The sequence below is a fragment of the Eleutherodactylus coqui genome, chromosome 1 (assembly GCF_035609145.1).
Source record: "Eleutherodactylus coqui strain aEleCoq1 chromosome 1, aEleCoq1.hap1, whole genome shotgun sequence".
NCBI lineage: Eukaryota > Metazoa > Chordata > Amphibia > Anura > Eleutherodactylidae > Eleutherodactylus > Eleutherodactylus coqui.
In genome coordinates, this window is record NC_089837.1 from 530,326,624 (window position 1) to 530,398,712 (window position 72,089).

Genomic DNA, 72,089 nt, shown 5'->3' on the forward strand with positions numbered 1-72,089 from the left:
TAGTGGTGATGGTAGTGGCAGAATAGTGCCGGGTTACAGAGGATAGTGGTGATGGTAGTGGCAGAATAGTGCCAGGTTACAGAGGATAATGGTGATGGTAGTGGCAGAATAGTGCCAGGTTACAGAGGATAATGGTGATGGTAGTGGCAGAATAGTGCCAGGTTACAGAGGATAGTGGTGATGGTAGTGGCAGAATAGTGCCAGGTTACAGAGGATAGTGGTGATGGTAGTGGCAGAATAGTGCCGGGTTACAGAGGATAGTGGTGATGGTAGTGGCAGTATAGTGCCAGGTTACAGAGGATAGTGGTGATGGTAGTGGCAGAATAGTGCCGGGTTACAGAGGATAGTGGTGATGGTAGTGGCAGTATAGTGCCAGGTTACAGAGGATAGTGGTGATGGTAGTGGCAGAATAGTGCCGGGTTACAGAGGATAGTGGTGATGGTAGTGGCAGTATAGTGCCAGGTTACAGAGGATAGTGGTGATGGTAGTGGCAGTATAGTGCCAGGTTACAGAGGATAGTGGTGATGGTAGTGGTAGAATAGCTCCAGGTTACAGAGGATAGTGGTGATGGCAGTGGCAGAATAGTACCAGGTTACAGAGGATAGTGGTGATGGTAGTGGTAGAATAGTGCCAGGTTACAGAGGATAGTGGTGATGGTAGTGGCAGAATAGCAGCAGGTTACAGAGGATAGTGGTGATGGTAGTGGCAGAATAGTGCCAGGTTACAGAGGATAGTGGTGATGGTAGTGGCAGTATAGTGCCAGGTTACAGAGGATAGTGGTGATGGTAGTGGCAGAATAGTGCCGGGTTACAGAGGATAGTGGTGATGGTAGTGGCAGTATAGTGCCAGGTTACAGAGGATAGTGGTGATGGTAGTGGCAGAATAGTGCCGGGTTACAGAGGATAGTGGTGATGGTAGTGGCAGTATAGTGCCAGGTTACAGAGGATAGTGGTGATGGTAGTGGCAGAATAGTGCCAGGTTACAGAGGGTAGTGGTGATGGTATTGGCAGAATAGTGCCAGGGTTCAAAGGATAGTGGTGATGGTAGTGGTAGAATAGTGCCAGGTTACAGAGGATAGCGGTGATGGTAGTGGCAGAATAGTGCCAGGTTACAGAGGATAGTGGTGATGGTAGTGGCAGTATAGTGCCAGGTTACAGAGGATAGTGGTGATGGTAGTAGTAGAATAGTGCCAGGTTACAGAGGATAGTGGTGATGGTAGTGGCAGAATAGTGCCAGGTTACAGAGGATAGTGGTGATGGTAGTGGCAGTATAGTGCCAGGTTACAGAGGATAGTGGTGATGGTAGTAGTAGAATAGTGCCAGGTTACAGAGGATAGTGGTGATGGTAGTGGCAGAATAGTGCCAGGTTACAGAGGATAGTGGTGATGGTAGTGGCAGAATAGTGCCAGGTTACAGAGGATAGTGATGATGGTAGTGGTAGAATAGTGCCAGGTTACAGAGGATAGTGATGATGGTAGTGGCAGAATAGTGCCAGGTTACAGAGGATAGTGGTAATGGTAGTGGCAGAATAGTGTCAGGTTACAGAGGATAGTGGTGATGGTAGTGGCAGTATAGTGCCAGGTTACAGAGGATAGTGGTGATGGTAGTGGTAGAATAGTGCCAGGTTACAGAGGATAGTGGTGATGGTAGTGGCAGTATAGTGCCAGGTTACAGAGGATAGTGATGATGGTAGTGGCAGAATAGTGCCAGGTTACAGAGGATAGTGGTGATGGTAGTGGCAGAATAGTGCCAGGTTACAGAGGATAATGGTGATGGTAGTGGCAGAATAGTGCCAGGTTACAGAGGATAGTGGTGATGGTAGTGGCAGAATAGTGCCAGGTTACAGAGGATAGTGGTGATGGTAGTGGCAGTATAGTATCAGGTTACAGAGGATAGTGGTGATGGTAGTGGCAGTATAGTATCAGGTTACAGAGGGTCACAGGTTTTTCTCTTTTACTGCTTGTGACTTGGAGTGAATGTAATAAACAATGGATGGCTCTCCCCTGTGTGGAAGAATCTCATAAACCTACAGCTGACAACATGCTGCCTTCCTCCTGTCACTGCAGAAAGTCCCTGAGCTGTCGTCTGTCGGAGATCCCTCAGTGGGCTCAGTGTGTAATGTGCTTTCTCAGGCCCTACAGGACATGGTGGCCATGGAATGTTTACATTGAAGACCCCTTATACTACCAGCCAACTCCCTGCAGTGGGCGGAGCACATGTCAGCTCTCCAGCAGTGAAAGGGTTACAGCTGGAGCCTGGCTGCTGGTGAGCAGGGGGCGTCTGGCTGTGTACCCGGCAGCCACTAACCGCTCATCCAGGGGGGCCGTGCACGGCAGGTAAGTGTGTTGTATGTATGTATAATGTCGGTGACACGCGTGCAGATACCGCATTGTGTGGACGGCCCTCCGGAGCCGCGGCTGAGGCGCTCGGCCTGCGCGCAATAATGATCCTTATTTATATAGCGCCGATATATTCAGCAGCGCTAACAAGACAGGAGACAGAAACCAAACCCCGGTTACTGCAGATAATGGGGGGATACAGAAGGTAAAGGGGCTGGAGATGAGCGTGGTATGGCGGGGGAGATGAGCGTGGTATGGCGGGCTGGAGATGTGCGTCATATAGTGGGCTGGAGATGTGTGCATTATGGCAGGGGGAGATGTGCGTGGTATGGCGGGCTGGAGATCGGCACGGTATGGCGGGCTGGAGATGGGCAAGGTATGGCGGGCTGGAGATGGGCAAGGTATGGCGGGCTGGAGATGGGCACGGTATGGCTGGCTGGAAATGTGTGCGTTATGGCGGGTGAGATGTGCATGGTGTGGCGGGCTGGGGATGTGTGCATTATGGCAAGAGGAGATGTGCATGGTATAGAGGGCTGGAGATGGGGCCGATATGGTGGGGCAGATTAGATAGCCCGGGTGGTCTTTGTCATTAATGTACTATGTTTCTGTTAGGCGAGGAGCTGCTCCCCCTGTAGTTGGCATTGCCTTAGAGTTCCCTTGGCAGACCCTGATAGTAGCCGTGCCAGTATCCATAGCCCCAATCTACCAGCGTGATTCTTGGGTAACTTGGTCTTCTCTTTGGAGAAAACTTCTGGTATCGGCTCATGCTTGGGGACCTTCTCCATTCTCAGTCGCACCTGCCAACCTACACGGTGATCGGGGTTCTAGTCCCAGCCATCCCTTCAGGTGATATGCAGTATGTATTCTGTGTAATACTGTATCTACTTTATAGCAGCGGCGACTAATATGACACATGAATGTGATATCTGGTGTGTGTGCATATATGTACTGTACACACACGGAGCAACATCCCCTCCATTATACGATACGAGTCGTCCTATAATAACCAGCCAGGGAGTCCCTGTACTTCATGTAAGATGTTCCTCCTGATGTGATTTTGCACTCAGTCCTCCTTGTCTTCCCTCAGGCTCCTCAGGTACAGGACTCACCGCTATAGTTGTCCTGAGACCACGATGGTCCTTCTCATCAATGACCCTCCGAGGATGGAGAAGGACAGAAGCCACAAGGCTTCCAGGATATTAGAGCTCACCCTGGAGATCATCTCCTTGATAACCGGAGAGGTGAGAGTTTCACATGAGTCCCTCTTATCTCTATTACTACAGCAGGTGATGACTGGAAGGTGAAGGGTTCTTAGATTCCATGTAGTCATCAGTGTCTCTCCATACACAGGATTACACAGTAGTGAAGAAGTCGTCTGGTGAGTGTGTGGCCCCCCGTGTGTCAGATGGGTGGAGCCAGACCCTGAGCCCCATCACCGAGCCTCCACCTCACTCACTGATACATGAGCAGAAGCTCCTAGAACTTACCACCAGGATGACTGAGCTGCTGGCCGGAGAGGTGAGTGCTGCCGGGAATGTGGGGCAATATACAATAACGCCAAGGGAGGGTCTGGGTGATGACGGTATATTGTGTTGTCAGGTTCCTATAAGGTGTCAGGACATCACTGTCTATTTCTCCATGGAGGAGTGGGAGTATGTAGAAGGACACAAGGATCTGTACAAGGACGCCATGATGGAGGACCACCGGCCCCTCACATCACCGGGTAAGAGGAGACCTCCCTGATTATAGAGGAGACATCAGGTATGAGGGTCACCTAGACTCACCCATCATCTGATCATCACATATAGACAATGTATTCAGTCACTGTATATATTTCCTATAGATGGATGCAGTCAGAGAAATCCACCAGAGAGATGGCCCAGTCCTCCATATTCCCAAGACCCACCGGATCATCAGGTAGATGAAGCTGAGATTCCTGCAGATCCTCTATAGATGGATGTAATGAAGCTTTATAGTAAACCTCTCGGCCGCAGTGACGTGTACGCTCTATATGATGATATTGGTGGCTGTGGTAGGTAGCAGCTACAAATGGCTTCTGGTTACATAATAGATTGTGTTCTCCTTCCGGCTGTTCGGACATCCACTGGTAAGTGATATTCAGTGTGGATAAATGTATAGTCCTGCAGTGTAGATGTAACTCACAGACTATCAGCACAATGCCAGTCAGCTGCTTCTAAGGCTGACAGAATCCTGTCGTGTATTGGAGGAGTCATTGACTCCCCAGTTATGGCCATAATCTTACTGCTGTACAGATCATTAGTGCCGCCTCATCTAGAATATACAGTTCTGGGTTCCAGAGTCGTCTAAGGGCGGACATGATTATACTATAATACTAGAAGTCCGGTGAGCGGCTTTTCTCAGTAAAGTCACCACAGAAGACAAGAGCGACCGCTGCCTGGCCAGAGGAGGGAAGGTTCCATCTGCAGTGGTGATAAAAGGCTTCTTTACTGTAAATAACAGAAACATTTTGGTGACGTGTAAAACACTTGGATGACTGCTAATCCCGTCTGATTGAGGAGATTCTGATTGGTTCTTGGGTTCTGGGGTTTCTGACCTTCTCCTGGATAGAAGATGATGTCTTTCTTATGTCTTTAATGTGATATCTTTACAGGAAGGTTGTGGTAGAACATCGAGTGGACTCAGAGCGCCCCCATTAGTGACTGGTAAGAGCCTTTCATAAATCTTGTGTATTACAGACTGAGTTTCCTTAGAACGCTCTACCTGCTCTTCAATGGCGGAGGTGTATACAGCATAGATACCTGCTGGTCTTCTCTGATCTCCAATGGTGGAGATGTATATGCTGTAGCTACCTGCTGGTTTTCTCTGTTCTCCCAATGGCGGAGATGTATATGGCATAGATACAGGCTGGTCTTCTCTGATCTGCAATGGCGGAGATATATACTGCTTAGATACCTGCTGGTCTTCTCTGATCTCCAATGGTAGAGATCTATACTGCTTAGATACTTGCTGGTCTTCTCAGATCTCCAATGGTAGAGATGTATATGGCATAGATACCTGCTGGTCTTCTCTCATTTCCAATGGAGGAGATGTATACGCTGTACATACCTGCTGGTCTTCTCTGATCTCAAGTGGAGGAGATGTATATGGCGTAGATACCTGCTGGTCTTCTCTGATCTCCAATGGTGGAGATGTATACGGTGTAGCTACCTGCTGGTCTTCTCTGTTCTCCCAATGGCGGAGATGTATATGGCGTAGATACAGGCTGGTCTTCTCTGATCTGCAATGGCGGAGATGTATACTGCTTAGATACCTGCTGGTCTTCTCTGATCTGCAATGGCGGAGATGTATATGCTGTAGATACCTGCTGGTCTTTTCTGATCTCCAATGGTAGAAAAATATATGGCGTAGATACCTGCTGGTCTTCTCTCATCTCCAATGGAGGAGATGTATACGCTGTAGATACCTGCTGGTCTTCTCTGATCTCAAGTGGAGGAGATGTATTTGGCGTAGATACCTGCTGGTCTTTTCTGATCTCCAATGGTAGAGAAGTATATGGCGTAGATACCTGCTGGTCTTCTCTCATCTCTAATGGAGGAGATGTATACAGCGTAGATACCTGCTGGTCTTCTCTGATCTGCAATGGCGGAGATGTATATGCTGTAGATACCTGCTGGTCTTCTCTGATCTCCAATGGTGGAGATGTATATGGCGTAGATACCTGCTGGTCTTCTCTGATCTCCAATGGTGGAGATGTATATGGCGTAGATACCTGCTGGTCTTCTCTGCTCTCCAATGGTGGAGATGTATATGGCGTAGATACCTGCTGGTGTTCTCTGATCTCCAATGGTGGAGATGTATACGCTGTAGATACCAGCTGGTCTTCTCTGATCTCCAGTGGTGGAGATGTATACGGCGTAGATACCTGCTAGTCTTCTCTGATCTCCTCGTTCAGGGAGTTGGATCAGGTGGTCTCCACATGTTGTACTATAAGGCTGGAGGAATGGTATTTAATCTCTTCTCCATTTCAGGGCTCCTTCACATGGGCGCTGCAATTTTTGACCACCCTAATTGCAGCTGAAAAATCGCATGAACAAAAGGTAGCCGCAACCAAGTCATGGCTGCATCTCGTTTTAACGCCCATTCAGACGGACTGCTACGGTGTATATACACTGTAGCCCGGAATACCATCAGCCGGGGGAAGAGAGTTCAGCTCTGCTAAATTCCCTTTGCCAGCAAGTGGGAAGGGGGGTGGCAGCTTAGCAGAGCTAGTCCCTCCCTTTCCAGCCTATGCGATCTGCTGGCAAGGGGAGGGACTTTGGCAACGTGAGCCGTTGCTAAACTTCCTCCCCCTTCCCTTTTCTAATGGTACTCATAGGCTCCCATAGGAAGCCTATGAAATTTATGATTACAAGGTCAGCAAAACATTTATAATTTTATGGTGGAACTTTCATCTTAGGCATGTAGTAAAACTCGAAGAGCACACTGTCCACAATTTTTTTTATAATAAAATATTACATTCCTAATGTAAGGTCCGCTATTCATGTCTGCCTCCCTCCTGTGGTTCCAGGCAGCCGCAGGCATCACTCTGCTCTTCCTGTGTGTACGGCTCCTATATGCCAGTTTTCATCCAGAGGGTTAACCAGTTCTCTGGCTCTCCACTCACCTGTGGGGTTAATAGGCATTACTCCTCTATTTAAGCTGGGTTGTGGAACTTCTTCTTTGCCTGAGAATTGATGTGTGTTAGGTTCTGACACTCACCTTTCCCAGGTCGCCTACTTCTGTGTGCTCCATCTGATCTGTGTCTTGTAGGTCTCCTTTAGCCTTCCTCTGTAGGCTTCTTGTATATCTTTCCGTGTGTTTGTTTGTTTTTCTGTCGGTCCCCATTTCTGTTTTATGGTATGCCCCTGTCCTTCCCTGCATCTGTGTGCTCCTCTGTCTGCTGCCAGTCCCTGCGTTTAGTACCCCATCAGGGATAGTCAGACCCGAGGTTACAGTGTGGGTGCTGCCCTTATTGGGGCGACTGCCTTGCTTGTAGGTAGGGGTCTTCCCATCCCCTTTGTAGCCAAGGGTCAGACTCTCATTATCTGGTAGCAGTCCTTCTTACTGTAGGAGTCAGCTGCCAGCCACACCAGGATAGGTCTAGGCCAGGCTGGCTGGTTGGTCCATTGGGTCCACACTCCTAATCTATAACACCTAATTTCATTGTCACGTGATGTGAACTTGGCTCCATTTAAATGGCAACTGTTTAAACACGGTATAATAGACCAATCACCCATTCTAGATGGCCGACACCTCTGGGTTCTGTAAGAAATAAAGACTATGTAAACATAGATTTACAGCAGAAGATGGCAGGGTCCATCAGGTTAATTACGTTTTATTCTTCTCTTAGGACAGATCTCTGCTTATGCCAGGCCGATTGGATAAATTTATTTTTATTTGCCAACCACATCTGCTAGAAGTTTGTTCCCAGCCTCTACTACTCCTTCAGTAAAAACATATTTCCTGACATTGCTTCTGATTTTTCCCTCAACTAATCTGAGATTTTCCCCCTTGTTTCAGTATTTATGAGAACAATCGTAGCTTCCTAATAAAAACACTTCACTCCTTATGTATAGTTGTAACATAAATAGCGGTTTCCAATATCTCTCCACTTCCTCCTCTTACATATATAAAGGTTTCCGTCACCCCCCCCCCCCCCATCCTGTAACATATATAAAGGTTTCCAGGATGTCCTCCTCTCCCTTCTCTCTTCCTGTAACATATATAAAGGTTTCCATCATGTCCTTCTCTCCTCCTGTAACATATATAAAGGTTTCCATCATGTCCTCCTCTCCCTTCTCTCCTCCTGTAACATATATAAAGGTTTCCATCATGTCCCCCTCTCCCTTCTCTCCTCCTGTAACATATATAAAGGCCTCCATCATGTCCCCCCCTTCTCTTCTCTCCTCCTGTAACATATATAAAGGTTTCCATCATGTCCTCCTCTCCCTTCTCTCCTCCTGTAACACATATAAAGGTTTCCATCATGTCCTCCTCTCCCTTCTCTCCTCCTGTAACATATATAAAGGTTTCCATCTTGTCCCCCTCTCCCTTCTCGCCTCCTGTAACATGTATAAAGGTTTCCATCATGTCCTTCTCTCCTCCTGTAACATATATAAAGGTTTCCATCTTGTCCCCCTCTACCTCTTCTCCTGTAACATATAGGCTTCCATCATGTGCTCCTCTCCGTCTGTAACATAAGGGTTTCCATCATATCTCTCCTCTCCCTTCTCTCCTCCTGTAACATATATAAAGGCCTCCATCATGTCCCCCCTTCTCCCCTCTCCTCCTGTAACATATATAAAGGTTTCCTTCATGTCCCCCTCTCCTTTCTCTCCTCCTGTATTATATAAAGGTTTCCATCATGTCCTCCTTTCCTTTCTCTCCTCCTGTATTATATAAAGGTTATCATCATGTCCTCCTCTCCCTTCTCTCCTCCTATAACATATATAAAGGTTTCCATCATGTCCCCCTCTCCCTTCTCTCCTACAGTAACATGTATAAAGGATTCCATCATGTCCTCCTCTCCCTTCTCTCCTCCTATAACATATATAAAGGTTTCCATCATGTCCTCCTCTCCCTTCTCTCCTCCTGTAACATATATAAAGGTTTCCATCATGTCCTCCTCTCCCTTCTCTCTTCTCTCTCTTCCTGTAACATATATAAAGGTTTCCATCATGTCCTCCTCTCCCTTCTCTTCCTGTAACATATATAAAGGTTTCTATCATGTCCTCCTCTCCCTTCTGTCCTCCTGTAACATATATAAAGGTTTCCATCATGTCCTCCTCTCCCTTCTCTTCCTGTAACATATATAAAGGTTTCCATCATATCCTCCTCTCCCTTCTCTTCCTGTAACATATATAAAGGTTTCCATCATGTCCTCCTCTCCCTTCTGTCCTCCAGTTCACACAGATTATGTTTTTTAAGTCTTTCGTGATAAGTTTTGTTTTTGAGACCTTCCACCATTTTTTGTAGCCCCTCTGTTGACTTGTTCTATGTTATGAATGTCCTTTTGTAGATGAAGTTCAAATCATAACTGGCACATTTGTGGTGACCTGGAGGTTGTGGCACTCCTGTTGGGTCTTCAGTTGGGCTACACAAAACACTTGTGCTTTATGTGCCTATGGAACAGTCGTGATAACAACAATCATTACAGAGTGACGCAGCCATCCAGGGTTTAGCACACTGTTGGAAGATACAATGTGCTGCATGCATCGCTGGTTGATCCAATGAAAGTGTACCTGCTGGTTTCTGCAGCGGTCAACAACATTTGGAAGCGCAAAAGCCTAGAGCACTTTTGAACAGTGTATGTTGTAGCACAGCGGGGGTTAAAGAGCACTCCAAACCGTCACTTTTCTTCTTGTTTGGTTTATTTATACAGTCTTTCACAGAAACACAAATAACTGGGTCTCCAGATAAATGGTAAATGATAGCAATAACAAAAAGTCTCTGTTCAGGTTTAACCCTCCTCAGTCCGGAGGTTACACAGGTAACTCCTCAGCTGAGGAGACCATACAAGTCCATAGAGGTGCACAGACCTGTGGATGTCCAGAGCGCAGCTGGTCCTTATGCCTTCAATCTCTCAGGCTCTAGTCCAAGGGCAGGCGTATCCCCTCCAGGGGTCCTGCTGCCACCTGGTAGCACCTCGTCCACAGCGCCTCTCTCTCTGCTCACACTTTCAAGTCACAGAGTAACTGCAGCCTGTATCTCCCAGGCGCACACACCTCCTTCTACCTTCCACCTGTCTCCTTAAATGGCATGCTGGACAGGTGGTAAGATCTGGCCTGGTGTGAAAGAGGACTGGACTACCTCACAGAGGCTAATAACCTCTGTGACACATACCTTCCACTCCAGACCATTCCTCTTACCCTGTTACAATGTGTATTGGGTAAAGACTCAAGTGAACTTTTTATTTACACATTTGTTACAGTGAACAAGTTTTTGTAATCTCTCACCATTTTGTAGCACAATATCGGCATGTCCAGCGGCTGGATAACAAACATAAAATCAGTTTCCCGTGTCTGTGTGATTAGCCAAATCCTAAACCTTGGTTTAGTATAAGACACATGAAATAGCCCAAACAGCATTTTTTTTCTGTGATCCAGTGTATTGGTTGATTATATGTTACTGACACTACTGGTTACATACCAAATCAAAGTAAACAGACAGCTACTTGTGATGTGGTGACGGTATTCGGGGCAGGTCTCACTGATTAAATGGATGTTTCATATAGAACTTATAAAGTATCAGTCACTTTCAATGTTTTTTTCTTTCTCCAGGTGAAGACAGAAGGAGCTCCCAGGAACATCTCCTGTTATCTCCATACTATGATGTAGAAGATAGTCAATCACAGATCAACACAATAACAACAGGACGTAGACTGGAGAAAACGGTCACATGTTCTGAACGGGGGAAACCTTCAGATGAAAAAGCTAATCTATTCAGCCCACAAAAAATTCACAAAAGCAAAAGACAATTTTCGTCTTCACAATGTGAAAAACGTTTTGTTAGCAATTCAAAGCTTGAGGGGCAGCAGGTAATTCACACAGAGAAGCCATTTTCATGCGTAGAATGTGGGAAGGCTTTTACCCAGAAATCAGCTCTCGGGAGACATCAAAGAATGCACAGAGGAGAGAAGCCATTCTCATGTCCTGAATGTGAGAAATGTTTTACCCAGAAATCAAATCTAATAGAACATCAGAGAATTCACACAGGAGAGAAACCATTTTCATGTCCTGAATGTGAGAAATGTTTTACCCAGAAATCACGTCTTATGGAACATCAGAGAATTCACACAGGGGAGAAGCCATATTCATGTTCTGACTGTGGGAAATGTTTTACCCAAAAATCCCATCTTGTCGAACATCAGAAAATTCACACAGGAGAGAAGCCATTTTCATGTACTGAATGTGGGAAATGTTTTACATCCAAACATTACTTCAAGATACATCAGCGAATTCACACAGGAGAGAAACCATATACATGCCTAGAATGTGGGAAATGTTTTACATTTAAACAGCATTTTGAGACGCATCAAAGAATTCACACAGGGGAGAATCCATTTTCATGCCTAGAATGTGGGAAATGTTTCACATCTAAACAGTACTTTAAGACACATCAGAGAATTCACACAGGAGAGAAGACGTATTCATGTCTAGAATGTGGGAAATGTTTTACATTTAAACAGCATTTTAACACGCATCAGAGAACTCACACAGGGGAGAAACCATTTTCATGTCCAGAATGTGGGAAATGTTTTGCCCAGAAATCACATCTTGCTTTACATCAGAGAATTCACACAGGAGAGAAGCCATTTTCATGTTCTGAATGCGGGAAATGTTTTACCCAGAAATCAAATCTTGTGGAACATTTAAAAATTCACACAGGAGAGAAGCCATTTTCATGTCTGGAATAAGGGAAATGTTCCACATCTAAATAGTATTTCTAAACACATCAAAACTCACAATGTGGAAAGATTTTTTTTTTTTGTCTAAACCAAATCTTGAGAGATATCAAAGAAGCCACACTTGGGAGAAGCCATTTTCATGCTTGGAACGTGGGAAATATTTTATCCAGAAATAAAATTTTTTGATGAATCTAAGATTACATACAGGGGAGAAACCGTAATCATGTTCATATGGTAAATGCCAGATGAAAAATAGTGCACCCTTGCAGAATAATGCTTCTTTGGTCATCATATTCTTTTAAAAACTTTAATAAAAAACAAAATCAAAATCACACCAATGGAAACCACAGTTTGCTCCACAATAGCGTGTTACTCCAAAGACAGAAAAATGACACAGTTAGGGCTCCTTCAGACTGGCTAGAAAATTGGCTGATTTTCTTGCGATGCGACAATGAGTGAAAACACATGATTATGAAACCAATGAATTTCAATGATTTTATTCTCATTTGTGATGTTTTGACTCCAGTGATGCTGTGTGGAAAACAAATCACAGCAGCTCCTTTCTTTTTGCAATATCCCCCGTTGCTGCCAATGGGGCCAGAGGCAGCAGCACTGTCCCCATTAAAAGCAATGAGAGAAGATCACGATCCCCTGCTGCGTCTGTTACAGCCGCGATAGAGGATGCCTTCAGGCCCGCACCTTGTTCTCAATGGGGCCGGCGGCTCGCATCCAGGGGCTTCACATGCAGTGCGAGGGCAATATTGGGCCGCGAATCATGGCGCGATATCACTTTTGCGAGTGTGCAGGAGCCCTTATGGCAACAAACTAATTTTATTTTATTTAACATTGTTTTAGTCCAACTATAAACTCTGTACATTTGGTATCACTGTAATTGTACCAACCCACAAAAGAAAATTAACATACCATTTTTACTGCCTCATTTAGAAATTCGAAATTCCCACTGAGAAATTTGTACGTTTTTTTTAAGATCACTATCTCAGGGCCTTTGCTGCGGGCTCGTGGGCCTAAATGTAAAAGTCCAGCTTGGGTCCTGTGCATTAAAGGGGTTGTCCCGCGCCGAAACAGGTTTTTTTTTTTTCAACCCCCCTCCCCCCGTTCGCCGCGAGACAACCCCGATGCAGGGGTTAAAAAAGAACACCGGAGAGCGCTTACCTGAATCCCCGCGCTCCGGTGACTTCTTACTTACCTGATGAAGATGGCCACGGGGATCTTCTCACTCGGTGGACCGCAGGGCTTCTGTGCGGTCCATTGCCGATTCCAGCCTCCTGATTGGCTGGAATCGGCACGTGGTGGGGCGGAGCTACACGAGTCGGCATCCAGCACGAGCAGCCCCATTGAAAAAGAAGAAGACCGGGACTGCGCAAGCGCGGCTAATTTGGCCATTAGACGGCGAAAATTAGTCGGCTCCATGGAAACGAGGACGCTAGCAACGGAGCAGGTAAGTGAAAAACTTTTGATAACTTCTGTATGGCTCATAATTAATGCACGATGTACATTACAAAGTGCATTAATATGGCCATACAGAAGTGTATAACCCCACTTGCTGCCGCGGGACAACCCCTTTAACACATACGGAAATTTGCAGTAGAATAGCCACAGATTTATGCAGCAGATTCCATGATGGAATCACGATGTGAACAGATCTTTGTACAGCCCCGGTTCCCAAAAAATTGGGCCACTGTGTAAATTGTAAATCAAAGTTAAGAGAAACAGAATGTAATGGTTGTGAAATCTCATCTAATAATACTTTTATTCACAGCAGAACATGGAACACATCAGAGGGGGAAGGGAGACACTTCTTCATTTCATAAAAAAAATTAACTAATTTCAAAACTGCTGGCAGGAACGCATCTCACAACAGTTGGGGCAGGACCGTGTCTACCATTGTGTGGCATCCCCTCTTCTAGGAAGTGAGGAGACCAATTGCTGGAGTTCTGGGAGAGGAATGTTGTCCCATTCTTGTCTGATGAAGGATCTCGCTGCTCAGCAGTTCTGGCTCGTCTTTGCCGGATTTTTTTGCTTCAGACTGTGCCAAATGTTTTCCTCTAGACTGCAGGTGGCCGGTTCACCCCGGACTCTTCTGTGAAGCCATGCTGTTGTGATGGATGCAGTATATGGTGGAAGGTCCGGACTGCAGGCGGCTGGTTCACCCCGGACTCTTCTCCTGTGAAGCCATGCAGTTGTGATGGATGTAGTATATGGTGGAGGGTCTGGACTGCAGGCGTCCGGTTCACCCCGGACACTTCTCCTGTGAAGCTGTTGTGATGGATGTAGTATATGGTGGAAGGTCTGGACTGCAGGCGGTCGGTTCACCCCGGACTCTTCTGTGAAGCCATGCAGTTGTGATGGATGTAGTATATGGTGGAGGGTCTGGACTGCAGGCGGCCGGTTCACCCCAGACGCTTCTCCTGTGAAGCTGTTGTGATGGATGCAGTATATGGTGGAGGGTCTGGACTGCAGGCCTCCGCTTCACCCCAGACTCTTCTCCTGGGAAGCTGTTGTGATGGATGTAGTATATGGTGGAAGGTCTGGACTGCAGGCGGCCAGTTCACCCCGGACTCTTCTGTGAAGCCATGCTGTTGTGATGGAGGTATTATATGGTGGAAGGTCTGGACTGCAGGCGGACGGTTCACCCCGGACTCTTCTGTAAAGCCATGCTGTTGTAATGAATGTAGTATACGGTGGAAGGTCTGGACTGCAGGCGGCCAGTTCACCCCAGACTCTTCTGTGAAGCCATGCAGTTGTGATGGATGTAGTATATGGTGGAGGGTCTGGACTGCAGGCGGCCGGTTCACCCCAGACGCTTCTCCTGTGAAGCTGTTGTGATGGATGCAGTATGTGGTGGAAGGTCTGGACTACAGGCGGCCAGTTCATCCCAGACTCTTCTCCTGTGAAGCTGTTGTGATGGATGTAGTATATGGTGGAAGGTCTGGACTGCAGGTGGTCGGTTCACCCCGGACTCTTCTGTGAAGCCATGCTGTTGTGATGGATGTATTATATGGTGGAAGGTCTGGACTGCAGGCGTTCACCCCAGACTCTTCTGTGAAGCCATGCTGTTGTAATGAATGTAGTATACGGAGGAAGGTCTGGACTGCAGGCGGCCAGTTCACCCCGGACTGTTCTGTGAAGCCATGCTGTTGTGATGGATGTAGTATATGGTGGAGGGTCTGGACTGCAGGCGGCCGGTTCACCCCAGACGCTTCTCCTGTGAAGCTGTTGTGATGCATGCCGTATGTGGTGTAAGGTCCGGACTGCAGCTAGCCGGTTCACCCTGGACTCTTCTGGAAGCCATACTGTTGTGATGGATGAAATATGTGGTGGAAGGTCTGGACTGCAGGCGGTCAGTTCACCCTTAACTATTCTTCTATGAAGCCATGCAGTTGTGATGGATGCAGTATATGGTGGAAGGTCTGGACTGCAGGAGCCGGTTCACCCCAGACTCTTCTCCTGTAAAGCCATGTTGTTGTGATGGCTGTAGTATATGGTGGACGGTCCGGACTGCAGGCTGTTGGTTCACCTTGGACTCTTCTCCTGTGTAGCCATGTTGTGATGGATGTAGTATGTTGTGGAAGGTCCGGACTGCAGGCAGCCGATTCACCCCGGACTCTTCTCCTGTGAAGCCATGCAGTTGTGATGGATGCAGTATGTGGTTTAGCATCATCTTGCTGAAATACACAAGGTCTTCCCTGAAAGAGACGTCTGGATGGAGTACATGTTGTTCTACAACCTCTATATACCACTCAGCATTGATAGTGTCTTTCAGGATGTGTAAGCTGCCCGTGCCCCAGGCACTAATTGTGATTTTTCCAAGTAAGAGAAACCAAGTAATCTTGTAGATACAATACCTTTTATGGCCAACAAAAATATATGATGTTACAGCGAGCTTTCGGACCTCCTCAGGCAAAATGGAATAGATCTAAATATACATTTATATATAAGCTACACTGACGAAAAAACTAAAAAGTTATGAATACTGGAACACAAAAGTGGAAATAAATTACTGGGACTTAAGGTGACCCTCCTGTTTTAGGATGAAGTTCTGTCCCAGGGCCGGAGGATGAGGGGTATGTTTCCTGCAGTTCTTCTCTGATCCGCTGTTACCAGGCCCTGTTTTTGGTCTTCCAAGATGGTTGAAACAATCTTCAGACTACCTAATCTCTTCAGTGAACTGGTTGTATTAGACTACCAATGCATTACATAGTAACAGAGCATGTTAAGCTGGAAAGAGACGTGTCCATCTAGTTCAGCTCGTTATCCCCTCCTCAACGTTGATCCAGAGGAAGGCAAAAACCCCCAAGAAGGTAGAAGCCAATTTTCCTCATTTAACCCCTTAAGGCAACAGCATGCAAACTCACTTCTGAGCCCATACCATCCTCATAGCCAGCTGCAATAATAGGGATCGGTGAGCACATGAATCCCTACTCTTAACCCCTTACATGTCCTAATAAACGGAGACAGAATGCTTATTACTTTCATACATCTGACTTTTATGGACGCAGCGATTTCAAATAGGTATTTTGGTTATATGATCTAGATTCTTTTATTATAATTACGGTGACACTTTTCTTATACTTTTAGTAGCTTTTTTTTTTTTAAGAATTAGTAAAACTTTTTTAAATTTAATTTTTACTCTTCCTTTTAGTCCCCAGAGGGAACAAGAACGTGCGATGCTTTGATGGCTCTTGCAGTATGATGTAATGCCGTAACATTACATCATTCCACATTCTAACAAGCCATGCCTCGGTGTTGGTAAGGCACAAACCGGCTTGGTCAGTAAGGGGTTAACAGATGACCATATTCTGGACAGGCAGAGACCTGTGAGGTCACAGGAGGAGGAGCTCCAGTTAGTTTTCTTTTGCATACAGTAATATATATATATATGTCTATTTGGTAGAACAGATGATGAAGGCCCTTTCTATTGATAGATATAATGTCCTGTGTGTATATATACGAATATGATATATATATATATATATATATATATATATCTCACACACACATTATGAAGGCTGTACCAAAAGTAATGCACAAGTGGTCATAGCCTTTTTATTAACGGATGCAGATCTGTGGTCGGAGCGACGCTTTCTCTGTACCGGATACGGGTATCGGAAGGAGTGTCCGAGGTGGGTACAGCGCCAGTTGACACCCGATTTGAAGGAAAGGTGGGTGGAAGTCCGCTCTGATCTGCTGGAAGCGTCTGAAACCAATGTAGACACGCTTTTTTCTGATCTAGTGACGGGATATCTTTATGATCTGGAAACGAAGAATCGGTGCCCACAATGGCAGCAGACCTCTTCTCCGAGGCTTAGAAGGTCAATACCCAGCGATCAGCATAGAGAGTCACGGTGACTGTTGTTTGGGGATGACAAGGGCGTCATTCTCCTTGATTTTCGGGAACGAGGCCGCCCCATCAACAGCGAGCGGTACCCTGAGACCCTCCAGAAGCCATTAGCAGGAAGAGACCGCAGAAGTATCTGGAAGCGATCCACATCCACCGTAACAACGCGCAACCAACTAGATGGCAACAAATCAGGCGATCGACTTTGTGGTCCTCTAACCACCATCCAGCCCGGATCAGGCGTCCTCCAATGAAGGCCAGTCTGCGGGGACCACAATCTGAAGCCAGACGAGGTGGAGGTGGCTGTGAGAAGAGGATACAACAGTCACATCGGACGTATGTCACAGAGGAGTCGAGAGGTGGGTTCAACAATGGCGCACAGGCGTCGCTTCTCATGGAGACGGTATGCAGCAGCCAATCTGTATAGAGGAAGCGTGGCTCCGCCTGCAGCCGAATGTGATGAACGTTCCGGTACGACCCCCGAATATTTACATAGAGAGGCGTTACTGATTAATAATTACTGGACACGGACCGCGCAGAAGCGAAAATGTCACCAAAAACGGTCCTAGAAATGGATAACATACAGAGAGGAGCTTCTAGACCGGCCTGACCATGACCCGGAGGAGGTCCTGCCTTCAGACCAAGGTCACCGCACATAATGAGGTTTAACCCCATAACGACTGCCGATACACCTTATTACGGCCTCCCGGGCCGGGCTTTACTCCATACGGCCTCCCTGTGGAACAGAGCCACTGCTCGGGGGGCACAGCTGCCGGCTTGCACACACGGAGCGCTGCGGGTTGCAGTCCCCAGTCATCTAACAGATATTGGCGACCGAATAAAAGGGAATGGAGGTGTACAAAGGGGGCCCGTTTTAGCTCCCCTCAGCAAAACTGCTTACATGGTGGCCGCCGCAGTCCCCTGCCGCCTTCTGCCTTCCCCCGGGTCTGGTCTCCCAGTGCTGCCCCTGCACTCACCTGCCAAGATGGCGGGCGCAAGTGCGACATCAGGAATCCACCTGGGAAATTTGAAATTCCTCTGTTTCGAGCACAGACACCGGGGGCGGAGCGCAGAGGGGAGGCAGCGGGGGCGGGGCGCAGAGGGGAGGCAGCGGGGGCAGGGCGCAGAGGGGAGGCAGCGGGGGCAGGGCGCAGAGGGGAGGCAGCGGGGGCAGGGCGCAGAGGGGAGGCAGCGGGGGCGGGGCGCAGAGGGGGCGGGGCGCAGAGGGGAGGCAGCGGGGGCGGGGCGCAGAGGGGAGGCAGCGGGGGCGGGGCGCAGAGCGGAGACACCGGGGGCGGGGCGCAGAGCGGAGACACCGGGGGTGGGGCGCAGAGCGGAGACACCGGGGGCGGGGCGCAGAGCGGAGACACCGGGGGCGGGGCGCAGAGCGGAGACACCGGGGGCGGGGCGCAGAGCGGAGACACCGGGGGCGGGGCGCAGAGCGGAGACACCGGGGGCGGGGCGCAGAGCGGAGACACCGGGGGCGGGGCGCAGAGCGGAGGCAGCGAGGGGCCGCGGTCATAAGATCAGCGATAATAGTGACCTCATGCAAAGTAAAAAAAAGTTTAAAGCTGTAAAAAGCTCAATAAAAGTTAAAGTTTCAGCTCCCTTCATGATCCCCGCGTCCGCCGTGATGACCTACGGCGCTCCGGTGCTTCCAGGACATGTCGCCGCTTCTGCAGATGTGTGCCAGACGTCACGTGAAGATGGGCGGGAGACCCGGGAAATGTAAAAAATCCCTGCTCCGGGCAGGTATGAGTAGCTGAGAGCCGTCACCGGGGGGCGCTGTATGCCGAGAGCCGTCACCGGGGGGCGCTGTATGCCGAGAGCCGTCACCGGGGGGCGCTGTATGCCGAGAGCCGTCACCGGGTGGGGCGCTGTATGCCGAGAGCCGTCACCGGGTGGGGCGCTGTATGCCGAGAGCCGTCACCGGGGGGGGGGGGGGGCGCTGTATGCCGAGAGCCGTCACCGGGGGGCGCTGTATGCCGAGAGCCATCACCGGGGGGGGGGGGGGCGCTGTATGCCGAGAGCCGTCACCGGGGGGGGGGGGGCGCTGTATGCCGAGAACCGTCACCGGGGGGCGCTGTATGCCGAGAGCCGTCACCGGGGGGCGCTGTATGCCGAGAGCCGTCACCGGGGGGCGCTGTATGCCGAGAGCCGTCACCGGGGGGGGGGGCGCTGTATGCCGAGAGCAGTCACCGGGGGGGGGGGGGGGGGCGCTGTATGCCGAGAGCCGTCACCGGGGGGGGGGGGGGGCGCTGTATGCCGAGAGCCGTCACCGGGGGGGGGGGGGCGCTGTATGCCGAGAGCCGTCACCGGGGGGGGCGCTGTATGCCGAGAGCCGTCACCGGGGGGGGGGGCGCTGTATGCCGAGAGCCGTCACCGGGGGGGGCGCTGTATGCCGAGAGCCGTCACCGGGGGGCGGGGGCGCTGTATGCCGAGAGCCGTCACCGGGGCGGGGGCGCTGTATGCCGAGAGCCGTCACCGGGGGGGCGCTGTATGCCGAGAGCCGTCACCGGGGGGGGGGGGGGGGGGGCGCTGTAGGCCGAGAGCCGTCACCGGGGCGGGGGCGCTGTATGCCGAGAGCCGTCACCGGGGGGGCGCTGTATGCCGAGAGCCGTCACCGGGGGGGGGGGGGGCGCTGTATGCCGAGAGCCGTCACCGGGGGGCGCTGTATGCCGAGAGCCGTCACCGGGGGGGGGCGCTGTATGCCGAGAGCCGTCACCGGGGGGGCGCTGTATGCCGAGAGCCGTCACCGGGGGGGCGCTGTATGCCGAGAGCCGTCACTGGGGGGCGCTGTATGCCGAGAGCCGTCACCGGGGGGGGGGGGGGGGGCGCTGTATGCCGAGAGCCGTCACCGGGGGGGGGGGGGGGGGCGCTGTAGGCCAAGAGCCGTCACCGGGGGGGGGGGGGGGGGCGCTGTATGCCGGTCCCGGTCACATGGAAAGTTTAGAAAAAAAAAATGGGAAAAAGGTTGTTTTCATCTCCCCTTGCAGATCGTATCCGTGGAGAAAGAGGAGATCGCGTACCTCAGGACCTCTCGTTTATCCGCAGACCTCACTCCGGCTTCTGCACCCGTCACCAAGATGGCGGACGCATGCGCAAAAGCCAAGGATTGCCAGGGGAATTTAAAATCTCCTTGTTACCCAACGTAGCCGAGCGCCCGGAGTCATGGAGCGCGGCTGGACCGGGGGGGGCCTCGGGGAGAGCGGCTGGACCGGGGGAGGCCTCGGGGAGAGCGGCTGGACCGGGGGAGGCCTCGGGGAGAGCGGCTGGACCGGGGGGGGGGCCTCGGGGAGAGCGGCTGGACCGGGGGGGGGGCCTCGGGGAGAGCGGCTGGACCGGGGGGGGGGCCTCGGGGAGAGCGGCTGGATCGGGGGGGGGGCCTCGGGGAGAGCGGCTGGACCGGGGGGGGGGCCTCGGGGAGAGCGGCTGGACCGGGGGGGGGCCTCGGGGAGAGCGGCTGGACCGGGGGGGGGGCCTCGGGGAGAGCGGCTGGACCGGGGGGGGGGCCTCGGGGAGAGCGGCTGGACCGGGGGGGGGGCCTCGGGGAGAGCGGCTGGACCGGGGGGGGCCTCGGGGAGAGCGGCTGGACCGGGGGGGGGGGGGGCCTCGGGGAGAGCGGCTGGACCGGGGGGGGGGGGGCCTCGGGGAGAGCGGCTGGACCGGGGGGGGGGGGGGCCTCGGGGAGAGCGGCTGGACCGGGGGGGGGGCCTCGGGGAGAGCGGCTGGACCGGGGGGGGGGCCTCGGGGAGAGCGGCTGGACCGGGGGGGGGGGCCTCGGGGAGAGCGGCTGGACCGGGGGGGGGGCCTCGGGGAGAGCGGCTGGACCGGGGGGGGGGCCTCGGGGAGAGCGGCTGGACCGGGGGGGGGGCCTCGGGGAGAGCGGCTGGACCGGGGGGGGGGCCTCGGGGAGAGCGGCTGGACCGGGGGGGGGGCCTCGGGGAGAGCGGCTGGACCGGGGGGGGGGCCTCGGGGAGAGCGGCTGGACCGGGGGGGCCTCGGGGAGAGCGGCTGGACCGGGGGGGCCTCGGGGAGAGCGGCTGGACCGGGGGGGCCTCGGGGAGAGCGGCTGGACCGGGGCCTCGCCAACAGACAACGCTGGGAAACATGGCTGCAAATGTTCTGGCAACTGCCGAGGATTCGTCTTGGACCGTCGCGCTCCGCGGTTCTGCTGGACTCCCTCCCCCTCCGGCGGCTCTCACAGCCGTCTATGGCACCGGTCGGTGGGTTCTGGCAGGTCAGCCCACACTCCCACACTGGCGGCCATCTTGCGCTCCGGATGCGCCGTCTCTTCCGTCCGGACATTTTTACGCACATCTGCCCGCGGCGCCAGGATAAAAGACTGGTGTGAAAACAGCCTAAAGGCTCCAAATCTCACCGCCGGCGCCAAAATAACGGAGGCCGCCCGCTCCAGAGGTCTGGGATTCTCCGAGCAGCTTGGATGTCAAATCAGAACCCGTGATTTAGGTGCCCACTCCTCTCTCTGCTCCTCCGGCGCCCCCTGCAGGGGAAGTCATTATTAGTTCTCATCAGCCAGCAGGGAAAAGCAAAAAGGCGTTTACTGTGAAGAAGAAACCACCTTCAGCCCTGCAGTCCCATGTAAATCCCATCACCTGCTTTTGCCGACAGTCCCATGTAAATCCCATCACCTGCTTCCCCCCTACAGTCCCATTTAAATTCCATCACCGACTCCCCCCTACAGTCCCATGTAAATCCCGTCACCGCCTCCCCCCTACAGTCCCATGTAAGTAAATCCCGTCACCGGCTCCCCCCTACAGTCCCATGTAAATCCCGTCACCGCCTCCCCCCTACAGTCCCATGTAAATCCCGTCACCGCCTCCCCCCTACTGTCCCATGTAAATCCCGTCACCAGCTCCCCCCTACAGTCCCATGTAAATCCCGTCATCGCCTCCCCCCTACTGTCCCATGTAAATCCCATCACCAGCTCCCCCCCTACAGTCCCATGTAAATCCCGTCACCGGCTCCCCCCCTACAGTCCCATGTAAATCCCGTCACCAGCTCCCCCCCTACAGTCCCATGTAAATCCCACCACCAGCTCGCCCCCTACAGTCCCATGTAAATCCCATCACCTGCTCGCCTCCCTACAGTCCCATGTAAATCCCATCACCTGCTCGCCTCCCTACAGTCCCATGTAAATCCCATCACCAGCTCCCCCCCTACAGTCCCATGTAAATCCCATCACCTGCTCGCCCCCCTACAATCCCATCACCAGCTCCCCCCCTACAGTCCCATGTAAATCCCATCACCTGCTCGCCCCCCTACAATCCCATGTAAATCCCATCACCAGCTCCCCCCCTACAGTCCCATGTAAATCCCATCACCAGCTCCCCCCCTACAGTCTCATGTAAATCCCATCACCTGCTCGCCCCCTACAGTCCCATGTAAATCCCATCACCTGCTCGCCCCCCTACAGTCCCATGTAAATCCCACTACGCCTAGATTTCCTCTGTGCTAGTTTATGCGCAGTCACGTGATCCTATTAGCTACAGCTTTTCGTGTCCAAGCACAGTCACGTGATCCTGTTGCCCCGCCTCTTCCTGTGACATCATTATTTCCTGATCGTCCCAATTTTGAGCAGAATCATGTGACCTCCACAAGACTCCGCCCCTTTCTGCTGGCAGCACAGTCATGTGATCTGTAAAGCCGCACCCCCTTCTGGTGACATACCTACACCGGGTCACGTGATCGGTGAGGCGTCACAGGATGGCGGGGCTCGTCTGTATGTGTGACCTGCTGAGAGGGTTTACATGGGACTGCAGGCTGGATGGAGTTAAAGGAAGAGTGGTATTTACATGGGACTGTCTGGCGGGGTTGCAGGAAGTGATTTTTTTTTGCATGGGACTGTATATTGGAGGGATGAAGGGAGTGGGGATTACATGGGACTGCATGTTGCTGGGCGGTGTGCTCTCAGGGGGTTCACATGGGTGATCGTCTCCCGGCTGATTTCATTGGTTTCATCCACATTTCTGCCACGTGACGTCTGATGGCGTGGGGATCTGCGCAGAGCGGCGCCCGGTGACATCGGGGGGCGCGGGACGTATGCAGAACCCCTGCGGATCCGTGCCGCATGTCAGCGTGATTATGTGTATCTGTGAGCGCAGACCGCGGTGTATTCGCGGACACAGATACACGCCGGCGTAAACGCAGTATTTACGGCTGCGCACATTTATGGTCTTTTATCGTAAGCGCTGGGAGACGCTCCGCAGGACGCGGCAGCGACATCCGTCACCGCCAGACTAACGTGGGAGCTGCTTAACGGACCCGGTGAGCGTCTTATGACACATCTGGTAAACGGGCGCCGCTCTGGTCCACAGCGCCAATGTTATACATCCGTGCGGCGCTTCGCTCTACGCCGTCCGCCATCTGGTTGCTGACTGTGGAAGCACCGGCCGTCGTTAGTCCCGCGGATGAGGCCTCTGGGAGCAGCAGACATGGCTGCCAGCAGCGGACGGCCTCCCGCGCCGGACGTACGGCTACATGTCGCTCCTCTGGGTCCTCAGCCGTATCTCCGGTGCAGCAGACTGAGCCTCTTCGCTGCTTGCAGTCATGTCTGCTGCTCGTAAATTCAGCGCTGGTTACCGCTCGCCGGCGGCCCCGTATTTCCTCCCGCTTCCGTCAGACGGTTCGGAGTATTAGCTGACCGCCGTCCGGCCCCCCATAACAGAAGCCGCGGCAGAGACCGCATCCGCCGGACTAACAGAACCCCCGGACCGTCTGACAGCGTCACGGTGACCGCGATGAACCCCGGACAGAACGGCTGCACCCCGGCGGCCATCAGCCGTCCGCTAGTATGGGGGGTTGTCATGGATACGTTGTATTCCTTGTTTCCCCTGTAGAGTCCGGTGGACGGACCGCCGCCGCGCCGTCCGCTCTTGGCTGTTGGAGGCCCTGGTTTCTCATTCGTGCCCCCGCAGCCCCTCCGGTCTCCCCGCCGCTCCATTCGCTGCGCTGCGGCCGCCCGCTTACAAGCCGATCCGCAGAAGACGGATGATTAACCCTGTAAACGCCCGGCGGCAGGACTGGCGGTTTTTCTCCTCACTGTAAAACTATCATTCCAAGTCCAACCGTCCCATGTAGCGGTAAACGCTGCGGCTCGCCGCGCAGAGAGCGCCCCCTGTGGCCGCAGCCACCGCAAGACTAAACCGCTCTGGCCTTTATAAAGTTTATAAGTCGTCCCGTCTTTAGCTCTGAGTCAGGCGCAACACTAAGGGGTTAATATATGGTTTAGATTGGAGGGGTGGAGAGCAGTGACCGATCCCGTCGCCTCCCAGCGGCAGTGCAGACCCGCGGGGTCAGTCATTAACGGAGCGGCTCTGCTCACCACCGCGCTCCGTGCACCGTTTAGGCCCAATGTCCACGGGCGGATGGATCCGCGGGGGGCACCCATAATGCCAGCCGCCCGTAGGGGAGCGTTGGCGTCGGCACCTGACTACGAGCCCAGGATTTGTTTTGTAGATCTTTTGATGCGGAGAACGAGTCGCGGCGCCATTTTACTTCGATATCCGATTGACTTCAACAGAAGCCGTCCGATCGGCGGTGCGCTGCGGCTGACTCTGCGGCTGACTCTGCGGCTGACGCTGCGGCTGACACTGCGGCTGACACTGCGGCTGACACTGCGGCTGACTCTGCGGCTGACGGACGATTCTGCAGAAAGAGCAGGAGATTTAAACCATCATTCCTGGCATGTCTGACAGCGAGCCGTGCGGACCGTCCGCCGTACAAGTGGAGGAAGAGGGGTCAACGCGGACGCCGCTGCCTGCAGACACAGGGGCAGGGTGGGATTCCGCTGCAGGCTCCCGCATGTGGAGTCCGCCCCCGTGGACATGAGGCCTTAATCGCCAGCTTTTAGGCCCAGAACCAATTTGGGACGGGTTACATTCAATTAGATTTTGTGTGCGGCGCCCCCTGCTGTGCGGACAGGGTGAGATCACCGGGCGACACTCATTCAAAGGAGTTACTTTTCTCAAGGCTGCTCGGCCTGCTGGGAAAAACAACCCAAAGAAATGCTGCACCCGCCCCCCTGCTGCTGCGCCCGCTCCCCCCGCCCCCCCCTGCTGCTGCCCCCGCCCCCCCTGCTGCTGCGCCCGCTCCCCGCCCCCACTGCTGCTGCGCCCGCTCCCCCCCCCTGCTGCTGCGCCCGCTCCCCCCCCCCCCCCGCCCGCTGCGCCATTCCTGTTCCGCTGCTGGCAGATCTGGAGATCGGAGCCAAACGGCCGTTTTACAGGGAACACTAATTGTTCAACGTGTCAGCAGATGATGCCAGACTGAGGGACGATCCTGCGTGTAAACGCTGCGCCGACGAGCGGTAATTTGTTCGCTTCTCGTTAATCGATGATCGGCTGCCTGCTTACTGTGAATGGAGGCGGCCGGACGAGACCCAGCGCTCCGCATCCATTCACTGACCGATCCGGAACGATGATCACTGGGATAACCGTCAGACACTGAAGAGCCCAAGTGTCGTCCCGACAATCCACGGAGCCTAGAGGGCTGGCTGGTGGGGGGTCAGGATCAGACCGGGCGATGTCTGCTGATTAAAGGGGTTCTTCCCTACTCCTCCCCCGTCGGTCTTCTTACCGCATCTTCTCCTCGCCGATCTTCTCCTGGCTTGTAGCCTTCACTGCCTAGCAGGGAATGCCGAATCCCATGCCAGGCCGTTACCGCGACTGTCCATGTGCGCTGTCTCTCGGCAATAGTATGTGAACCTCGCGGTGAGACGGCGTGCATGCGCGCTACAGCAGGCTGCCGGGGATTCAGCATTTCCTGCTAGGCAGCGAACGCTGCGTCACCAGTGACCGGCTGTACCGACCTGCCGGAAGGAGAATGCCGGCAATGTATGCTGTCACTGGGAGAATAAGAACGGTCCGGCTTGCGATAGGCTGACCCGGGGGGCGGAGGAGACCGGAGAAGATGTGGTGAGAAACTGACGGAGGATAAGGGAAGAATTCTTTTTTCTAATGACAGAACCCCTTTAAGCCTCGTGTTCCTGGGAGATAAGTCACCACCGGATGTCTCTGCAGAGGACGGAGATGTCTGCCAGCGGCTTACTGCCATTAGATGTCACACACGAAGGCTCGACCGACAGACTGGGGAGAACTACCTGCCGAGTTGTCATAGATTAACGTTGTGTCCCTCCTGATGGAGAAATGTTACTTCCAGTATCTGTTACCCAGATGCCCCCGGCTGACCGATGCTGGAGGGTTAGAGTCCTCTGTGCCCTCCTATGGAGACGTCTACAGCCGGAGGACCCGTAGTCCTATGGGGAGACCCCAACCCACTGCAGGACCGACTGCGGACGCGACTTTATAAACTGACCAACCAGCACTCTGGTGTATAAGTCCCCTTCATTACACGATACGAGTCATCCTATAATAACCAGTCAGTGAGTCCCTGTACTTCATGTAAGATGTTCCTCCAGATGGGATTCTGCACTCAGTCCTCCTTGTCTTCCCTCAGGCTCCTCAGGTACAGCACTCACCTTTATAGTCGTCCTGAGACCACGATGGTCCTTCTCATCAATGACCCTCCGAGGATGGAGGACAGAAGCCACAAGGCTTCCAGGATATTAGAGCTCACCCTGGAGATCATCTCCTTGATAACCGGAGAGGTGAGAGTTTCACATGAGTCCCTCTTATCTCTATTACTACAGCAGGTGATGACTGGAAGGTGAAGGGTTCTTAGACTCCATGTAGTGATCAGTGTCTCTCCATACACAGGATTACACAGTAGTGAAGAAGTTGTCTGGTGAGTGTGTGGCCCCCCGTGTGTCAGGAGGACGGAGCCGGACTCCAAGCCCCATCACCGAGCCTCCACCTCACTCACTGATACTTGAGCAGAAGCTCCTAGAACTTACCACCAGGATGACCGAGCTGCTGACCGGAGAGGTGAGCGCTGCCGGGAATGTGGGGCATTATACAATAACGCCAAGGCAGGGTCCGGGTGATGACGGTATATCGTGTTGTCAGGTTCCTATAAGGTGTCAGGACGTCACTGTCTATTTCTCCATGGAGGAGTGGGAGTATGTAGAAGGACACAAGGATCTGTACAAGGACATCATGATGGAGGACCACCAGCCCCTCACATCACCAGGTAAGAGGAGACCTCCCTGATTATAGAGGAGACATCAGGTATGAGGGTCACCTAGCCTCCCCCATCATCTGATCATCACATATAGACAATGTATTCAGTCACTGTATATATTTCCTATAGATGGATGCAGTCAGAGAAATCCACCAGAGAGATGTCCCAGTCCTCCATATTCCCAAGACCCACCGGATCATCAGGTAGATGGAGCTGAGATTCCTGCAGATCCTCTATAGATGGATGGAAGCTTTATAGTAAACCTCTCAGCCGCAGTGCAGTATGTGCTCCATTATATCTTCATGTTGTTCCTCTATAGACGATGGTCCTTCTCATCAATGACCCTCCGAGGATGGAGAAGGACAGAAGCCACAAGGCTTCCAGGATATTAGAGCTCACCCTGGAGATCATCTCCTTGATAACCGGAGAGGTGAGAGTTTCACATGAGTCCCTCTTATCTCTATTACTACAGCAGGTGATGACTGGAAGGTGAAGGGTTCTTACCCTGCCGTTCACCATGATCCTGCTGCTCTCCTGATGTCCTGCCGGCAGCCTTTCTATCACAGTGCAGAAGCTTGCAAAGTTCCAGCTTCTGCCACTGCGTCGCCCACTGATTGGCCTGGCTGTGTCTAACCTCTGACGTGCTTGAAGAGTTGACGGCGAGTGTGCATGCGTCCCCCTTCCCGGTGCTCTTGTGCACTCACCGTTGACTCTCCGAGGACGTCAGAGGTTAGATGTGGCCAGGTCAGCATCAGGACGCAGAAGCCAATGGGATCTGACCCCTCATGCGACCGCTAAACAACAGAGGGAAGAAATCCAACGGGATTAGGTAAGTTGACTTTGTTTTTTGACTCTTCTTCCCACAGGTTGGGCTGTTCAGGGATGGGGGGGAGGAGAAGTGTTATTATTTTGCTGACAGGACCCCTTTAAGCCCCGCTCACACACGACCATCGGACACCAGATTAGATCTTTGTGTCTAAGGAACGTTTGTTTGTTCCTCTTGGCTTATTGTAAAATATAGTGGGAAATAACTTTCATTCTGAAAAAGCCTTTGCCTTCTGCGGCCCGGATGCCGATGGTTAGGAGCGTAGGATTTTGAATTTCGCATGTTTTAAGGACAAACGCTGGAGAAAAGAAATTGCATCCAATCAGGAGCCAAAGTCACCGCACAATACAGAGTGCGTCCATACAGGTCACAAGTAATGATAATGTCTGGTTCTCTCACTGATCCCTTCCTGGGGCTCACGGCTCATCCCAAGGAGGGGGACAGTAGGGTCACATTCCTGAAGTACCATCAGTATGGCTGGGAGGTCATTGGAGACTCCAAGATGGCTGCTTTCCTTATGGGTCTTCAAGGTGCTTTCACAGAGTTTCCTTGCTATCTTTGTCTTCGGGATAGCAGAGCCCGAACTGAACCCGACCATCGACGAGACCGGCCGGAACGGATCGACTTCACTGTCAGATGAAGCAACATCAAGTGGGAACCCCTAGTAGATCCTAAGATGATTCTGATGCCACCTCTTCACATACAACTCGGGCTTATGGAACAGTTTGTCACGGCTCTAGATAAGGAATCCACAGCGATGAAACCTCTACTAAACGTCTTCCCGAAGCCGACTGAGGCCAAGGTGAAAGCTGGCATCTTAGTAGGACCACGAATCAAGAGGATCGTAGAATGGCCGACATTTCCTGAGATGCTCACAGAAGTACAGACAGCGGCTTGGGACAGTTTTGTTGCCGCGGTTCTTGGGAAATCACAAAGTCATTTCTTTTCTCACTGTGTTTGACCTTGAATCATTCGAAATTCACAATCCTACGTTCCTAACTATTGGTGTCCGGACCGCAGAAGAAGACTTATTTTTTTTTAATGAAAGTTATTTTCCATTATATTTTACAACAAGCGAACAGGAATAAATAAACGTTTCTTAGACACAAAAATCGCATTGCCTAATTATTGCTCAAAATTCGTTCAAGCATTGGCTTTTGGGCGATAATCATTGTGTGTAAATCCTACCATTGTTCACTCTTCAACTGAGCTTAAAATGCATCCTTCATCTGCAGAAGAGATAATACAGACAGCATGCTGTGTTCTGCACAGAAGCATCTGATTACATTGTATTCAGCTGACAACCCATGAGAGAATAAAGGAGCTAATTGCAGAGCTCAGACCACCTGCTGTGATCCGCAAGCAGCTACTGAAGGCTCATTTACATGCAAATGAAGCAAATAAAGTGCTAATGGACATTAGTGCCCATTAGCACATTATGCAAATGATCTCTAGAACTGTCAATGTTTCAATTGTTTGAGGGATTGTCTTTGCATGTAAATGGACCTTTAGACTCCATGTAGTGATCAGTGTCTCTCCATACACAGGATTATACAGCAGTGAAGAAGTCGTCTGGTCAGTGTGTGGGCCCCCATGTGTCAGGAGGGTGGAGCCGGACCCCAAGCCCCATCACCAAGCCTCCACCTCACTCACTGATACATGAGCAGAAGCTCCTAGAACTTACCACCAGGATGACCGAGCTGCTGACCGGAGAGGTGAGCGCTGCCAGGAATGTGGGACATTATACAATAACGCCAAGGGAGGGTCTGGGTGATGACCGTATATTGTGTTGTCAGGTTCCTATAAGGTGTCAGGACATCACTGTCTATTTCTCTATGGAGGAGTGGGAATATGTAGAAGGACACAGGGATCTGTACAAGGACGCCATGATGGAGGACCACCGGCCCCTCACATCACCGGGTAAGAGGAGACCTTCCTGATTATAGAGGAGACATCAGCTATGAGGGTCACCTAGACTCCCCCATCATCTGATCATCACATATAGACAATGTATTCAGTCACTGTATATATTTCCTATAGATGGATGCAGTCAGAGAAATCCACCAGAGAGATGTCCCAGTCCTCCATATTCCCAAGACCCACCGGATCATCAGGTAGATGGAGCTGAGATTCCTGCAGATCCTCTATAGATGGATGGAAGCTTTATAGTAAACCTCTCGGCCGCAGTGACGTGTACGCTCTATATGATGATATTGGTGGCTGTGGTAGGTAGCGGCTACAAATGGCTTCTGGTTACATAATAGATTGTGTTCTCCTTCCGGCTGTTCGGACATCCACTGGTAATTGATAGTCCGTGTGGATAAATGTATAGTCCTGCAGTGTAGATGTAACTCACAGACTAACAGCACAATGCCAGTCAGCTGCTTCTAAGGCTGACAGAATCCTGTCATGTATTTGAGGAGTCATTGACTCCCGAGTTATGGCCATAATCTTACTGCTGTACAGATCATTAGTGCCGCCTCATCTAGAATATACAGTTCTGGGCTCCAGAGTCGTCTAAGGGCGGACATGATTATACTATAATACTAGAAGTCCGGTGAGCGGCTTTCTACAGTAAAGTCACCACAGAAGACAAGAGCGACTGCTGCCTGGCCGGAGGAGAGAAGGTTCCATCTCCAGCGGTGATAAAAGGCTTCTTTACTGTAAAAGATGTGAGGATGAATAATGTAAGAACCGGTGATGATGACCGGCTGCCCACTTCATGATGGACTCCCATCATTTCATGCCGGACAATAACAAACATTCTGGTGACGTGTAAAACACTTGGATGACTGCTGATCCCGTCTGATTGAGGAGATCCTTCTTCTTTTAGGGCAGATTGGTTTATGGCTTCTGGGGGGTTCTGACCTTCTCCTGGATAGAAGATAATCTTGGGGTCTTCTTTCCTATGTTCTAAACATGATATCTTTGCAGGAAAGTTGTGGTGGAACGCGGAGTGGACTCGGAGCGCCCCCATCAGTGACTGGTAAGAGCCTTTCATAAATCCTGTGCATTACAGACTGAGTTACCTTAGAACGCTCTACCTGCTATCCAATGGCAGAGATGTAAACGGCGTAGATACCGGCTGGTCTTCTCTGATCTCCTCGTCCAGTGAGTTGGATCAGGTCGTCTCCACATGTTGTACAATAAGGCTGGAGGAATAGTATTTGATCTCTTCTCCATTTCAGGGATCCTTCACGCTGGCGGCTGTATGTCGGGTGTATATACGTGTATCTCAGGTGTATATATGTGTATATATGCCACAGCCTGGAATACCATAGGCCGTGTGGGAGAGAGTTCAGCTCTGCTAAACTCCATCCCCCTCTCTGCCCCTTGCTGGCGGACAGCAAGGGGAGGGAGTGGGAGCTTAGCAGAGCTAGTCCCTCCCGCCTCAGCCTATGGGAGCTGCCGGTGAGGGGAGGGGGAGGGACTTGAGCAATGTGAGCCGCTGCTAAGCTCCCTCCCCCTTCTCTTTTCTAATGGTTCTTATAGGCTTTTATAGCAGTCTATGCGAACGGACGGTGTATTCCAGAAAAAGATGGATGCAGACCTCTCCCTTCTGGCCAGGCGTAAAATCTTTTTTGGCCGGTTGATTTTACGCACCAGAAATCCGCCCATCTGAACAAATACATTGGATCCATTGCATCAGATGGTCACAATTTTCGGCCAGCGTTTTATTGCAGCAAAATTGCCGTGATAAAGCGCTTGTGTGAAGGCCGGGCTGGAGATCTGCTGACGGGGCGTTTCTTTATTAACCCCTTGACGACCAGCCCATAGTGTTTTTATGTCCTCCCGCAGTGGGCTTTATTCTCTGAGGACGTAAAAACATGTGTCCTGCAGAGAATAAAGCCCCTCAGGCTGTGGACGTGACAGCTCCATGGTGTCGGTGTCCGCAGATAGCCGACAGCATGGAGCTGTCATCCCGGGCTGTTCGGACCCCCCCCCCCCGCCCCCCGGCATTGCGATCGGCGCTATCCAATGGATAGCGCCGATTGCAAAAAAGTAAATAAAACTGCAAAAAAAGTTACATATTCAGCTGCCCTGATGGATCAGATCCATTGGAGCAGCTGAAATTACTCACTGAGGTCCGCCGCACGACACCCCGATGCTCCGGGCGCCGCAGCCGTCCTTCTGCGCATGCGCGCCAGGCGGCATTACGTCAGCCGCATGTGCAGAAGGCCCGGCGGCGCGGGAGACTTAAAATCTCCTGGCTCCCGGCTCCTGTAGGTAGCCGGGAGGCAGGAGATGTCAGCGGGGACCGCGATCGTCGTTATCCAATGGATAACGACGATCGCGGAAAAGTGAAAAAAAGTGTAAAAAAAGAAAAGTTTCACCTCCCCTCATGGATCGGATCCATGAGGGGAGGTGAAAATACTCACCTCAGGTCCGCCGATGTCCTCCGGCCGGTGTTGGGACCCCCGCTGATTTCTGCACATGCGCCGATGTGGCGCACATGCGCAGAAGGCCGGCGAGCCCGGCAAATTCAAAATCTCCCTGCACCCGGCTGTCACAGATAGCCGAGTGCAGGGAGATATGACTGGGGACCGCTGTATGCGGTTTCCAGTCATATGATCACCGTTATCCATCGGATAGCGGTGATCATATAAAGTAAAAAAAAACAAAAAAAAGTTAAAAGTTAAAAAAAAGTTTAAAAAGTTAAAGTTTCACCTTCCCTTACGGATCGTATCCGTAAGGGGGATGAAATTACGTACCCAAGGTCCCGGATTTGTTCCCTGATGGGATGTTGATCTGCGGACCTTACCCCAGCTTCGGTGCATGCGCCCGTCAGCATGATGGCGGACACATGCGCAAAAGTGAAATATTGCCCAAGAAATGTAAAATCTCCCTGCTGCTGGCTACAAAAGGTAGCCAAGAGCCTGGAGATGTCACGGGGAGTCGCGGTATGCGGTTACTGGTCACATGATCGCCTTTATCCAATGCATAATGGCGATCACGTAAAAGTTCTTAAAAAAGTGGCAGTTTCATTTCCCCTCACCGATGCGATCAGTGGGGGGAGATGAAACATCTTCTCGGAGGCTTCCGCATTTGAATCCAGATGCGATTATCCTCCATGGACCCTTCTGGCTGCTGCGCATGCGCCCGCCGGCAAAATGCCAGACATATTCGCAGGAGCCGGGGAGCCCAGGAAATTTTAAATCTCCTTGCTCCCAGCGACCAACGGTCGCTGAGTGCTTGGAGCAGTGACCGGCGGCCTCGTTGAGCGGTCCCTAGTCACTTGATAAAGTAGCGATCTAACATTAGGCCGGTCACACAAGACCGGAGAGGAATTACGGGTTCTGCATGCGCTTGATCAGCGGTAATCCACGGATCAGTCGCATGCATTGGATTACACAATTCTCCCCAATTAGTGGGTCGGAATTACGGAATCCACTCGCAGAAACAGAACACGGCATGCTATATTTTACCACGGATATCCGCGACCTAGAGCCCATTGTGCTCTATGACCGCAGATATACTCGCAGCCCATGTGCAAATACATTGTGTACGGGCTCCGGGTACCCGGGTCATCTCTAAGCGACGGCGCGGGAAATGCAAACAAAAAAAAGTACTGCGCATGACCGCCTGTGTGAGTAGGCAGTTATGCGCAGTACATTAGGCGGCCGTACGCAGGGTCACAGCCGGGCTCACAGATGAGATCCGCTGCGGGCCTCCGCAAGCTGATTCTGCATCCGGCCGTGTGAGCCCGGCGTTATTCAGACCGCTACCTGTAATACGTAATTTACAAGAAGCCCCGGGAACACTCGCCTTCATGCAGTTCCAGGAGCAGCTTGTTGAGCGCCTTCTCTGTGAGACCGCTGCACCGCAGCAAGATTACAAAGCCTCACAGAGCGCCACTTTTTACACCCCATCCCTGCCGCTGAGGTCATGAAATACCCCCCAAAATACATGAGAGGAGGGGGAATACCCGGTTTTCTTGCCCCATGTGCCCAACCCAACCAGCCTCCGTAATTACCCCTGTCTTCGGACATAAAATGCAGTTTATATTATTACTAGAGATGAGCGAACACCAAAATGTTCGGGTGTTCGTTATTCGGAACGAACTTCCCGCGATGCTCGAGGGTTCGTTTCGAACAACGAACCCCATTGAAGTCAATGGGCGACCCGAGCATTTTTGTATTTCGCCGATGCTCGCTAAGGTTTTCATGTGTGAAAATCTGGGCAATTCAAGAAAGTGATGGGAACGACACAGCAACGGATAGGGCAGGCGAGGGGCTACATGTTGGGCTGCATCTCAAGTTCACAGGTCCCACTATTAAGCCACAATACCGGCAAGAGTGGGCCCCCCCCCCCTCCCAACAACTTTTACTTCTGAAAAGCCCTCATTAGCATGGCATACCTTAGCTAAGCACCACACTACCTCCAACAAAGCACAATCACTGCCTGCATGACACTCCGCTGCCACTTCTCCTGGGTTACATGCTGACCAACCGCCCCCCCTCCCCCCCACAGCGCACACCAAAGTGTCCCTGGGCAGCCTTCAGCTGCCCTCATGCCACACCACCCTCATGTCTATTTAGAAGTGCGTCTGCCATGAGGAGGAACCGCAGGCACACACTGCAGAGGTTGGCACGGCTAGGCAGCGACCCTCTTTAAAAGGGGCGGGGCGATAGCCCACAATGCTGTACAGAAGCAATGAGAAATAGAATCCTGTGCCACCGCCATCAGGAGCTGCGCACGTGGGCATAGCAATGGGGAACCTATGTGCCACACACTATTCATTCTGTCAAGGTGTCTGCATGCCCCAGTTAGACCGGGCTTTTTAATTCATAGACACAGGCAGGTACAACTCCCTATTGTGAAGTCCCTGTGGACCCACAGCATGGGTGGGTGCCAGGAAGCCACCGGCGGTACATAGAAATATCCCATTGCATTGCCCAACACAGCTGAGGTAGTAATGTCGTGCGTAATACAGGTGGGCTTCGGCCCACACTGCATGGCCCAGTCAGACGGGTTCTTTAGAAGTGTACAGATGTATTAAAAACTCCGTGTGCATCTACAGCATGGGTGGCTCCCTGGAACCCACCGGCGGTACACAAAAATATCCCATTGCATTGCCCAACACAGCTGAGGTAACGTCAGCTGTAATGCAGGTGGGCTAAAAATTCATTTGATTACACTGTAGGCGAGGGCCCCAAAAATTGCTGTATCAACAGTACTAATGTACATCCAAAAAATTGGCCATGGCCAGCCAAGAGGGCAGGTGAAACCCATTAATCGCTTTGGTTAATGTGGCTTAAGTGGTAACTAGGCCTGGAGGCAGCCCAGTGTAACGAAAAATTGGTTCAAGTTAAAGTTCCAATGCTTTTAAGCTAATTGAAACTTATAAAAATTGTTCAGAAAAATTATTTGAGTGAGCCTTGTGGCCCTAAGAAAAATTGCCCGTTCAGCGTGATTACGTGAGGTTTCAGGAGGAGGAGCAGGAGGAGGAGGAGGAGGAATATTAGACACAGATTGATGAAGCAGAAATGTCCCCGTTTTGGATGGTGATAGAGAACGATGCTTCCATCCGCGGGTGCAGCCTACGTATTGCTTAGGTATCGCTGCTGTCCGCTGGTGGAGAAGAGAAGTCTGGGGAAATCCAGCCTTTGTTCATCTTGATGAGTGTAAGCCTGTCGGCACTGTCGGTTGACAGGCGGGTACGCTTATCCGTGATGATTCCCCCAGCCGCACTAAACACCCTCTTCGACAAGACGCTAGCCGCAGGACAAGCAAGCACCTCCAGGGCATACAGCGCTAGTTCAGGCCACGTGTCCAGCTTCGACACCCAGTAGTTGTAGGGGGCAGAGGCGTCACGGAGGACGGTCGTGCGATCGGCTACGTACTCCCTCACCATCCTTTTACAGTGCTCCCGCCGACTCAGCCGTGACTGGGGAGCGGTGACACAGTCTTGGTGGGGAGCCATAAAGCTGGCCAGGCCCTTAAAGACTGTTGCACTGCCTGGGATGTACATGCTGCTCGATCTACGCACATCCCCTGCTACCTTGCCCTCGGTACTGCGCCTTCTGCCACTAGCGCTGTCGGCTGGGAATTTTACCATCAGTTTGTCCGCCAGGGTCCTGTGGTATAGCAACACTCTCGAACCCCTTTCCTCTTCGGGAATGAGAGTGGAAAGGCTCTCCTTATACCGTGGATCGAGCAGTGTGTACACCCAGTAATCCGTCGTGGCCAGAATGCGTGCAACGCGAGGGTCACGAGAAAGGCATCCTAACATGAAGTCAGCCATGTGTGCCAGGGTACCTGTACGCAACACATGGCTGTCTTCACTAGGAAGATCACTTTCAGGATCCTTCTCCTCCTCCTCCTCCACAGGCCATACACGCTGAAAGGATGACAGGCAATCAGCCGGTGTACCGTCAGCAGCGGGCCAAGCTGTCTCTTCCCCCTCCTCCTCATCCTCCTCATGCTCCTCCTCCTCCTCCTGTACGCGCTGAGAAATAGACAGGAGGGTGCCCTGACTATCCAGCGGCATACTGTCTTCCCCCGCCCCCGTTTCCGAGCGCAAAGCAGCTGCCTTTATGGTTTGCAGGGAATTTTCTCAAGAGGCATAGCAGAGGAATGGTGACGCTAATGATTGTAGCATCGCCGCTCACCACCTGGGTAGACTCCTCAAAATTACCAAGGACATGGCAGATGTCTGCCAACCAGGCCCACTCTTCTGAAAGGAATTGAGGAGGCTGACTCCCACTGCGCCGCCCATGTTGGAGTTGGTATTCCACTATAGCTCTACGCTGCTCATAGAGCCTGGCCAACATGTGGAGCGTAGAGTTCCACCGTGTGGGCACGTCGCACAGCAGTCGGTGCACTGGCAGCTTAAAGTGATGTTGCAGGGTGGCAGCGTCCGTGTGGGACTTGCGAAAATGTGCGCAGAGCCGGCGCACCTTTACGAGCAGGTCTGACAAGCGTGGGTAGCTTTTCAGAAAGCGCTGAACCACCAAATTAAAGACGTGGGCCAGGCATGGCACGTGCGTGAGGCTGCCGAGCTGCAGAGCCGCCACCAGGTTACGGCCGTTGTCACACACGACCATGCCCGGTTGGAGGCTCAGCGGCGCAAGCCAGCGGTCGGTCTGCTGTGTCAGACCCTGCAGCAGTTCGTGGGCCGTGTGCCTCTTATCGCCTAAGCTGAGTAGTTTCAGCACGGCCTGCTGACGCTTGCCCACCGCTGTGCTGCCACACCGCGCGACACCGACTGCTGGCGACATGCTGCTGCTAACACATCTTGATTGCGAGACAGAGGAGGAGGAGGTGGGTGCTTTAGTGGAGGAAGCATACACCTCCGCAGATACCACCACAGAGCTGGGGCCCGCAATTCTGTGGGTGGGTAGGACGTGAGCGGTCCCAGGCTCTGACTCTGTCCCAGCCTCCACTAAATTCACCCAATGCGCCGTCAGGGAGATATAGTGGCCCGGCCCGCCTGTGCTTGTCCACGTGTCCGTAGTTAAGTGGACCGTGGCAGTAACCGCGTTGGTGAGGGCGCGTACAATGTTGCGGGAGACGTGGTCGTGCAGGGCTGGGACGGCACATCGGGAAAAGTAGTGGCGACTGGGAACCGAGTAGCGCGGGGCCGCCGCCTCCATGATACTTTTGAAGGACTCAGTTTCCACAACCCTATACGGCAGCATCTCAAGGCTGATGAATTTTGCTATGCGGACGGTTAACGTTTGAGCGTGCGGGTGCGTGGCGGCGTACTTGCGCTTGCGCTCCAACAGTTGCGCAAGCGACGGCTGGACGGTGCGCTGAGCTACACTGCTGGATGGGGCCGAAGACAGCGGAGGTGAGGGTGTGGGTGCAGGCCAGGAGACGGTAGTGCCTGTGTCTTGAGAGGGGGGTTGGATCTCAGTGGCAGGTTGGGGCACAGGGGGAGAGGCAGGGGTGCAAACCGGAGGCGCTGAACGGCCTTCGTCCCACCTTGCGGGGTGCTTGGCCATCATATGTCTGCGCATGGTGGTGGTGGTGAGGCTGTTGGTGTTGGCTCCCCGGCTGAGCTTTGCGCGACAAAGGTTGCACACCACTGTTCGTCGGTCGTCAGGCGTCTCTGTGAAAAACTGCCAGACCTTAGAGCACCTCGGCCTCTGCAGGGTGGCATGGCGCGAGGGGGCGCTTTGGGAAACACTTGGTGGATTATTCGGTCTGGCCCTGCCTCTACCCCTGGACACCGCACTGCCTCTTGCAACCTGCCCTGCTGCTGCCCTTGACTTGATTATTTTTAGGAAGTCAAATTTTTTCCCGTATAAGTGGGCAATGGGGCCTGGAATTTATTCAGTTCTGCCCTGAAATCCAGCGGGCATTCCCTCAATTATGGGCCTAGCCATGTGTCCTGTAAGTAGATTAGGGCCACAATGGGTATGTTTCTGAACACGGGACAAACGGGGGGATCCATTTTGGGGTGAACATCTTCATTCCTATGTAAACTGTACAAAAAAAATGTTTTTAAATTGACAAAATTGCCAAAAAAATGAAAATCGTAATTTTTTCCTTTTGTTTTGCTTAGATTCATTCAAATACTGTGGGGTCAAAATACGCAGTCCACCCCTAGATGAATTTGTTAAGGGGTCTAGTTTTCAAAATGGGGCCATTTGTGGGGGTTCTTTATCGTTTTGGCTGCTCAATGGCTCTACAAGTGGGCAATGGGGACTGGAATTTATTCCGTTGTACCCTGAAATCCAATGAGTGCTCCTTCCATTATAGGCCTAGCTATGTGTCCTTTAAGTAGATTAGGGCCACAATGGGTATGTTTCTGAACACGGGACAAACGGGGGTATCCATTTTGGGGTGAAAGTCATCATTCCTATGTACACTGTACAAAAAAAAACTGTTTTTAAATTGACACAATTGCCAAAAAAATGAAAATCATAATTCTTTCCTTCTGCTTGGCTTAGATTTATTCAAAAACTGTTAAGTCAAAAAAGTCATCGTACCCCTAGAAAAATTCCTTAAGGGGTCTACTTTTCAAAATGGTCACTTGTGGGGTTTCTTCATCGTTTTGGTCACTCAATGGCTCTACAAGTGGGCAATAGGGCCTAAATCTCCTTTAAGCAAAATTTCTGTTCCGAAAGCCACCGGTTGCTCCTTTCATTTTGGGCCCCATTGTGCATCCAGACGTGATACTAGGGCCACAATGGGTATGTTTCTGAGCACGGGACAAACAGGGGTATCCATTCTGGGGTGCAAATCCTAATTTTCATGTGTACTATAGAAAAAAGTCCTGTCTTTAAAATGACATATTTGCAAAAATATGAAATTTTAGTTTTTCTCTTCTAAATTGCATTAATTCCTGAAAAAAAAACTGTGGGGTTAAAATACTCATGACACCCCTCAGTGAATACGTTAAGGGGTGTAGTTTTTAAAATGGGGTCACTTGTGGGGGTATCTATCATTCTGACACCCATGAGCCTTTCCAATCTTGGCTTGGTGTAGGAAAACAAAGTGTTCTTCAAAATGCTGAGAAGTAATTTTAAATTTGTACGTCTCCTAAATGGTTAAAAAAAAAACGAAAGTTTTTCCAATGTGCGCCCAAAATAAAGTAAACGGATGGAAATATAAATCTTAGCAAAAATTTCTATATTATGTTTGCACATATTTGAGATTTTGCAGTTGGAAATGTGAAAAAATGACGATTTTTTTTTCAAAATTTTCCCAATTTTGGCACTTTTAATAAATAAACACAAATTCTATCGGTCTTTTTTTTCCGCCTAGATGAAATACAACATGTGGCGAAAAAACATTGTCAGAATCGCTTGGCTATGCAAAACCTTTCTGGTGTTTTTCCATGCTAAAGTGACACATGTCAGATTTGCAAAATTTGGCCTGGTCATTAAGGCGCAAACAGGCTTGGTCACTAAGGGGTTAATGGGATAACTGATAGGAAGTCCAGAAAAATGTCCTCCTGCTCATTATTAGCACTACTAGTAATAATTCCTTTAGTGCCGCAACATTTCATCATCTTCCATAATATTCCCGGGTACAATGTGACACAAAATGGGTAAAAACCGCCGTACAGATACAATTACAATCACTAAAGAGACTTTCCTATATCATCTTCTCGCCGGCCGATATACGGTGTCCCTCTCTACACGGGGAGGAGGCTGGAAGAGCCAGGAGCAGTGCACTCAGCCCCCGCCCCCTCTCCACCCCCTTTCTGCCCCTCTGCACAATTAGCAATGATAGGGGGCAGGGGCGGAGCTAAGTTATGTGATTTAGCTCCGCCACCGTCCAGCCCCCACTTATTGCAAATAGTGCCGAGGGGCGGAGAGGAGAGGGGGCGGGAGCTGAGTACACTGCTCTTGGCTCTTCCACCCTCCTCCTCCTGCAGAGAAGGACGCAGTATATCGGCCGGTGTGAACACGTGGCTGATATACGGTTGTCAGAATGAGCCCTTAGGCTTAGGTTCTCAATCTGTGGAATGTGTCTCCCATGTAGCCGACCATATTAGATGTTGATGAGATTGGGTAGGATGGTAGAGGGCATAAAGGAACTTACAGATGTAACATTGTGGCCCTCAGTGATAAGCGATATTCACGCATCAGGGTTACATTCATGAGAAAATTTATGATTACAAGGTCAACAAAACATTCATGACTTTATGGTGGAACTTTTTTTTATTTTAGGCATGTAGTGAAACTCGCAGAGCACACTGTGTATAACATTTTTTTTTTCTTTTTTTACAATAAAATATAACATTATTAATGCAAGGTCTGCCACTTGTGTCTGCCGCCCTCCTGTGGTTCAGGGCAGCTGCAAGCATCGCTCTGTGTATGGCTCCTATATGTCTGTTTTCATCCAGCACTGAGAGGGTTAACCAGTTCTCTGGCTCTCCGCTCACCTGTGGGGTTAATAGGCATTACTCCTCTATTTAAGCTGGGTTGTGGCACTTCCTCTTTGCCTGAGAATTGATGTGTGTTAGGTTCTGACACTCACCTTTCCCAGGTCGCCTACTTCTGTGTGCTCCATCTGATCTGTGTCTTGTAGGTCTCCTTCAGCCTCCCTCTGTAGGCTTCTTGTATATCTTTCTGTGTGTTTAGTTTTCTGTCAGTTCCCATTTCTGTTTTATGGTTTGCCCCTGTCCTTCCCTGAATCTGTGTGTTCCTCTGTCTGCTGCCAGTCCCTGCATTCAGTACCCCATCAGGGATAGTCAGACCCGAGGTTCCAGTGTGGGTGCCGCCCTTATCGGGGCGACTGCCTTGCTTGTAGGTAGGGGTCTTTCCATCCCCTTTGTAGCCAAGGGTCAGTCTCTCATTATCTGGTAGCAGTCCCTCTTACGGTAGGAGTCAGCTGCCAGCCACACCAGGATAGGTCTAGGCCAGGCTGGCTGGTTGGTCGGTCCAGTGGGTCCACACTCCTAATCTCTAACACCTAATTTCATTGTCACGTGATGTGAACTTGGGTCCCTTTAATTGGCAACTGTAAAAAGTGAAGTAAACAAGATATAATAGACCAATCGCCCATTCTAGATGGCAGACACCTCTGGGTTCTGTAAGAAATAAAGGTTATGTAAACCCTCATATCCAAGTATGTTAATGTTTGAATAGAAGCAAAAAAAGACGACAGGGTCCATCAGGTCGGCCTGTATGTTAATTACATTTTATTCTTCTCTTAGGACAGATCTATGCTTATGCCAGGCAGATTGGATTAATTTATTTTTGATTTGCCAACCACATCTGCTAGAAGTTTGTTCCCAGCCTCTACTACTCCTTCAGTAAAATATATTTCCTGACACTGCTTCTGATTTTTTTCCCCCTTGTTTCAGTATTTACGAGAATAAGGGGGCACAATCGTAGCTTCCTAATAAAAACACTCCTTATGTATAGTTGTGACATATAGAAAGGTTTCTAACATGTTCCCCTTCTCTCCACCTGTAACCTATTTAAAGGTTTTCCCTTCTCTCCTCATGTAATATATAATATAGTGAGGTGACAGGGGACATGAAGGAAACCTTTATATATGTTACAGAAGGAGAGAAGGGAGAGGAGGACATGATGGAAACCTTTATATATGTTACAGGAGGAGAGAAGGGAGAGGAGGACATGATGGAAACCTTTATATATGTTACAGGAGGAGAGAAGGGAGAGGAGGACATGATGGAAACCTTTATATATGTTACAGGAGGACAGAAGGGAGAGGGGGACATGATGGCAACCTTTATATATGTTACAAGAGGAGAGACGGGCGAGGAGGACATGATGGAAACCTTTATATATGTTACAGAAGGGGAGAAGGGAGAGGAGGACATGATGGAAACCTTTATATATGGTATAGGAGGAGAGAAGGAAGAGGAGGACATGATGGAAACCTTTATATATGTTACAGAAGGGGAGAAGGGAGAGGAGGACATGATGGAAACCTTTATATATGTTACAGGAGGAGTGAAGGGAGAGGGGGACATGATGGAAACCTCTATATATCTTACAGAAGGAGAAAAGGGAGAGGAGGACATGATGGAAACCTTTATATATATTACAGGAGAGAAGGGAGAGGAGGACATGATGGAAACCTTTATACATGTTACTGGAGGAGTGAAGGGAGAGGAGGACATGATGGAAACCTTTATACATGTTACTGGAGGAGTGAAGGGAGAGGGGGACATGATGGAAACCTTTATATATGTTACAGGAGGAGTGAAGGGAGAGGAGGACATGATGGAAACCTTTATACATGTTACTGGAGGAGTGAAGGGAGAGGAGGACATGATGGAAACCTTTATATATGTTATAGGAGGAGAGAAGGGAGAGGGGGACATGATGGAAACCTTTATATATGTTACAGGAAGAGAGAGAAGAGAGAAGGGAGAGGGGGACATGATGGAAACCTTTATATATGTTACAGGAAGAGAGAGAAGAGAGAAGGGAGAGGAGGACATGATGGAAACCTTTATATATGTTACAGGAAGAGAGAGAAGGGAGAGGAGGACATGATGGAAACCTTTATATATATTATAGGAGGAGAGAAGGGAGAGGAGGGACATGATGGAAACCTTTATATATGTTACTGGAGGAGAGAAGGGAGAGGAGGACATGATGGAAACCTTTATATATGTTACAGGAGAAGAGAAGGGAGAGGAGGACATGATGGAAACCTTTATACATGTTACAGGAGAAGTGAAGGGAGAGGAGGACATGATGGAAAACTTTATATATGTCACAGTGCTGGCCATATGAATCTATAATATCTATAATTGTATCAAATGGTTTGTTTTTGGTGTGAAACTTAGTCTTTTAGTCATACGATCAGTTTGTTGTTGAGATAAAACACCCGGAGTTAATAATGTTATTACACCCTTCCTGTTCCGGTATCTTCTTGCTCTTTTTCCTTCTCTGTTTTTCTTTTAAACTTATTTCTGTTGTTTTCTCTCCTCTGTACAATGTCAGGCCTTGGGCTATACCCGCCTGAGGACTCCTGTTCGCTGTATACCCCTCAGTATCAGCAGTTTACAGCTCACTCTATTGAGCACTTTGTCTCCTTTTATTTTTCATCTGTAGATCTTTTCCTCACACTCGCCCCGATCTTTCTCGTTACTCGCCCCGATCTTTCTCGTTACTCGCCCCGATCTTTCTCGTTACTCGCCCCGATCTTTCTCGTTACTCGCCCCGATCTTTCTCGTTACTCGCCCCGATCTTTCTCGTTACTCGCCCCGAGGCCTCCCTCCCCTATTTCTAGTAGATTTTCTTTTATTTTTCATTCCTGTCACACTCCTCAGTTTTTCCTTTCCTGATGATTCTGCCTCCACTTCTCTGGTCTTGGTATTAATTCCCCCCCTTTCCCTTCTCCGTCTTGTACTATTGTCCCATTCTTCCCGGATTTATCTGAATATTCGGTGGTCGGCGTCTCTTCCCTTCTCAGGCCCGGTGGTATCCTAGATGGTTCATCATATGTTTGAGACTCTTCCTGTCCCTCCATATCTTTAATTCTTGTTGTTTCCTGTTTGCCGCCCTCCTGTGCCTGGCATTCAGATGGTTAAACACTTGTGTTAATTGGTTAAAGCGTTCTTCGGTTTCTATATCCATATTCAGATGTTTTTCTGAGCTGCGGGCTTTAAAGGCACCAAATATCCGTTCTAACCAAAGACATCCGGATTAACGGTGCTGATTCAGCAGGATGATGTAAGATCTGCTTCGTGCTTCACGCCGGACGTCTGATGAGCTCGACTGGATGCGCTGCGTGCGTCTACAAGGGAGCAGTAGCTGACCTGGTCCTGCGGCTCAGCATGATCGTCCTTGTAGCAGCGCCTCTCCCTCCTCCGGCTCCACCGCCCAGTTGTTGCCGGACTGCTCCAAAGAGCTGGAGATCTCTGTAAAAAGCGCTTGCTTTATCATGTCCGGCCATAAAAACAGGGTTTCAATTCAATAGAGAACGCGTTTCGACCCTTGCGCCGGTGCTTGTTCCCCTTATCAGCATATCTCCACCGTTCCATTTAAAAACATGTGATTCTAGCAATTAAAACCAAACTCCTGTTTATTAACCCCCGCATTACTGTTCAGTAATACGAGCTGCTTTTCCATTTGACAGACATTTTTATCTACAGATTTTTGGAGCCCCGATGGCGTGCGAATTCTCCCCAACGGTCACAAATTTGGTGGTAAGCTGGTGGGAAAGTGAATTCATGTTCTCTAACACAAATCCCTTCCTTGGCCGCCTGGGGTGATATGCCAGATTTATAGACTATAGTATATAGAGTCATTTCCTGCAGCACTCCCTTTATGCAGATCTTGCAGAGGTAACAGTATAGCAGTCCATGCACAGCCACCAGCGGCCGGACCATGGACCGCGGTCCATCCGATGTCCACCAAGTCACAGAACAGCGTGGCAGCATCAAAGGGGTTTAAAAGAATACATTCCTTTTATGGCTCCATGCCTGTCCTGGTATGAACATGGAGCCCTAAAAGGAATGTATTCTTTTAAACCCCTTTGATGCTGCCACGATATTTTGTGTTTTTTTTAGGTTTATAGACGATGGGATAATAATTTGGGATAATGGTGAAAAAATGGAAAATGTTAGAAAAATGTGAGAGTTCTATTAATAATAACTCTTTGACTCTCCGTTCCACTTGTTCCTGTTATGACACAGAAGGGCCGCTCTCAGATCTTATGCTTTATAGGTAATTATGGAACACGTGAAGGTGAGACCAATTTATACAGAAGATCGATGGCAGGATATCCCATCCATCCTGCCCGCGGTAGTCATCCAGTACAGACTGTAAATACAGCCGCGTAGGAGGATTAGGAGGAGCGAAAAGAGCGTGCGCCAAGGAAAAGGTAGATGAAGAAACTCAGGGGACCGCCGGTGCGAGACGGTCAGAAGAGGTTGTATTAGATAGAGTAGAAGAAAGAACAAGGGAAGACGTTTTAGGGAATCGTGTTGCATCAAGGTTACAGGGAGAACGTAGGAATTAAAGGAAAAAAGAATAATATTTTGAACATCATTTAACCCCTTGAATGGCACGCCCGGAAATTTTCCTGGACGAGCTCCACTGCCGATAGTGATATAGCCCGGAAGATTTCCGGGCTATGTATCACTATGGGAGCTGCAGAGCACAATGCCACAAGCTGTGACAGTGTGCTCTGCCTGCACAGACCCACAGAGAACTAAGCAAGGGCTTTGAAAAAACAGCAGAAGATATTGCCGATCTGCCGGCAATCTCCTGCTTCTAAGTCTCCTGCTTTGTTTACAGGTTGCCATAGAGACCATCGGCTTGTCAGAAGCAAGCCGATGGTCTCTGTGGCAGGGAGAGCTTGGTGCTTGGCTATGAGAGGACAGCTAGGTACTAGCTCTTACAGCAGAGATCAGAGAAAACCTCCGATCTCTGCTGTGTTAACCCTTTACATGCTGCAGTCTATGTGACTGCAGCATGTAAAGGGCTGTCACCATCGGACCCCCGGAATGTGATCAGTGGGTCCTGATGGGTCCCTGTGGAAGTCCCCTAAAGGGACAAAAAAAAAAACAAAAGTAAAAAAATTATTAAAAAAAATAATAAAAACACTTGTCTCCCTTTACTTTGTAAAAAATCAAAAATAAAATTACACATGTGGTGTCCGTGTGCGTCATAATGACCCAGAGAAGGAAGTTAATACATTATTTAACCCCTTAATGACATGGCCCCTTTTTTTCTTTTTTCCCCATTTCTTTTTTTCCTCCCCCCTGTTTAAAAAATCGCAACTTGTCCCGCAAAAAACAAGCCCTCATATGGCCGTGTCAATGGAAAAATGAAAACGTTATGGCTCTTGAGACGCAACTGCAAAATTAGTTGAAATTCAATGATTAGACCATTTTAGAAAACCTGCCCTGGTGGGCACGACAGGGTGGTAGGAAACCCGCCACTCAAGGGGTTAATAATAATTTCTACAGGATTAAAAAAACAGTTTTTTATGGATCTGCCAATCTTGAGACAGTCTGTGTAATTCTTGATCAAGCCATTTTATATGTAATATATTGGCAGATATGGGTCTCCTGGGTTGTTTCCACAGGGGTGACACACAAGGCTTTATTCCATGCGGTGATACACGCCGCAGTAGGGGCCGTTTAGCAGTGAAAAAAGAAAAGTTCAGGAACAGCGAAGAAACGAGAGAATTTAACATAAATAAGTGTATTAATTGTAACTCCGATAATGTCACATATATTATAGAGGGTACAGCTTGTAGTATACAATATCTAGGGGGTACGCATGTCAGAACACGTGGAATATAGGAAATCGCAATGCCTGCAGTTCAGGCGCCGCGAGGCATCTCCGTGATGACCTGCGGGAGGCGTCTCCATGATGGGCCTGCGGGAGGCGTCTCCGTGATGACCTGCGGGAGGCGTCTCCATGATGGGCCTGCGGGAGGCGTCTCCGTGATGACCTGCGGGAGGCGTCTCCATGATGGGCCTGCGGGAGGCGTCTCCGTGATGACCTGCGGGAGGCGTCTCCATGATGGGCCTGCGGGAGGCGTCTCCGTGATGTGCCCGCGGGAGGCGTCTCCGTGATGACCTGCGGGAGGCGTCTCCATGATGGGCCTGCGGGAGGCGTCTCCATGATGTGCCCGCGGGAGGCGTCTCCGTGATGACCTGCGGGAGGCGTCTCCATGATGGGCCTGCGGGAGGCGTCTCCGTGATGACCTGCGGGAGGCGTCTCCATGATGGGCCTGCGGGAGGCGTCTCCGTGATGACCTGCGGGAGGCGTCTCCATGATGGGCCTGCGGGAGGCGTCTCCGTGATGTGCCCGCGGGAGGCGTCTCCGTGATGACCTGCGGGAGGCGTCTCCATGATGGGCCCGCGGGAGGCGTCTCCGTGATGACCTGCGGGAGGCGTCTCCGTGATGGGCCTGCGGGAGGCGTCTCCGTGATGACCTGCGGGAGGCGTCTCCGTGATGACCTGCGGGAGGCGTCTCCGTGATGACCTGCGGGAGGCGTCTCCGTGATGACCTGCGGGAGGCGTCTCCGTGATGACCTGCGGGAGGCGTCTCCGTGATGGGCCTGCGGGAGGCGTCTCCGTGATGGGCCTGCGGGAGGCGTCTCCGTGATGACCTGCGGGAGGCGTCTCCGTGATGACCTGCGGGAGGCGTCTCCGTGATGGGCCTGCGGGAGGCGTCTCCGTGATGGGCCTGCGGGAGGCGTCTCCGGGATGGGCCTGCGGGAGGCGTCTCCGGGATGGGCCTGCGGGAGGCGTCTCCGGGATGGGCCTGCGGGAGGCGTCTCCGGGATGGGCCTGCGGGAGGCGTCTCCGGGATGGGCCTGCGGGAGGCGTCTCCGGGATGGGCCTGCGGGAGGCGTCTCCGGGATGGGCCTGCGGGAGGCGTCTCCGGGATGGGCCTGCGGGAGGCGTCTCCGGGATGGGCCTGCGGGAGGCGTCTCCGGGATGGGCCTGCGGGAGGCGTCTCCGGGATGGGCCTGCGGGAGGCGTCTCCGGGATGGGCCTGCGGGAGGCGTCTCCGGGATGGGCCTGCGGGAGGCGTCTCCGGGATGACCTGCGGGAGGCGTCTCCGGGATGACCTGCGGGAGGCGTCTTCGTGATGGGCTTGCGGGAGGCGTCTTCGTGATGGGCTTGCGGGAGGCGTCTTCGTGATGGGCTTGCGGGAGGCATTTCTGTGAGGGCCTGCGGGAGGCGTCTCCGGGATGGGCCTGCGGGAGGCATCTCCGTGATGACCTGCGGGAGGCGTCTCCGTGATGGGCCTGCGGGAGGCGTCAGGACAATCTCTTGTTTTGGCATAGAAAACATTAAATCAGTCAAAAGATCGTACTGAAAAGAGAAGCACATTGGAGACTAACAGTGATAACGGGACGCCACACGGTATGAACGGTAAGACGGACTGTATGTCTATTGATTAATTAGAAGTAGGTGATTATAATATTACTTTTATAATTTTTTTAAAAATACATAAAAAAATTATAAAGAAGAAAATGTAAATATGACAAATAATAAATTGACAATATACAATAAATTACATAAATCTGTTCTTTGTTATACAGTATATAAGAGTTGGTGAACAGCCAGTTAGGGTATTTCAAATAAAACTAGTAATTATGAGGACATTATAGACCCAGCGTTTCTCGTGGCACATCACACTCACAGCAGCTTGATTACCACAAAAGGCAAACACAGCTTGGCTCCTCCCACAGCAGTGACATCACCACAGGTCCTTCAGCCCACCGAATCTCTGTGGCGGAGGAAGGTCAGTGTGTTCTGTCAGGACTGCTGTTGTGTAGGAAATTATAGTACCAGTGTTTCTGGTGGTACAGTGTGCCACACAGCTCTGCTACACCCCACACATCACACACACAGCTCTGCTACATGGTACATGCACACACACAGCTCTGCTACACCCCACACATCACACACAGCTCTGTTACATGGTACATGCGCACACACACAGCTCTACTACACCCCACACATCACACACACAGCTGTGCTACATGGTACATGCACACACACAGCTCTACTACACCCCACACATCACACAGCTCTGTTACATGGTACATGCGCACACACACAGTTCTACTACACCCCACACATCACACAGCTCTGTTACATGGTACATGCGCACACACACAGTTCTACTACACCCCACACATCACACACACAGCTGTGCTACATGGTACTACATAGTACATGCACACACACAGCTCTACTACACCCCACACATCACACACAGCTATGGTACATGCACACACACAGCTCTACTACACCCCACACATCACACACACAGCTGTGCTACATGGTACATGCGCACACACAGCTCTGCTACACCCCACACATCACACACAGAGCTCTGCTTTGTGGTACATGCACATACACAGCTCTACTACACCCCACACATCACACACAGAGCTCTGCTACGTGTTACATGCACACACACAGCTCTACTACACCCCACACATCACACACAGAGCTCTTCTACGTGGTACATGCACACACAGCTCTACTACACCCCACACATCACACACACACACACACAGCTTGGCTCCTCCCACAGTAGTGACATTACTACAGATCCTTCAGCCCACTGGATCTCTGTGTTGGTGATCGGTTGTTGTCTTCTGTGAGGACCTCTGAGTTGTGTCTGAGATATCAGCTTAAAGGGGTTGTCCCGCGAAAGCAAGTGGGGTTATACACTTCTGTATGGCCATATTAATGCACTTTGTAATGTACATTGTGCATTAATTATGAGCCATACAGAAGTTATTTACTTACCTGTTCCGTTGCTGGCGTCCTCGTCTCCATGGTGCCGTCTAATTTTCAGCGTCTAATCGCCCGATTAGACGCGCTTGCGCAGTCCGGTCTTCTTTCTTCTGAATGGGGCCGCTCGTGCCGGAGAGCGGCTCCTCGTAGCTCCGCCCCGTCACGTGTGCCGATTCCAGCCAATCAGGAGGCTGGAATCGGCAATGGACCGCACAGAAGACCTGCGGTCCACCGAGGGTGAAGATCCCGGCGGCCATCTTCGCAAGGTAAGTAAGAAGTCACCGGAGCGCGGGGATTCAGGTAAGCACTATCCGTTTTTTTTTTTTTTAACCGCTGCATCGGGTTTGTCTCGCGCCGAACGGGGGGGCTATTGAAAAAAAAATAACCCGTTTCGGCGCGGGACAACCCCTTTAATTGTATTCTCAGTGTGTTATTTTTGCCCTCCTCTTCCAAGAGCCCTAACTGTGTTGTTCTTCTGTCAGTCAGACTCTGTGTTTTATATATGTTGTAGGACCTTTAATGGCGTCACGAGGGGGTGGAGTGATAATGTTACCAGGGGTGGAGCCTCAGAAGCACTCACTCACATACTACAGACAAGTGGTCGTTAGTAGTTTGATAGCGTGATGGTATTTGTGGTTGAAGAAATGCGTTTTTTTTCTCTGTAGTGGGGACAGAGAGTAAGAAGAAGCTCGGTATTATTGAATAGTAATGCGGGGGTTAATTAACAGGAGTTTGGTTTCAATTGCTAGAATCACGTTTTTAAATGGAACGGTGGAGATATGCTGATGAGAGGAACAAGAACCAGGTCAAGGTTCGAAACGCGTTCTCCATTGAATTGGAATCCTTTATATGGCACGGGCATAATAAAGCAAGAACTTTTTGCAGAGAACTCCAGCTCCTCATTTTTGGAATATTTGCCTTTTGAAACAGTACGGCAACGACTGGGAAGGAAAAGTGCTGCTGCAGGGAGGATAATGCCGAGACGTAGGACGAGGGGAGCTACTTTTTTCTAATAAAGTAAACCGCTACTTGTGATGTGGTGACGGTATTCGGTGCAGGTCTCACTGATTAAATGGATGTTTCATATAGAACTTATAAAATATCAGTCACTTTCAATGTTTTTTTCTTTCTCCAGGTGAAGACAGCAGGAGCTCCCAGGAACATCTCCTGTTATCTCCATACTATGATGTAGAAGATAGTCAATCACAGATCAACACAAAAACAACAGGACGTAGACTGGAGAAAACGGTCACATGTTCTGAACGGGGGAAACCTTCAGATGAAAAAGCTAATCTATTCAGCCCAAAAAAAATTCACAAAAGCAAAAGACAATTTTCGTCTTCGCAATGTGAAAAACGTTTTGTTAGCAAATCAAAGCTTGAGGGGCAGCAGGTAATTCACACACAGAAGCCATTTTCATGCGTAGAATGTGGGCAGGGTTTTACCCAGAAATCATCTCTTGGAAAACATCAAAAATTACACACAGGAGAGAAGCCATTTTCATGTCCTGAATGTGGGAAATGTTTTGCCCTGAAATCATATTTAAAGGAACATCACAGAATTCACACAGGAGAGAAGCCATTTTCATGTACTGAATGTGGAAAATGTTTTACATGTAAACTTTATTTCAAGAAACATCAGAGAATTCACACAGGAGAGAAGCCATATACGTGCCCAGAGTGTGGGAAATGTTTTACCCAGAAATCATATTTAAAGGAACATCAGAGAATTCACACAGGAGAGAAGCCATTTTCATGTTCTGAATGTGGGAAATGTTATACCCAGAGATCATATTTAAAGGACCATCAGAGACTTCACACAGGAGAGAAACCATTTTCATGTCCTGAATGTGGGAAATGTTTTACACAGAAACCACGTCTTGTGGAACATCAGAAAATTCACACAGGAAAAAAGCCCTTTTCCTGTCTTGATTGTGGGAAATCTTTTACATGTAAACTTTACTTCAAGAAACATCAGAGAATTCACACAGGACAGAAGCCATATACATGCCCAGAATGTGGGAAATGTTTTACATCTAAGCAACATTTCGAAACGCATCAATGTATTCACACAGGACAGAATCCATTTTTATGCCTAGAATGTGGGAAATGTTTTGCATCTAAACAGTACTTTAAGATACATCAGAGAATTCACACAGGAGAGAAGACGTATTCATGCCTAGAATGTGGGAAATGCTTTGCTTTTAAACAGCATTTCAATATACATCAGAGAACTCACACAGGGGAGAAACCATTTCCATGTCCTGAATGTGGGAAATGTTTTGCCCAGAAACCACATCTTGCTTCACATCAGAGAATTCACACAGGAGAGAAAACATATTCATGCCTAGAATGTGGTAAATGCTTTGCTTTTAAACAGCGTTTCATCATACATCAGAGAACTCACACAGGGGAGAAACCATTTCCATGTCCTGAATGTGGGAAATGTTTTGCCCAGAAACCACATCTTGCTTCACATCAGAGAACTCACACAGGGGAGAAACCATTTCCATGTCGTGAATGTGGGAAATGTTTTGTCCAGAAACCACATCTTGCTTCACATCAGAGAATTCACACAGGAGAGAAGTAATATTCATGCCTAGAATGTGGAAAATGCTTTGCTTTTAAACAGCGTTTCATCATACATCAGAGAACTCACACAGGGGAGAAACCATTTTCATGTTCTGACTGCGGAAAATGTTTTACCCAAAAATCTAATCTAATCAGGAGAGAAGGACTTTTCATGTCTGAAATGAGGAAAATTGTTTCACCTCTAAATAGTATTTCAAGACACATCAAAACTGTCTGCAGAAACTGTTATACTGAATAATCTGTTTAGGAGTTGCAGTAATTGAAGAAGTGAAAATTGGCACTTTCCTTTTATTTTACTTTGTATGTTTATCTGGCAAGATAACTCCTGATTTATCTGCTCAATCTACTTGCCGCTGAACTTTATACATGACTGTAATGTTGTAATTCTTGATTGATATATTTTGGAACATCATAAAACCAATAAATATTTTCTTAAACAAAAAAGGATTTGGGAGGTCAAAAACAAAAGCAAAGTCAGAGATGCTATTGGATGCTTACAAGATTAAAATGGTGAATTGGTTAAGATGATGTTGAGAAGGCTGAACTATTAAATTCCTATTTTGTATCTGTTTTCTCTCAGAAAGTAAATGGAACATCAGCTGATCTTCCCTGTGCTACTGGGGGAATAAAAGAATGCAGGCTATCTGTAAGCAGAGATATGGTGAGGGAACACTTAGCTAGCTTACATGAATTCAAGTCTCAAAGTCCAGATGAATTACAGCCTAGGATACTAAAGGAAGCAGCAGAGGTTGCTGAATCCCTCACTAGAATCTTTGAAAATTCACGGAGAACAGGAGAAGTCCCAGAAGATTGGAGAAGGGCAAATGTTGTCCCTATCTTCAAAAAAGGTGGATCCAGGAAACTATAGGCATGTGAGCCTGACCTCTATACCGTGAAAGATCTTTGAACAGATTATTAAACAGCATGTATGCAAGTACTTGGATGAGAATGGAGTAATTACCCAGACAGAGCCAGCATGGGTTTGTAACAAACAAGTCATACCAGACAAATCTTTCCTTCTATGACAGAATCAATGCGGTGGATATAGTATATCTTGACTTTAGTAAAGCATTTGACAAAGTATCTCATACCAGACTTATTGAAAAAATGAAAAATGCAAAAATCTGGGATTGACAAGGCAACTGTAAGGTGGATTGACAACTGGCTGAGTGATCGTACTCAGAGCGGTCATAAATGGCTGCACATCCAAGTGAAAGAATGTATCAAGTGGGTACCACAAGGCTCTGTCCTGGGCCCAGTGTTAATCAATATTTTTAAAAATGGTCTGGAAAAAGGAATTGATGGTAAACAGATCAAATTTGCAGACTACACAAAGCTAGGAGGGATAGCTAACACTAGGGAAGAGAGAGAGAGTATTGAAAAGGATCTAGAAAAGCTTGCACAGTGGGCAGCGACTAACAGAATGCTATTTAACAAGGAGAAATACAAAGTCCTACATCTGGGCAAGAAAAATGAAGAAACCACATACAGAATGGGAGGATTTGGGCTAAGCAGCAGCACATGTGAAAAAGACTTGGGTATACTAATAGATCATAGCCTGGACATGAGTCAACAATGTGATGCAGCAGCCAAAAAGGCAAACACAATTCTGGGATGTATTAAGAGAAGCATAGAGTCTAGATCACGTGAGGTCATTGCCTCCTCTACTCTTCCTTAGTCAGACTTTATCTGGAATACTGTGTCCAGTTCTGGGCACCCTACTTTATAAAAGACACTGACAAACTGGAGCAAGTTCAGAGAAGAGTTACCAAGATGGTGAGTGGTCTGCAAATCATGTCCTATGAGGAACGGTTACAGGGTCTGGGAATGTTTAGCAGAAGAGAAGGCTGAGAGGAGACTTAATAGCTGTCTACAAATATCTGAAAGGCTGTCACAGTGCAGAGGGATCAGCCCTATTCTCATCTGCACAAGGAAAGACTAGAAGCAATGGGATGAAACTGAAAGGGAGGAGACACAGATTAGATATTAGACAGTGAGAGGGATCAATGAGTGGAACAGGTTGCCACAGGAGGTGAGGAGTTCTTCAATGGAAGTGTTCAAACAGAGGCTGGACAGAAATCTGGGATGATTTAGTAAATCCTGCACTGAGTAGGGGGGTTGGACCCGATGACCCTGGAGGTCTCTTCCATCTCTACCATTCTAGGATTCTATGAACTCACATTGAGAGATGCTGTTTTCACGCCTAGAATGGGGAAAGTATCTTTGTCTAAACCAATCTTGAGCGATATCAAAGAAGTCGCACAGGGGGAGAATCCATTTTCATGCCCTGAACGTGGGAAATATTTTATCCAGAAATTAAATTTTTGGATGAATCTAAGATTACACATGGGGAGAAACCGTACTCATGTTCACATGGTAAATGCCAGATGAAAAATAGTGCACCCTTGCAGAATTATGCCTTTTTGGTCACCGTATTTCTTATAAAAGCAATCAAAATCACATCAATCGAAACCACAGTTTGCTCCACAATAACGCGTTACTCCGCTCCAAAGACAGAAAAATGAGACCGTTGAGGCTTCTTCACACTGGTGAGAAAATCGTAAATGTACTGTAAATGTTGGGATATTCAAAGTCTTCACAATTTTACGTTGAGGAACATTTTTCTGAAATTGTTTCACAATTTTTGATAGTTTTCCACAGATTGGTGAACTGCTTCATCATGGCACAATCTGTCAGCAGGGGTGTGCTTCGAACCCCAATGGCACAGATTGGTGAACTTCTGACTATCTTTGCTTTTGAGAGACTCTGCCTCTCTAACATGCACTTTTCATGCACAGTCCCTCCAGTTGCTTTTATTAGTAAAACTTACTTTCCCAGCTTCTGTTACCCCTGCCGTCTTTTGTGAGATGTGTTGCTGCCATCAATTTCTAAATGAGTTAATTTTTTTAATGAAATGGAAGAATGCCTCCCTCCCCTTCCCCCTTCTGATATGTTCTATTGTAAATACAATATGGATAGATGTAGAGATGAGCGAGCCTACTCGGTAAGGCAGTTACTTGAGTGAGCATCACTCTTCTCGAGTAACTGCTTAGTGATCCGAGCAAGCTCAGGTGGGCTGTGGGGGAGAGCGGAGATCTCTCTGTCTCTTCCCCCCGCTCCGCTCACCCCTGCAGCCCACCAGAGCCTGCTCGGATCACTAAGCAGTTACTCAAGAAGGGCGATGCTCACTCGAGTAACTACCTTACCAAGTAGGCTCGCTCATCTCTAGTTAGATGAGATTTTCAAATCACAGCATTCTTGTGTTTCTTAACACATTTATTTACATGTTCTACAGCGTCCCAGCTGTTTTGGAATTGGGATTATATATTAGTTCTTATTTTTGGAACTTTTGGTGTTGAATGCTGCCCAACAGAACATGATGAACTTGAGGGGGAGAGAAATGCTGATGAAGTGCTGCTGTGTGACTAGCTGCCTGAGTGTGAGGGCCGGCCAGCTGATGCTTGGGAAAGCAAGGATGTTATTTTAATTCACAGACGACACACAGGACAGTTATTAGGAATGAGTCAGGACTTGGGGACTCAGCGAGGGCACACAGTACCTGTAAAGAATGGGACTAATTTGCTACCTCTGCATACAAGATGGGATGCTCGGCTAGCTTCTCTCTGTCCCCCTTTCCTCTACAGCAGCAGACCAATTATAGATGGCCACCACCGACAGACTGCAGTCTTCAGGCTCAGTGATGGGTGGGCCAGGATCATCGGTTGTGAGTCGTTGAAGGGAGGGCAAGGACACGGTCTTTCCCCTCAGGCTGAAAGAACCTCTCTCCTGTAAAACCTTAGCGGTGTATGGTACTGCCACTGGTGCTAATTACTTGTAGCATCAGCATGTGGTGAAGGAGGCCCATAGGTCCCCCTAGCTAAGGGGCCTAGTTGTAAGTGCAACCCCTGTGGCCCCTATAGCTATGCCATTGCTTTACATTATACCATTGAAAAATACAACTCCTCCAGCAACAACCAAGCTGCCATGTCTTAGTCTTCTAGGGTCCCCAGAGTGCTGTCAAAATTTTTTGGTGTTTTCTCAGGTTCCTTGAAAAAAAAAGCCAAGAAAAAGCATGTTTGACTAAAAATGTCCCAAAAATGTAGTTATTCAAAAAATGCCAGAAAATACACAATCTTACCCAAAGTATTTGGATATCTCTATCAGTCAAATGTATCATATCCTATTAGCATGTCATGTGTCCTAAGCCATGATTCAGACCCTTGGAGGCTATTGGATATGTAAGTTATACCGCTGCACACAAGCTGTCCATCATAAAGCATCAGGCCTTCTACAGTGGTGCCCCGGAGCGTCCTCACTAGACAGTTAAACGATGGAAGAACATTATAGGGTCAACGCTGTTTTACGTTGGTTTGAAGATATGGATGTTCCACGATTGGACTGGCTGCACAACCTGAACTCTACTGAGCTTCTCCAGGAGGAACTGGAACATCGCGTCAGGAAATATGAAGAGTGCACCTTTCTTGGGAGAACTTGTCAGATGTTTTCAGGATGAATGGAGGGAAATAGCAGTTAAAGTGCATCAGACGTTAGAAGGAAGTATGACACTGAGAGTATCTGATGTCATTATGACTATAGGAGCCCCACTGCGTATTAACATATCTGATTGTTGTTCAGGTGTCCTATTACTTTTAGTAGGATAGTGCAGACGGTGAAGAAAGCCCAACAGAGTTCTACACTTCTACTATGGGACGGCAAAATCCCCGGCCGCATACTAACGTGCCTTACTGTGTGCATTCTTCACTATTAGTTCTTAGACAGATTTTCATTTTTGGCCTACAACTTGTGGTCATATTATCCTATTGGTCCTTGTATCTACTCCTCACGGCCATTCGGGGAGCACAATCACTGGCATTTTAGCTTCCGTTGTTACTTATAAATACTTGTGTGCACTAATCAGCCAGTTTACAATCCCATTACCCTTCCTTTCTCCTACTGCCCCAGTCTGAATCCTCCCAGCGTCTGGTCACACGATGGTGAGGTCAGAAAGGTCCTTTACACCATGTGATCCTGTCGCTGTTGAGACTTTCTCCTAGTAGCTCATACATTCTAGCCAGTTTATTACCGGTTGGGCTAGAATGTATAGACTCCTCGTGGGTTTTATAGAAGTCAGTCCCATGTATTTTCCAAGAAAGCATTAAGTCAGCCGGGTAATGTTCATGTGTAATGCACACTATAGAAGGGTCTCTTCACACTTCTGACAACTTCCTCCGTTTTTGGTTCCATCACAGAAGCAATCACAAAAACAGAGTTTTAAATAAGGGAGATGACCGACACCGCTGGCTTAGAGCCCCTTCACAGCAACCGGCAATAGTGCCCCAGGCGTAGCGCCAGTAATAATAGTGCCCCCAATAGTAATAGTGCCCCTAATAGGGGCTCCAGTAGTGCTAGGGACCCTCTTTGTCCCCTCCCCATCCTGATCCTGTGCGGGAAACAACCCTACAGCATCAAGTATGTAACTTGCTCTGTCTAGCTCCCTTCTGACTGCTGGAGTCCGCGGCTGTGACTCCTGACCTCCCCCTAAAGTCTGCCATGCGTACAGCGGCTCAGATATTGTTCAGAAATGTCTTCCAGCATTGTTTCAGAAGTTCCCACAACCGTGCTGCACTTGTAGAACCGTATGTGAATGAAACAATTACAGGGCAATAAAACTAATTTAACGTCTCCAGGAAAATTATATAAAACACAAAAGAAAAAGAATAAAATATAACAGTGGAACACGGCGCCGCGAGCCAGCCAGCCCGAGTCATCCGCATGGGGAAGCAGCATAAAAAAGGCCTAGAGGGACCGGATACTACAAGGCCGAACCGCCAGAATGAAGAGGCTGAGACATCACTTACTGACTTCTGAACCAGCGGGCAGCTGGACACCCTCTAGCGGAAAGGACATGACAGGTTAGTGGTGCTTGCATGGGACGGGATATTTAACCCCTTAGTGACAAGGCCCATTTTGGATCTGGGAATGTGACAATATTGAGAATTTTCATCTGCATAACCTCTTATTTTTCTGTTGACACGGCCGTTTGAGGGCAGACTTAAATTGTTTGTAGCGTGTGAGCTGTCGTTTTTATGGATACTATTTTTGTGTTGTTGTTGTTAGTCTTTTGCAACCCTCGGCGACCCTACAGGCTCCCTTCCCTCCATGTTTTTCGGTTTTGCTTCTTTCAGCTATGTGATATCCGTCCAAATATCAGCTCTAACAGTATCAGCCGGCGTGTCCTTTGGCAGCCAAGTCTTTTGTCACTGATCTGTCCAAGCATTATAAATTTTTCTAGCAACTCTGCTTGCATTACATGGACAAACACATGAGCCTGAGCCGGCCATCTTGGCTTCAAGTGATATATCAGGTCTTATACGATTCAGGACCATACGATTGCCATCCAGAGCATACGCAGCAGCTTTCACCAGCATCACAGCTTGAAGGCATTGATCCGCCTTCTATTGGCTTCCCTCACAGTCCAGTTGTCACATCCACACATGGCTCTGTGGTAAACGGTGGTTTGCACTATCCTGCGTACTTTCCAGATTTTGTCCATGTTTAACATCGCGCTTCGCCCCAATACTATCCTATGTTTAATCTCCGGCATAGATTCTCTAGCCTGGGTAATTTTGGAATCAAGGAAGATGAAGTCTCGCACACATTTTTTGGCCTCGTTGCCGATTCTGATTTGAATTTGGCCATTTTTTGTAGTTGTCATAATTTTTCTTTAACTTTAGGTAGAGGCCCATTTTTTCAGTTTCAGCTTTCATCTTACATATCTGCTGCTTCAGACCGACTTCTGTTACTGGTTTCACTGGGGCAGAGGAATTCGGTATATTTCGTATAGCCCTTTACTGGATAGAATCCTTAAAATGTAACTTTTATTTATATACACTTTAAAAATATATATAAGGATGAGAACAAACACACATACAGAAGAGCCTGGGTTCTCCTCCGATGAGGATGTGGTGAAGTATAGTATCCTCGATCAAGAATGATCCAGACAAACCCAGGCAGACTGAGATGATGTCTGTTTGTATAGCTGCCCCTTTAGGGAGATTGAGAAGTTACACAAATTTAAGTCGACCGCTTATTAGATGATTTTAGGCCTTTTATTAGATAATACACTCACTGACCTATAATTCACCCATATGATGAAGATCCGGGAGTATAACCAGGACGTCTACATGTGTTTTATCGACTACAGGAAGGCATTTGATTGTGTTGAACTTGACAAGCTTTGGAAGTGTCTGAAGCAAATGGGCGTCCCACAACATACTGAACAGCTTATAAGGTCACTTTACAACAACCAAGAAGCAACAGTCAGGATGGCTTATAGAAACATGGATTGGTTTGGAATCAAGAAAGACGTGCGGCGAGGCTGCGTTATGTCACCAGGCCTTCTCAATCTGTATGCAGAAACTATCATGAGGCGATGCAATTTGGCTGAATTAGAAATCAGACTCAAAATTGGTGGTGTGTCAACAACCTCGGATATGCAGATGACATTACCTTGTTTGTAGAAAGTAAAAGGGACCTGGAATACCTTATCCAACGGGTGCAAAAGGACAGCAAACACATGGGCCTGGACCTCCACAGCAAGAAACGAAAGTCATGAACGGTACAGAGAACATAAAGATTAACAACAAAGAAGTCGAGACAATTAAAGATTTCATCTTCCTTGAATCCAAAATCGATTGCAACGGGCAACCTGGACCCGAGATCAAGAGACGGATTACACTTGGTAGGAATGCAATACAACGAATGGAAGAGATCTGGAAAAGCATGGATATTAGCATTGTAACCAAAACCAGACTGGTCAATGCATCGTCTTTCCCATAACGACGTATGGCTGCGAAAGTTGGACAATCAGGAAAACAGACAGAAGGAAAATTGATGTGTTTGAACTCTGGTGCTGGAGGAGAATGCTGCGGATACCGGACCACCATGACAGCGAACAAGGTGGTGTTACATCGCGTCCAACTGAAAATATTACTAGATGCCAAAATCATCACACAGCTGCTCTATTTTTTTGTACACGTGATGTGCGCGAACTCACTGGACACAGAGCTGATGCTCGGCGAGGTCAGTGGGGTGAGAGGATCAGGACGACAAAAAACAAGATGGCGAGATACAATCAAGGCCACCACCAACATGTCAATCGCGGAACTAAAAAAAGTGGTGAAAGACAGGAATGCGTGGAGAACATTGATCCATAGTTACCGAAGGTCGGATGCGACTGAACGGATAATCAGCTGAAAGACTGACCACTATATCATTATATAGGAGTAGCACTGCTCGGGTAACTGATCCTTAATACTATGTCAGGGAAAAGAGATCAGATAGCCAAATTAAATAGTAGGTGTACATTCATGTTGGGCTTAAATTGAATGCGGTTCTAGTGTAGGTTGATGTATTAAAGGTTTACAAGAGTCAGGATTCAACACGTTTCTTTGATCACTCAAATCATCAGGAACCTTATAGCTGAGTTTGTTATGAGAGGATCTCAATTAGGATCCCCTATCCCTCGATCCAACGGACAACATATCCTGTTGGATATTCGTGACGAGCAACCTTTTGGGGTCAAAAGGTCTCCCTATCTTCCCCAATGTTAGAGTCCTAAGTAATATCGAGTCAATCCTCAAAGCAAGAATAAAAATAACTAATACTAAAGTACTAGGCTAGTCAGGGACAATCTCCTAAGCTAAATCTCCTAATAGTCTGGATACAATACCCCAGAACTAGGATACAACTACTAGTCTGGATACAATACACCAGAACTAGGATACAACTACCAGTGTGGATACAATACACCAGTGCTAAGCTACAAAAAGATGAATGATAGTAGAGAAATAGCAAAGCCTTCAGTTCTGATGGTGGACTGGAGGCTAATGGTTAGTCACAGAGTCAGTGCACTCTTAAATAGCTCTATCGGATACCATCCCACTTAAGGGACGAGTTTGAATCTCTTATCAAAAAGCAATCTGAATACCAGCACTCCCCTAACATCAGAAAGGTGTAAGGGTTGTCATAGTAGCATAGAAGCAAATCCAATATCAACAAGGGTCCGTGGAGATCTATTGGATGAATCGGATTGGCAGGTCCCATATGTCATTGGACTGCGGTCTGCCCACAGAGGTGTGACTTTAGTCCTAGATCACTCACTGTACAGCATGTTACATTGATCTGCATCAGCCATGGATCTGGTGTCAGAAGGGGTGGAGCCACAGTCACATGAGGGTGTCACATGATTGGCTTGATAGAGCGAGTGTCACATGATCGCCTTGATAGAGCTTGATCTGCAGTCAGAGGGGTCGAGACAGTCACATGAGGGTGTCACATGATCAGCTTGATAAAGCACAGTGTCCCTAGAGAGGATACTAGGGGGCGGAGCCAGGCTAATAGAGGCAGTCACGTGTATAGATGATGCTAAAGCGGCATGTCCAGTGACATGTCTCCTGAAGTCAGGGTTCGGGGTAATTCTCTTCGTACAGCAATATTCCTCTCCACTTGAATATCACACTGACCAACTATATGGTTCACTTGCATAACAGCCGACTTATTGACAAACTCTGCACACTTTACTGTTCTGATCTGAGTGAAATCTCATTATCTTCTCACTATCACTACGACACGACTCCTCTCCTACCTCTCTCTTTCTTCACTTCTCAGAATAGTACGATCAACTGCCTCCCAACTGTCACTCCAGTGGCTTCAAGCCAATCAGAGTTCAATCTGCAGGCAACCAATCAAAATTAACTGTCCACCTGGCAGATTATAAATAGCTCTGTCATAAAGCAAATTAACTAGTGGTTAACCGCTGCTGGTTATACATGAACTGCCATTTAAAGGCGAGGCGCTTTTGTAGGACCCATTTGGGCCACTACAACTCTCCCCTACTTTAAAAACAGCCGTTCTCGGCGTTCCTCCAAAAAGACAGGGTAGGTGGATGGCTGGATGCTGACAATTAGTCACAGAAGAGGATCCTTAAATAAAAAAACAATTGATTGAGTAGGGGCTGAACCCCCCTGATCTCAATGAGCTATGGGGCCCTTACATATACTTCTCCCCAAAGTCTGTACTATGCATATTATTTAGCAATACATTACACATCCACAGGAGAAAAGAAAAAAAATAGTAACTGTTACATGGGTTTCTGAATAGTTCTTCAGGGCACAATCCTTAAAACATTGCAAATGCATCACTGAGTAGTCCCTCAGAGAGAAGAAGTAAATAGTGGCAGCATGCAGGAAGGTTTCATAAAAATGAAAAAACGTTATTACTCCATAATCAATCCATAAGAAGTGGGGAAGCTACGTTTCGGCCCACAAGAGGCCTTTTTCAAGCCGAGTAGTCCCTCAGGTCATTGTTCTTAAACAGGTTCCGAAACAAAATGATTAGCAATTCCTTTAGTTCTTGTATCTCTCAGGAGGCTGCCCAATATTACTCCTCTGTGAGTATTGAATGATTTGGACAGTTTCATTCTCTTGGAGATCAATTGAAGTCAGCAGTCAGGATTGGATGATGTGGCATGGTCAGGGTCACAGACGGCCCTAAGTACCCTGTCAAAGGGTTCATCGGGTCAAATATAGGGACAGTCATTTAAGTCTGTTTTTTTCTGGTTGGCGTAACTTGTCTTTTGGTTCAGGAACTTCTGTCGGGATCTGGTCTACATAACAGGGCTTAAGTCGGTTTCTGTGGACTAGTTTTGTTCCTCTATTATCTTGGGCTATCCACTGTAAGTCTTTTCAGGGAATGGTAAGTGCAGATTAGAACAAGGTTGGTCTTCCCAGCGGGTGTCGAGTTTGCCGGTTCTTTGCTCCTTTTGTAACCAAACTTTGGATGCTTTGTGCAGTGGCTCTGCTTTGGCATGATGGTTACCGTCTGTTTCATGTTTTTGTCGCACATCTTCCATATGATGATAAACTATTGTTCGGGCTTCCTGCAAGCATCTTTGGTGGTCATGCACCCAGTCTGTGGTTGGCAACAGGTTGATATAATCTGTTATTTGTATTCCCAAAGATAAGCCTGCGGGTAATTTGCCTTGTCTCCTGAATGAGGTAATAAGGAGTATATCCAGTTGCGCAATGTACTGTGTTGTTATAGGTATATATTAGCTCGGGCAGGATAATAGGCCAATCTGCTTTCTTGTGCACTGGTATGGTCCTGAGAAGGTTTATTACCACACCACCCTCAGCCGTGCCCTGGATGAAGTGGCACCGCCTGTGATGCGAGCCGTCAAACGCAGACCACGGCAACCCTGGCTCACGTCCCAAACGCGCTTCATCCGGCGGTGCTCTAGGTGCGCCGAGCGGCTGTGGAGAAAGTCAAAGCTGCCAGCAGACTTCCTCCACTTCAAATTCATGCTTAAAATGTATAACCTAGCCCTTCACCATGCCAAACAAGTTTATTTCACCTCCCTTGTCTCCTCACTATCCCACAACCCTAAACAACTCTTTGAGACCTTTCACTCCCTCCTCAGCCCCAAGGAACAGGCCCCTGCGACAGATCTGACTGCTGGAGAACTAGCTGTCTATTTCAAAGAAAAAAAATCGACCACATTCGAAAAGAAATCTCTGAAAGCTGCGTGGTTAGCCCTGATCCCAGTTTCATCAGCACTGCACCCAGCACCTACTCACTATCTACGCTAGAACCAACAACAGAGGAAGAAGTCTCCAGACTCCTTTCCGTTGCCCGCCCCACCACCTGCGCTAGCGACCCTCTCCTCTCTCACCTCCTCCGCTCCCTTTCCCCAGCTCTCATTACTCACCTTACCACAATCTGCAACCTCTCCCTAACCTCTGGCACTTTTCCCTCCTCATTCAAACACTCCATTATATCCCCTCTGCTTAAAAAACCAACCCTGGACCCGACTAATGCTGCCAACTACCGACCCGTCTCAAACCTCCCCTTTATCTCCAAATTACTGGAACGCCTGGTCTACTCCCGCCTTACTCGCTTTCTCTCTGACAACTCGCTCCTCGACCCCCTCCAGTCTGGTTTCCGCTCTCTACACTCGACCGAAACTGCCCTTACAAAAGTAACAAATGACCTGATGACTGCAAAGTCGAGAGGTGATTACTCCCTACTAATCCTCCTTGACCTGTCTGCTGCATTTGACACTGTCGACCATAATCTCCTTCTCACTATGCTCCGCTCTATTGGTCTAAAGGACACTGCTCTCTCCTGGTTCTCTTCCTACCTCTCTGACCGCTCTTTCAGTGTTTCCTTTGCTGGTTCTATCTCTGCTCCACTTCCTCTCGCTGTCGGGGTACCCCAGGGCTCGGTCCTTGGTCCCCTTCTTTTCTCTATCTATACTGCCCCAATTGGACAAACCATCCACAGATTTGGCCTCCAATACCATCTCTACGCTGACGACACCCAACTATACACCTCCTCTCGTGAGATCTCTGGACCATTCCTCAAAAATATCACCGACTGTCTGTCCGCTGTCTCTAACACTATGTCCTCCCTTTTTCTCAAACTAAACCTCTCTAAAACTGACCTCCTTGTCTTTCCACCTTCTAACCGACCTCCCCTCAACATCTCCATTCCAGTGTCTGGCACCATTATAACCCCCAGACAGCATGCCCGATGCCTTGGGGTCACACTGGACTCTGACCTCTCCTTTGCCCCCCATATGCAATCTCTGGCTCAAACATGCCACCTGCACCTCAGAAATATTGCTAAAATACGTCCGTTCCTCACCAGGCATGCTAAAGACGCTCGTGGTTGCGCTCATCCACTCCCGGCTTGACTACTGCAACTCGCTACTCATTGGCCTCCCCCGCACTAGACTCGCTCCGCTCCAATCCATACTAAATGCAGCAGCTAGACTCATTTTTCTATCCAGTCGTTATTCAGACGCCTCTGCACTATGCCAGTCGCTGCATTGGCTGCCCATCCACTGCAGAACTAAATTTAAACTCCTCTACCTCACCCACAAAGCTCTGCATGGTGCTGCGCCACCATACATCGCCTCCCTACTGTCAGTACACCACCCAGCCCGCTCACTCCGATCGGCTAACACACTCAGACTAAACACCCCTGTAATACGAACCTCTCATGCTCGCCTACAGGACTTCACCAGAGCAGCACCCATCCTCTGGAATGCTCTACCCCAAGGCATCCGGACAATTCCCGATGCACGAAATTTCAGACGTGCCTTAAAAACGCACCTCTTCAGGGAAGCATACCAAATCTCCTGACCTAGTCTCCTGCCCCCCCTATGGTGCTCCACCCTGTTTGCCTTCTGATAAATGATCTGTACATAAAATTTCCTATTGCCTGTGTTCCCCAACCCCTGCACCTCCTGTACCACCCCCAACCCATTTGTGTCTAACCCAATGTATCTCACATTGTAATTGTTGTATTGTTTTGCATTTATCCATGCCTGAAAGCGCTGCGGAATAAGTTGGCGCCATACAAATAAAGATTATTATTATTAATACGGTCTGATTCATCTTCTCACACAAGCCATTTCCTAAGGTGACCTAGAGCTATAAGTTCTAGAGGTTGCTTAGTCACTATCGGATGTAGTGGAGCTTTTTAGTCGGGCTTGTTCAATCTTCTTTCCCCCTCATCTCAGCACACCAGAGATCGCCTCCTCCTGATAGGACAGGAACACCCATAGAAGGTTAAAGCACCCCCCTTTCCCACCTGCCTCAGTGTTTTTCCTGTCCTGCCAGGAAGAAGGTATCCCAAAGAGGCGCTGGGGGGCTGGAGCTCGTAGCTGCAAGAGGAACATACTTACTCCGGGATTGGAGTAACTGCCTGGCTGCAGGTTCACCTGGGCCAGATTCGACCCACGGTGGTCCAGGCGGGCTTTACGTGGGGTTCGCTGGCTGTGCTCTCTTCCACACTGCTGATATGGTTCCAGTCATCCTGCATACGGCAGACGTGGTGTTCCATTGCTTTCCTTATCAGTCTACTGGGGGCAAAGCCTGCAGAGACTATGCGACCGTGTGTCGGCAGGGAGGGGGGAGCATGGCTTAGTGGCAGAGCAGCAAATTAAAAAGATATAAAGGAATGTGAGACGAAAAAAAAAAAAGGTGGTCACTGTTTGGTTCCTGCGGTGTCAGGGCCTTTATCCAACATGTCTGCAGTAGCTCACGCTGTGAATACTCCAGTATTGGATGTTAATGCCTCAGGATTTCCTCAGGGGTCGTAAGTAGCCTGTTGGGTAAAAAGTTGCTGCATAAAATGTATGTGTGGGAAATTTATGCATTTATTGCGCCTCTTTTTTCTTGTCAGAGGAAAAAAAAGGAAGCAACCACAAAAGTTTGTTTGAAAAAATGCGCAGCTGGCATAAAGAAGCTGCCGTCCGCATCTGACAAATCCCTCTATAAATTTTGCTAAAATGATTAAGAAAGAGTCGGAGGGATTTTTGGACGATATTAAATCCTTGTTTAGGGGAAAAAGTCCGCTCAGCCATACAGGAGGGACGTCCAGCTGTAGCCTCTCCTCAGAAACGTCAGAGGAGACCAAGCAGTCGCTATGGGTTCTCTGATTCCGAGAAAAGTTCCTTAAACTCGGACTCAAGCAGACCCCGTAGAATTCTCTGAGGATGTGTATAAAAAATTTAATTCAAGGCTATTAGGGTTACATTAAATATAGAGGAAAAAGTCTTTGGTGGCCCGGGGGAGAGGTACAGGCATACTTTTCCTGTTCATATCAATGTGCAAAAATGATTAAAAAAGAATGGAGCAGGCCAGATAAAGGTTCTTTTTCTAGGGGTATCAAGAGGTGCAGAAGAGGTCTGTGCAGACTGGGAAGAAATCCCTAGGGTAGACGTCTTCCTGGCTAAGGTGGCAAAACATACGACTCCCCCTTTGAGGACACCACCCAGTTGAGAGACCCAATGGATAGGAAAGCAGAGAGTCTCCCTAAAAAGACCTGAGAGGCAGCCTCCAAAAGTAGCATCCACTTGTGTCGTCAGAACACTAAATTTGTGGCTAAACCAGTTAGAGGTGCACCTACTAAACAAGACCCCAAGAGATCAGACACTGGAGTCCCTCCCGGTCTTATGGCGACCACCTTCTTGGCCGAACCATCAGCAGAGGCGGTCATGTTTTCCACACGCACAGTGGCGCTCTCAAATTGAACTAGGCGAGTGTTATGGTTGAAGTCATGGTCAGGGGTTCTGGCATCCAAGAGTAAGCTTTGTTCCCTGCCCTTTCACGGCCAATTCCTGTTCAGACCTGATTTGGACAAAATACTAGAGAAAGCTGCTGATAAAAGAAGGGGTTTCTCGAAGAAAAACCAGAAGAAAGAAAAAAACCTTTTTTCGCATACCAGTTCAGCAGGCAGAGCCCTATAGGGGTAAAGGGAAGATGGGCCGTTGGAGCTACCCCAAAGGGGGTAAGGGAAGAGGCTTCCACTTTAATCCTCATCAGGGGGAGGCCTCAAAGCCCAGGCCCTGATGCTATCTCTGTGGGAGCGAGACTAAGGGCCTTTGCGAGCCGGTGGGCCCATATCTGCGGCGATACCTGGATTCCCAGGATCCTAAAACATGGCTACCAAATAGAATTAGTATCTTGCCCGTGAGAAAATTTACTAACAACAACAGGCTCAGCCAGTCAATCTAAACAGCTTTAATAAGCAGTAAGAGAACTAATACATATAGGGGCAGTAATACCAGTCTCTCAAAAACAAGGACCAGAGGGCCACTAGTCCCAACTACTTGTAGTAAAGAAACCATGCGGGAAAATAAAGAATGATGATGAACCTGAAACCTTTGAATATCCATATAAAGCTAATAAAGAAGGGAGCGTTCATGGCGTCAATAGACCGAAATTACGCATATTTTCACGTGCCGATCCACGAGGACTCCCAAAGGTATCTAAGGTTCACATTATGTATGAAGGGAAAGATAAGCCATTTCCAGTTTACCTGTCTACCATTCGGCATATCCTCTTCTCCCCGCATCTTCACCAAAATTATGGGGAAATAATAGCCAGCTTGAGGGAAAAAAGAAAATCAATCTTGATCATACCATATCTACATGATATATTGGTAGTGGCAGACTCCAAGGAGCGTCTAGAAGATCATCTGGCAACAGTAATCCACCCCCTAAAATACCTGGGGTGGATAATCAACTGGAAAAAAATCAGATATGACTCCCAGTCAGAAGAAGGGTTTTTTTCGTGGTTCTGCTGGACTCAGAAAATCAATGCTCCTTCCTTCCCTTAACAAAAGCGCAGAAATTACACTGCCCAGTCAGAAAATTCCTGAAACACAAAGTTTGCACCATCAGATTAGAAATGAGGTTGTTAGGGAAACTCATGTCATGCATCCCGGCGGTGGCATGGGCCCAAGCCCAGGCAAGAATCCTGCAGGCAGAAATCCTGGGGTCATAGGATAGGATACAATCATCCCTGGACAGGCGGATGCACATAACCAATGCAGTAAGAGTCTCTCTGAACTGGTGGCTCTCAACTCAGAACTTTTCGTGAGGTGTTTATTGGTCACAGGATTCATTGATTTGCATCACGGGGCTGGGGAGCACATATAGGAGAACTGTATCTTCAGGGAGCATGGTCCCAGCGGGTAAGACAGCAGTCCTCATATCAGAGAACTTTTAGCAATCCTGAAGGCCATTCAGAAGATCCAGGGGGTACTCCAGGGCAGGCATCTGAAGATTCTATCGAGCAACACAACGGCAGTAACCTACATTAGACGTCAGGGAGGGACAAGATGTGGGGCTCTACAAAGCATAGCAGAAAAGATCTTCCTGTGGGCAGTAAGAAACGTCTTGTTAATCTCAGCAGTCCATCTAAAGGGGGTCCTAAACCGGGAGGCAGACTTCTTAAGCAGACAACAAGGTCATCCAGGGGAATCGTCCCTTTCACATGAGGTCTTCAATGCACTAAGAACCCGATGGGGAGTGCCACTCACAGACCTCTTCACGACAAAGAAGAATCACAAAATAAAATGATTCTTCTCACTCTGTCCAGGAGACCACCCAGCAGCAATGGATACCCTGACACAGGACTGGGGTCAAAGACTGGTCTACATTTTCTCTCCAATTCCATTGATTCCGAGGGTTTTGCAGAAGTTTTGCTCCCAGAAGTGCACCCTGATATTAACCCCTTATTGATGGCCCCATTGCCTGTTTACGTTCTGCATAAGTGGGCTTTAATCCTAGAGGACGTAAAAACATGCATCCCCTAAGGATTAAAGCCATGCGGGCTGTGGACGTGACAGCTACATGCTGTCGGCTCCCAGAGGTAGTCATGAAGTTGTCATGAGGGGGTGCAGAGAGTTCCCCCAAGGCAATGCGATTGGCTCTATCCAATGGATAGCACCGATCGCAATAAAGTAAAGAAAAAGTTTTAAAAAGTGAAAGATTCAGCTACCCTGATGGATCAGATTCATCAGGGCAGCTGAGCATACTCTCCCCGGACCTCCATGATGTCCGGCGGTGATCCGGTCCTCTGGAACTAGACGCCGCTCTTCTGCGCATGCGCACACGCAGAAGGCCAGGAGCCATAGCAAATTTAAAATCTCCTGGCTCCCGGCTCCTTAAGGTAGCTGGGAGGCAGGAGATGTCACCGGGGACCACGGTGAGCAGCCTTTGGGCCCATGATCACCGGTATCCAATGGATCACGGAAAAGTAAAAAAAAAGTTTAAAAAAGATCGGATTCATGGGGGCAGCTGAAAATACTCACTCTGGTCCTTTGTGATGTCCCACGGTGATCGGGACCTGCAACGGGCTTCTGTGCATGTACCGATGTGGCGGGCGCATGCGCAGAAGCCAAGATGGGCCCCGCAAATTTTAAATCTGCCTGCACCTGACTGTCAAAGGTAGCAGAGTGCAAGTTGATGTGACCAGGGATCGCTCTATGCAGTTCCCGGTCACATATTCACTGTTATCCACTGGATAACAGTAATCATATAAAGTTTTAAAAAAAAGTAAAAATAAAAAGTTTAAAAAGTTAGTTTCATCTCCTCTTACGAGATTTAAAATCTCCCTGCTCTTGGCTACTGAAGGTCATGGGTAACTGCGGTGAACAGTTCCGGGTCAAGTGATCGCCATTATCCAATGGGAATGACGATCATGTAAAAGTTTAAAAAAAGTTGAAGATTCATCTCCCCTCACCGATGCGATCGGTAAGAGAAGTTGAAACTTTTTACCGGAGGCCTCCGTATTTGAACCCCAACGCAATTTTCCTCCATGGACCTAACCCGGATTTTGAGCATGGACCCGTCGGCAAAGTGCTGGACACATTCGCAGGAGTCGGGCAGGCCGGAAAAATTTTAAATCTCCTTGCTCCTGGCTACCAATGGTCGCTGAGAGCCTGGAGCAGTGACTTGTGGCCTCGTTGAGTGGTCCCCGGTCATGATAAAAAGGTAGTGATCTACCTTACGCCGATCTCATACAAACGTATAGGATTTATAGATTCTGCATGAGTTAGATCCGCGGTAATACGCAGATCAATCACATGCATTGGATTACACATTAGCGTGTTGAAATTACGTAATCCACTCGCAGAAAACAGAACGCAGCAGTTTCTATTTTACTGCAGGTATCTGTGACATAGAGCCCATTGTGCTCTATAATCGCGGATATAACCGCAGCCCATGCATAACTACATTGTGTACGGGCTGCGGGTACCCGGGTCATCGCTAAGGGACAGCGTGGGAAATATAAACAAAAAACTGTGTACTTCACATGACCGCCTGTGTGAGTAGGCAGTTATGCGCAGTATATTACACGGCGGTACACAGCGCCACGGCGGGGCTCATGGCTGGGATCCGCTGCTGGCCTCCGCATGCGAATTCAACATACGGCTGTGTGAGCCCGGCGTTATTCAGATTGCTACCTGTGATATGTAATTTACAAGAAGCCCCGGGAACGCTCGCCTTCCTGCAGTTCCAGGAGCAGCTTGTTGAGCGCCTTCAGCGAGATTACAAAACCGCAAAGAGTGCCAACTTTTTATACTCCATCCCTGCCACTGAAGTCAAGCAGTACCCCCAAAAAGCATGGGAGGAGGAGGGCTACCTGGTTTAATTGTCCCATGTGCCAACCAGGCCTCCATAATTACCCGTCTTCGGACATACCACACAGTTTACATTAGTACTTTTATCTAAGATTTATGGAACACCAAAATGGAGGGGGAGGGGGGGGGTATTTTTAGGGAGTCAATTTTTATTCCGCACAAGTGAGCAATGTTGTACCCTGAAATCCAACGGGGGTTCCCTTTATTATAGGCCTTGCCATGGGTCCTGTAAGTAGATTAGGGCCACAATGGGTATATTTCTGAACACGGGACAAACAGGGGTATCCGTTTTGCGGTGCACGTCTTCATTCCTATGTGCGCTGTACAAAAAAAAGTTTTTAAAATGACACAATTTGAAAAAAAATGAAAATCCTAATGTTTTTCCTTCTGTTTTGCTTAGATTCATTCAAATACTGTGGGGTCAAAATACGCAGTACACCCCTAGAGGAATTTGTGGGGGTTCTCTATGGTTTTCGACGCTCAAGGGCTCTACAAGTGGGCAATGGGGCCTAAAATGCCTTCAAGCAAAGTGTCTGTTCTGAAAGCCCCCAGCTGCTCCTTTCATTTAGGGCCCCGTTATGCATACAAACATAAGATTAGGGCCACAATAAGTATGTCTATGAACACAGGAGAAACAGTAGGATCCATTTTAGGGTGTAAATCCTCATTTTCATGTGCGCTATAGAAAAAAAACAGCCTTTAAAATGACATATTTGCAAAAACATGATATTTTATTTTTTCTTATCTAAATTGCGTTAATTCCTAATATAAACTGTGGGGTCAA

The 72,089-nt window shown here is 49.1% G+C and overlaps 1 protein-coding gene and 1 pseudogene across 1 annotated transcript; both read left to right on the forward strand.

Moving 5' to 3' along the window:
• Window positions 1-2,060: 2,060 nt before the first annotated feature.
• On the forward strand, window positions 2,061-12,255 carry LOC136591000 (oocyte zinc finger protein XlCOF22-like). Its single transcript, XM_066588465.1, has 7 exons — window positions 2,061-2,335; window positions 3,426-3,579; window positions 3,689-3,856; window positions 3,938-4,061; window positions 4,182-4,255; window positions 4,971-5,022; window positions 10,639-12,255. The coding sequence occupies exons 1-7, from the start codon at window positions 2,118-2,120 to the stop codon at window positions 11,772-11,774; spliced, it is 1,926 nt and encodes a 641-aa protein (XP_066444562.1). The 5' UTR covers window positions 2,061-2,117; the 3' UTR covers window positions 11,775-12,255.
• A 10,573-nt stretch (window positions 12,256-22,828) lies between these two features.
• On the forward strand, window positions 22,829-53,255 carry LOC136590857 (zinc finger protein 665-like; annotated as a pseudogene).
• Window positions 53,256-72,089: the final 18,834 nt, after the last annotated feature.

Coding starts and splice junctions, on each gene's coding strand:
- LOC136591000 (XM_066588465.1), top strand. CDS start 2,118: ATGTGCTTTCTCAGGCCCTACAGGACATGGTGGCCATGGAATGTTTAC. Junction 3,857..3,937: donor CTGAGCTGCTGGCCGGAGAG/GTGAGTGCTGCC, acceptor TTGTGTTGTCAG/GTTCCTATAAGGTGTCAGGA. Junction 5,023..10,638: donor AGCGCCCCCATTAGTGACTG/GTAAGAGCCTTT, acceptor TTCTTTCTCCAG/GTGAAGACAGAAGGAGCTCC.